Genomic DNA, 72,089 nt, shown 5'->3' on the forward strand with positions numbered 1-72,089 from the left:
TGTATATTGCACAGTATGCAGTAAGCAGTGTTTGGAAGTTACGTAATTTAATTACAAAATAAATGTAACTGTAATCTGTTGCAGTTACTGAGGATAAAATGTGTAGTTAAATTACAGTTTGTTAACGTTTTCATAGGGGGTTACATCTGAATATTTTCTGTAAAAAGCTAGGATATGTTGAATAATATTCATTTGTTGCTTTGCCTGTTTTTGATGTGCACGACACTTCCTGCCATTTAAAGGCCGTTTAGTAAAGGAAAGCTATTCTGATGCTATTGATTGGATCTTGTTTGAATTTTTCCAATTACATCAGTCCACATCGCCAATGAAAGCTTTAAGCTGTGCACACTGTGCAATTTTGGCCACAAGACAAATTTTGCAAATCCTAAAAGATTCCTCTGATCCTAGGCTAAAATCTGAAGTCTTTGATCGTTAGTTTGACATGTTCACCGGCAGATGATTATATAAAAGTTAAGTGCAAAATATGTTTGCCAACTGTTAAAATGCAATCGACATCGAAGATTTCAATGTTAACCTGAAGCGCCACCTAGTGGACTAATCTCTCTTTTAGTTTGTTCCGTTTTGACTTGCAAAATAGAGCTTTTTAACTACTAATACGATTGTTCATTGAGTCTAAACAATATTTAAAGTGGAATATAACTTTATTTAAAAATGCATGTTATGACAGCTACACTGTTGGGTCTGCTTCTGTTAGTGAGAAATCATTATTAGGTCTTAAATGGTATAATGTTTTCCCTTCACACACACACGTGTTTTCAACTGTTAATCATTTTCAAACATTTAACCTCTAAAAACAGGTACATTTAGTTATATTTAAGAGAAAACACACATTTCTAGGTCATTATACTGTAGTAAAAAACGTCTCCGGTTACGTATGTAACCTAGGTTCCCTGAGAACAGGGAACGAGACGCTGCGTCAGCTTGACGCTATGGGGAACGCCCTCGGAGTGACAGGTGTCTGAGCTACAATCGAATCACATCAGTCCTACTGACCGGCGACAGCCGATGACGTCATCCAGATGCGACCAGGAAGTATAAAAGGGCGCCTCTGCCAACATGACACCGCCCTTCGTCTTCAGGGACTGTTTGGCAGGCAAACCCTGAGGCATGGCAAAGCGACGCAGCGCTGTTCCCTGTTCTCAGGGAACCTAGGTTACATACGTAACCGGAGACGTTCCCTTTCGAAAGGGAACTCGCGCTGCGTCAGCTTGACGCTACGGGGAACGAAATACCAACGCCGCCATGCCGAGGGGAGTACATGCCCACTGGCAGTGACAACTGTCAGAACAAGCAAATTCAACTAAAATGCCTGAACCACCCCCCCTCTGGTCACAGAGGCTGTCAGTGACAGCATTCCCTTCGGTCATAGCCCAAGCTATAAGCCTGAGTAGGAAGCTTCGAACACTTAGAGAAGTTCTACCCAGGCCGCTCAAAGGCCTGGAACCAACCCATTCGAAAGAAGGGGGCTCCTTTAAGGGAATGTGGCTAGGGGACCCTAGGGCGCCCCAGCCAGCCACTACCGCCACCAAGGAGGCCTAGCTTGGTGCCCCTTTTTTCTAACGGGCGCTTCAGCCGGGCCATCCCTGTCTGTTCGATAACAGAGCCTCTGGGTACTCACCTCTTGGAGAGGCATCCAGTCCAAGGGACTGCAGAATGGCAATGTCCTCCTCAGACCGGATCTCAGAGATGGGAATCCCGGAGTGCAGTACTCAACATTGCGCTTTCTACCCTTGCCAGCGAGGTGAGTTAATCTGCTCGATCCTAGGATCTACTGAGCTATTATCAGATAGAAACACTCAGGAGGCCAGACTGGCCTAAAAACTGATCTAATTGGGAGGCCACCCTAGGGGCCTACGACCACCCGATCAGGCCCAGGCAGCTTCGGCTCACATACGACCCTCCGAAAGGAGGGGAGCTTAAAGGGAGCTGCCCGGTAGGTAAGCCAGGTTGCAGGCTGAAATCCCCTCCTTGGGAACCAAGTAGCAGAAGCGACACCAGTCGCGCCAGGGTAAGACCTTACCAGATGCTGCCGGCTAAGGGCCAGATCACTGATAGCAAGTCACCACTGGCTGTCAGCGTTACGCCAGTTAGCAGTCCTCGTACTGAGAACCAAAGACCCGTTAGGGAGGCCTAGTGAGGCCCATTGTATAATACGAATATATGCCAGAGAAGCCTGAGAAATCAGGCTCAGGAACTCACTTAGAGGGAGGCCTGGTGAGGCCTACTACCTGATCGCAGTTGAAGCTGACTGTCAAAGTAGCTGAAAAACGGAAACTTGTTTTCTCAGGGAGGCCTAATGGAGGCCTACTACCTGATAGTCAAGCTACAACAGTTAACCGAGCATCCTAACTCGGGAACACTGCATGAAAAAAGGTGTATCCGGACCAGGATACTCCTGTATACATTGCTGAAATTCGGAAGAATCCAGGAGTATACTGGCCGGATAGGTCAAATTCCATGGATCCGTATATGTCCGTATTCATCCGAAATGGTACCGAATCGGATGTATGTTGTGGCCGTATACTCCCATGCTACAGCCATTTGTTGCCATGGCAAATAATCCCATCAAGTTTTTCCCAGGAGACATTTTCACACCTCTAAACAGCTTTGCCTTCCACCCCCTATTGGTCCTTCATCTCAAACTGGATTGGTTGTTTTTTTTAAAACCACTCCCAAAACCCAGACTGCTATTGGAGGACAGGACGCATTGAAAACCCAGTCAAGTGACTTTATTGGTTACTTCTAAGGCTAAGGGTGGGCTAGGTTTTGTAGCATAGGGACTTGATTGGTTATAGGCCAGCTATGCAGATTTTGCTAATTAATATATAATATATATATATAAAAAATAATCCCCTCTCCCTCCCAAAAGAAAAATACACACAAAACAATTTGAGAAAGTCTGAAATATTTATTAAAAAGGTATATATAAAAAAAAAAAAACATTCTTAACAGCATTATAAACGAACATTAAAACAATGGTGAAACAAAAACAAGTGAACTAAATGTATTTAAAAGGGATGAAAATGTAAAGGAACAAATGTAAAAATATAAACAGTCCAAAGAACATAAATATACGTTAAATTGAATTGGTAAAGAAACAAAAAGGGAAAAAAAATTAACAAAATGCATTTAAAAGACAGATGTAAAGGAATAAAATACACAGTGAACATAAAAAGGAAAAGAATAAATATACAAATTAAACAATATAAAATGAGAACAATAAATTTATAAGACAAAAAAAAGTGTATATAAAATACACATAAATATTCCAAGTAAACAATATAACCAAATAAAAAGAACAAAGAGCATTATAAACATACATTCAAATGAATGGGGGAAAAGATAAGTGAACAAAATGTTTCTAAAGGAAGGCGACGTAAGAGGAACAACAATACAAAACGTGGAGATCAAAAGCAACATGGAGATCTAAAAAGGAACAAACATACAAAGTATACATTATAAAACGAGACAAAGAAATCTATAAATTAAAAAGTGTATATAAAATATATGTAAATGTTCTATATATGGGAACCAATAAAAGTATATAAACATAGGAATAAAGAAAATATAAAATGGAACAATTGAATATTAAAATTATAATTATAAAATAATTGTGACCAACTCTAACACAATGTTGTTTGAGCTAGCCAAACCATCCACACTGGCCTTCCATCAACAACAGCATCATCTTCATCTTCATCAGGTCTATAGTTGCGGTCTTCCACAGGTTCTGTGTTGGTTTGTGCAACCCTGGACCTGGTCTCCAGCAACTGCAAAACATGACAGTAAATTAACCACTAAAACTCAGAGAGGAGTATAGTAACATTCTGGAGGGAAAAAGCTTAACCGGTTTCTTAACTTACCCGTCTCTTTCTCTGACGGTTCTGTGTGATGTTCTTCATAGTGTTTCTTTTCTGGGCCTTTTCAGACTGAGCTAAAGAATACTTCCTCAGCAAAGTCTCACAAAATAAAATACATCTTGCGACCTGCCAAATAATACATTAATAATATATAGTTAATGCCAATAAAAGCAAGTAAAACAATTCAATTAAAATGTATTTGTATAGCGCTTTTCACAATACATATTCAGGGTTTTTCCTGGGTCAAAAATGGTCTTCGGTGGTGGCTGACAGACATGGTCATCCATACACACACACACACACACACACTAAAAAAAAAAAACCCTACCCACTTGATCTGCAAGCACAAAACTGACAATAAATTTGAAATAAATTCAAAGAAAGTTTGTAACTTTTGCTTATCTTATTTTGATACCTTGATGTTTGTTTTTTTCCCTCATTTTTACACTATTTACTGATAATTGTTTGTTTTGGTAATCATATCAATATAAAAAAAATGAACAAATAGCCTAATTTTCTGCCATATACAATCAGCTAGCTAACAACAACTTTGTTCTGGGTTCACCTCACTCCAGTCTAAACTAAATGATTTTAGGCGATTTATTTTACTACACATTATGAACATAAATAAGCTGAAAGACTGTTGATAATTAAAACTAATTCTTACTATCCACTCTTGCTAAAGTGGGTAAGCACACTTGTGTTCTCATTTCAGGTGTTGTTCTGAGTAAATGATTAAACTAATTCGTGAGTTCAGTGTTGGACAGATCAGTTGTTCTAACCAGTTGTTAAAATGATTCAGTTCAAAGGAGTCATTAGGTGGCGAATCGGACATTAGCAGACGCGTTGTGTGTGAATCCCGTCTTTAGAACATCGCGAAAGATTTGTCAACACACAGAAAACACTTCATAACCGGATAGGATTTGTTTCCTGTTTATTTAAAGTATGCTTTATGCAGCTGGTCAGAGAATCAGTCAATGTTTTTTGAGCGCATTTCACACCCAGCGGTAATTAAAGGAAGACGTCTGATAGCGCCACGTGCAACATGGATTCGGTCTTCCGACCTTTTGATTTTGATTAACGTAATATGTGAAACATTAGAAAGCTAAGAATGCTTATTTTGAAGACAGAGAGAGTGCGAGCGGGAGGAGCTCACTGGTCGTTCTCTCTGTCACTCAGTTAATGCAAGCGCAGCAGTCATCTGTTCTACATCATTCATAAAATCACAATAACTCAACAAATAAGGCTTTGGCGGGACAAAAATTTGTTTTGGCGGCCGGCAAAAAAATTTCAATGTAGGAAAAACCCTGATATTGTTTCAAAGCAACTTCACAGAAAATGCATGCGTCTACATTACAGAAAAAAACAGAGAACATTAAAATAATTTTTAAGATTACCTTTTACACATTCAGGGTCAACATCTGTAAAAGTTCTTCAGGATCATGGATCCAAAACTTCTGGATCATGAGGGGGGAAGAAACATGCACACACACAAATGAATATTAATTTGTTTGATAAAACATTAATATTAATTATCAACTTACGGACAAGGACTTGCAAAACATACTCACCAGGTCCATACAAAAACTTCACAGTAGATCCAAAATCCTGGTTTGCCTATAATTCTTCAGAGTCCAAGTATGGTGGATTCCTGTCCTCTCTGTTGAACAAGTGTACATGACAGTGTTTTCGGATAACTCATTCCAAAACTCTGTTACATTTTATGACAAGCTTGATCTTAAAACTAGCTGACAGTAGGGATGGGCATTATGACCATATAATTATACATACATGAGAAATTTTATTTTACAATAACGATATCACAATATATTTATTTTGATGGATATTTTATTAAAATGCTACAGAATAATACTGCTTTAAAAGTCTTCACTGTATGATATTCAATTAATTAATATCACTTGATTCTTAAAGAAGCAGAAGGTCTTCTCTATTCTTTTGTTTTATTAAAATGATGACAAAGCTGCAGCCCCTTTAAGAACGGATGCACATAATGACACGCATCCGGGTTTCCCCAAGTTAACTTGAACTGTTTGACTTTACTTAAGACATAACTGACTGTTTAAATCAAGTGAATACCTCACATGACAGGCTTACTGAGATAACTGTGTGCATTTTACAGAAAGATCATTGATTTCGGGATCGCATGCTGTCTGAGAGAGGCTTATTTTAACACATGCATGTCCCGTTCATTATTCTACATTCATGCATGTTTCCTTGTCAAAATGTCAAAAAGTTTTAGTACAGTCAGTGCTGCGTTATATACGCTATATTCCCATTCCGCAATATAAAAAGGTAATGTTAACGTTTACAGCAAAATCGCTAACAATAGTCAGTATCATCAGATCGCCATAACACCCAGCCCTATCTTAACAATATTACAACACAACAAAACACAGAAACATAATATGTAAGTTAATCACGATTAGCATATGACTTTAATGCACTAACGTTATATCTTGATGAGCAGTAGAACCAATATAAAGGGATTTACGTTACCTTCTGCCGTCTGCTGTCCGCCATTGGAAACTTAGTCTGTTCGTATTCATGTTTTTTCGTTCTCAGTCGACATCCCACCATCAAAATTCGTCCAAAATAAGATTTTAACAGGTTTAAATGGTCCATGCAATGCCATTAATAGACCGACGTGAAGATTAGAAGCCGCGATCGCGTCGCGTCCCCGCGAGCCACGATCAACTCCAACGGCAACGGCAACGGGTGTATAATTCAAACTGAAGGCGCGCACTGTCATTGGCCAGATTTCTGGATGACGTTCAGATTGACCAATCACGCTCAAAAGAACACGGAAAGACAGCAAATAGCCTTGCAAATATAGAAAAAACTTGTTTTAAACAACAGTTAGAAAATGTGTATATTTATTTTTATTTGCTGTTATATTTAATTAATTGGTCAAATGGTGTTTTGTGGTGTGGGCAGAAGTTTCAACCTGGAGAGCAGGTTGAGCAGGGAGAGCAGGTACTCTTTAAAAACAATTATTGTTTGATATTTAGTTTGCTATATATTTTGTTATATTTGTATCCAGAATTGAATGTAAAAATACACCTTCACTGTAAAACAGAAAATTAAATTAAAATATCTTAATTTAAATAAGGAAAAATCTGTAAACTAATAGTGTTTTCTCTAAAACGTTTAATGTAAATTTCTGTGAAGTTTTTTAACTTTATTTGACTTAAGATATTTGACTTTAATTTTACGGTTTTTGTTTTGCAGCTGTAGCTGCTGTTTTTTTAGGTTTTTATTTTTACAGTGTAAATATAAAACTAATAAGATTTACTTCAAAATGACAAAGAATAATGTTAAATTGTTAGTATGGACATAAACATAAATCTTTAATATAATGAGCTAAATATTGTATTACAGTTGTTAATTTACAGATATTGTTTGTAATTTTGCATGAATTTGTTATTTATGAAAACAGAAAAATAATACAGTGATGTTCCTGTATAAAAAAATGAGAATTACTGTAGTTTGTCATTAATGATATAATCCTTAAAATAACAGTCAAGTTGTTTATTTAGATATTGTTTGTAATTTTACATCGTTTTAAACATAATTCAAAATTACAAGAAAATACTGTAAATAAACTGAAGTTTTTTTCTGTAAAATTAGGATTATTTTTTTTGGTTGTCTTATTTTTATTGGTAACCTTATTGGTTGCACCTACATCTATTGTGAGTGGTGGATTTCAAACCTCAAAACGCCCCTCTTTTGCAGCGTGTTAAAGTTAAGAATCTTGGAGTGACACTTTTTGTGAACAGTTGCAGAGCTGAAAGATCTGCTTGTGTTTCTGTGTTTCTTGAGCAAGTGAATCCCTGCTCTTTTTTATTCCATATTTTTATTTTGAGCATATCAGTTTTTGGTGTTTTTAAAACAAACTTGTTCATTTTCCACATTTCATCTCCTCTTTATTTAATTCTATTATTGCCTACAATTTGTAAAACTTTGCAAAAATTGTTTGGGGATAGTCTAAAATGTTTGGTTAATTATCCTTTGTTAATTCCATTACATTTCTTTGTTTATTTCATTACATATTCAGATTTTTTTGTGAATGTATATGTTCAGACAGGGTTTTTATTTTGTACTGTTTTTATAAAAAATATTTGAGACTCTTTTCATGCAGTGGTTTTAAGGCCCAGACACACCATTCTGATGGTTTGGCCCAGACCCAGGCAACGTGAACCAACCCCACAGTCGGCTTTAGTCATTGCTAGTTCAGTTTAGTGTTTCAGGGCCTTAAGAATTATTTTTTCTGTGCAAAAAGCTTGTTTGCTGTAGCCTACAGTAGACCAGAGATAATTCTCAATCCTGAATTCCTCCCCTGCCCCCCCTCCCTCTGAGAACAGCCAGCACAAGTGTCAGTCATTAACATATGAAAGGTCTTCTTCACACCTAACAGTCTTCAGTCCTAGCACACCCAGCAGTGTTTCAGCTGTATATGTCCGTGAAATTTCACGGATTCCTGTATACGTCCGCATACGTGAGGTTTCCGGGTTTTTCTGGAAATATACTGTTCCGTGTTACTCTGATCCGCTTTTTCCCACATACATCCGGTAAACATCAAATTACACAGGAGTATACCATGCCCGGATAGTGCCGGATTTCAGTGTTTTCATGCAGTGGAAGTAACCCTCAGGGAGGCCTTGTGAGGCCTACTACCTGATAGCAAGCTTTGCTAACTGCCTGAGCGTCTGACTCAGGAACTCATCCTCAGGGAGGCCCTGTGAGGCCTACTACCTGATAGCAAGCCCTTAGGGCCTGTTTAGCGAGCCTTAGGGGAGGTTTAGTGCTTAGGCCTACCGTCTGGTAGCAAACTAAGCCAGCTACCCGAGCACCTCTGACTCGGGAACTCACCCTTGGGGAGGCCTGTTGAGGCCTACCACCCGATAACAGGCTTTTTAGGGAGGCCTGTAGAGGCCTACTACCTGACAGCAAGCATTGCTAGTAACCCGAGCATCCTAACTCAGGAACTCGCCCTCAAGGGAGGCCTAGTGAGGCCTACTACCTGATAGCGGGCCTGCAGGGAGGCCCAGCCTGCTACCTGCAGGCGACTCGTGCTAACTGTTTCTTATTTTGATGGTCCAGGAGCCCAGAAACATGCCCTCAGGGAAGCCTGGTGAGGCCAACTACCTTATGCTAAGAGTTGGATAGGCCTAGTAAGGCCTACAACTTGAAAACGGGCCCTCAGAGAGGCCCAGCCTTACAATCAGTCTACAGGGAGGCCTAGTGCGGCCTACTACCCAGCAGCAGCCTAGCAATTTGTGTGCTAGCTGGCACGGCGACTGGCAAACAGGAGCCCTCCTTCAGGGAGGCCCGGCGGGGCCTGCTACCTTACGACCGGTCTTCAGGGAGGCCTAGTGCGGCCTACTACCTAGCAGCAGCCTCGCAGTTTGTGTGCTAGCTGGTACGGCGACTGGCAAACAGGAGCCCTCCTTCAGGGAGGCCCGGCGGGGCCTGTTACCTTACGACCAATCTTCAGGGAGGCCTAGTGCGGCCTACTACCTAGCAGCAGCCTAGCAGTCTGTGTGCTAGCTGGCACGGCGACTGGCAGACAGGAGCCCTCCTTCAGGGAGACCTGGTGAGGCCTATTACCTGCCAACGGTTCATCACAACCCACCAAGTGACTGAGCCCAAGCCTGCGCCCTCAAGGGAGGCCTGGTGAGGCCTGCTACCTCATGCCGAGTCTTCAGGGAGGCCTGGTGCAGCCTACCACCCATCAACAGCTTAGCAGCCCATGCTAGCTGACACGGCGACTGGTGAATGGGAGCCTGCCTTCAGGGAGCCTACCACCTCACAGCAGGCCTGCAGGGACGGCTTCCTGGTGGCAGGAGTGAAAAACTGGCTGTTATAACCTTGGGCTGACAGTAGCTTCTCTGCTGGCTGACAAAAAATTAACATCCAACTGCTAACTAGGGTTATTAGTTGGGAAATTCTGCTACTTGAAGCCGACGTCATTGGGGAGCAGTATATACCACAGTACACATGGGGCCGAACATTGCAGAGGCCTACCAAGGCTGACTACCTATTTTCCAGGTTGCAGCTAATAGAATTGACAAACTCCCCAACCGTCGGGACTCACTCGCAAGGAGGCCTGTCTCTGAGGCCTACTACCTGACCTGGAGTCTACTGCCAAGACTGCCCCAGCTGGCTACTCACAGCCAGCTGGTCCTACAATCCATCCCAGCCTAGCTGGGTGACCCATCCTGGAGGCCTCCAATTCCTTCTGGAGCCAACCATACAATGGTGCAGTCTTATCGGCAGTGCCTACAAGCACTGGAACCTAATCACATTGTCCATAGCAGGGTACTCGGCAAACCAAACGCCCTGTACCCCCTAAGCGGGGGGAGTACCACCTCATGAAGGTCCTAGCTTAAATAGCGGCCTACCATACCGTGCGAGGGCGTAAGCCATAGCAATGCTCTGGCTACAAGGGAGCTCACGACCAAACCTACATAAACCAAAAAAAGGTTGCGAAGTGCTGCTCGACCCCAGCCATGGGTGAGGCAGAATGATACAGAGCTAGGATGGAGGTACTCAAATCTACCCTGCCTTGTCAGAGGAGTACTATCAACTGGCCAGGGCATATTCAGGAAGGGCCAGCGCCTGCCAAAAAAAGCGCCTGCCTAAGAAACTAGCTCTGGAAGGCCGGGCTGAGCTATGCATACGGAATTTTCGTATCTGCATGAAAAATGCCTCAACCCTGCCCCACGACTACTGGCTAAGTCGCTATCAATTCTGCACAGCACCAAATTGCATTACTTATAAAAAACCCCAGAATGCAGGTAAGGGGGCGGGCCTTGGCCGGACTACTCTACATAAGAGGAGGCTACATTATGGACAATAATAAAGCTAGATTCAATAATTTGGAACAGCTACCCGGAGTGCAAACGCTTCTTGGCGTGCACCTCCGTAATCCCTAGAAAGCCTAGGCCAATCTAGATCTGTACCCGAGGTCCAAAAAGGGCCTCTACTATTGCACCATGCAAAATGGGGCACTCGGGTAGAAGTGCCAGTCATTAAATAGATCTGGCTCTAGATCTAACTGTAGTTCTAGCATGGTCTGATCCTGAATTCTCCAGAAATTTACACTGAGAGAAGATACAGACCGCCTTACCCTGAGGCGGCTACCAGTTAGCAGCTTAATACTAGGAGGAAAAAATGCCTAGCCTTCTCTTAACACAAAAAAACCCCTTTTTTTTAATTTATTTTTTATATATATATATATATATATATATAATCGCTACACACCCGCAGGAAATGAGTGGTATTCCCAGCGCTAATTCTAACGCATCTTTATTGCCTTTTAGGCTTGGGAATAAAAACGGGCTGTACAGCTCTCAACACATGTACCATATATAGTGTTCGCTGGCTTCCACTAGCAATACTGGCTTATTTGTACAGGGCTTAAGCAACTGGTTTTTGTTAAAATAACATTTTATCGTTCTAGCCAACCCAACAGGGGAACTACAGGCCCTTTTAAAACTTGTATCCCGCGATCCCCGAAGCCCTCAACAGGGAGCGTAAGCTTACAGAAAATATGTAATAATTTCCCTTATAGGGGACTTACCCGCTCGCCTGCGGTGCGCCATGATATCCACCCAAAAGCTTTATTCCCATATGAATGCTTAGGTGTACTACTACCACGGGGCTGAGGGGGCGCACTCACCAACCAGGCCAGGCAGGCCGTCAGAGTCTGACGTAGCTCTTTCTCCGCTCATCATGGGCCCGCCCAGCCTGGTGTTACAGCGCCTGGGGAGAAAAAACTAGGAGAAGGACGCCCTCCTTACTCAACGCGCCCTTGGTCGAGGAGACTTTTCCATTCGTGGTCTTCTTCGCTGGAACCGGCCTTGCCTGGCGTCCTTCCTATTCCTAGTGCGGGAGTCCCGCCTCTTCTGCGCCCTACTCCGCTGACCCTCGGGCCGTGATGGACCAGGGCCTGTACATGTTTCCACTGTGTGATGGTCCATCCTAGATGCCTCCGAACCCAGAGAAGTCGACGGCGCTTCTGGACACTGTTAACATAGGGCTTCCTTTTGGCACAGTACAGTTTTAACTGGCATTTGTGGATGTAACTACGTATTGTGGTACTTGACAAAGGTTTGCCAAAGTAGTCCTGAGCCCATGTGGTGATATCGCTTATAGATGAATGACGATTCTTGATGCAGTGCCGCCTGAGGGATCGGAGATCACGGTTGTTCAGCTTAGGCTTGCGCCCTTATCCTTTACGCACTGAAATTCCTCCAGATTCCTTAAATCTTTTAATTATGTTATGCACTGTTGAATGTGAAATATCCAAATCTCTTCCTATCTTTCTTTGAGGAACATTGTTTTTAAACATTTCAATAATTTTCTCACAAATTTGTTGGCAAACTGGCGATCCTTGGCCCATCTTTGCTCCTAAAGGATTAGACCTTTCTTGGATGCTGCTTTTGTACCAAATCATAATTACAATCACCTGTTGACATCGCCTGTTTCAAATCACATCATTATTTAACCATTTTACCTCATTACTAGCCCTAAATTGCTCCTAAATTGCTCCTTTTTTTGAAATGTGTTACAGGTCTGAATGACAGGAAAGGATGCATATTTACAAATGACATGAAGTTGACCAGACAAAACATGAAATATTTTGTGTTCATATTGTCTGCAATGAAATACAAGTCAAAGTAAATTTAGAAATCACTTCTTTTTTTTTTTTTTTTTCGTTTTCCATACTGTCCCAACTTTTTCTGATTTGGGGTTGTATAAAAATAGTAAAACTCTGCATACTATTATTTTTATCACTATAGAAATTTAGAAAAGTAATTTAAAAAATCAGTTACATTACTTTAATAATGTAATTGAAATAGTAATACTACTTATTACATTTTAAATAGGCTAACTTGTAATCTGTAACCTATTACATTTCCAAAGTAACAACACTGGCAGTAAGTAGTATGCTAGTATTGCATTCCAAACATAGCCAAATACAAATGTTCAAAATAGCATACTACTTGCAGTATCAATATTTTGCTACATTTTTCTGCATGCATTGACCTGGATGATACTATGGTCCAGAGGTTGCATTTAACCCAAAGTATACCTCGACATCACGTACAACAGATCATGCGCAAGAAAGACAGAAAGAATCCACTAGGTGGCAATACACACAGTACTGTGCACAGTGTGCAGTCGTTGAAGAAGAGTGCGGAAACACACTTGAAATAGGAGGAAAACACTACAATGGACGGCAAACTTGATGAGTGTTTGACTTACATTTTGACTTTGTTACTTTTGGCATGAAACAAAATCTCTAAAATATGTTGAAACTCCAACTTACCGAAATCCGTATCATGTCTCTCATGTAATCGATCAATCAGTGTTTTAACTGCAGAAAGACGTCAATAAAACAGCTTGTAAACAATGTTACGTAATTCAGAAAGGCCATTCGTTGACCATTAACTTGATAGTCAGCAAGAGGACAGGGGTGAGAATTACAGTTACAAGTTATAGATCACTCTCTGGGTAATGACAAAATGATGGACGGCTTTCAGATTTTTCCATCACTGCTAAAAAAATTCTGTCAATGACAGAATATTTTCGGTTAATGCAACCTCTGCTATGGTCACAGTGATTTTACCAAGACAACATATTTTGTTGATCCTGGAACAACATTCCTGTCCAAAAATGTAGTACTAACCCTATCCCTACCCCTAAACCTATCCCTAACAAAAACTTTTCCCTAAAATCAGAGGGAAATGATATGAACTCTGATTTAGAAGCACCTAACCTTAGTTTTAAGCATAAACTTCATAAACTGTAAACTAGTATTTCAAATCTGATTGGTTGATTGGAATGTTGTTCCAGGATCAACAAAGATACCTGGTGAAATCACATTCACCATGACATTTACCTTTGCTAAAACATGTAGTATAGACCCTTTTAGTGCCGGTCGTCTCCTGGCCGTGGCGCTGGCTAGGCAGAACTTCTGACACCAAACTCATATGTTAAATCTTTGTATTTTAAGTCTTGTCCGTGACCATTCAGCACATATTTATAGGCATCTAAAGATTTATACGCCCTCAGTTTCTCTGTCCTACATGCTCGTTTTCTATATCAGGTAGGTGTAGATGTCAGTATGCCAAATATGTGGTTTGTCTATAAAGATAGCACCTATTTGTAAATTTGATCTGACGTTTTCGGAGTTGTGAGATCCAGTCGATCAGTGGTCGTTCAGCACTCAGTAACCCCGCCGAGAGCAGCCTTTCCTCGGCTACTCCTTCTGACGTTTGCTGCTGGCTCTAATGTCTCTGTGCTGGTTAAACATGAGATATGATTTGTCTTGTGTGTATATACAATGGGCGATCTTTGTTCTTTGTTTCATGAATCTATAATTTGTTCCCTGGCTAATCGTTTTGGCTGAGGGCAAAGTGGAGTTTCATAACCTTACATGTAGGCTTTAACGTTGTAGCCTACTAAAATGCTGACTTTGTACGTTTGACTGAATTGTCTACTTATACGTTTATAATGGCTATTATTGATCATTAAAACAATGGCATTTAACAAAAAGAGACAGGGTTGTGTTTTATGTCATATTTCATTTTATGACTGAAGATAATCAGAGTACATGTGCACATATTGACTGAACCACATATAAATATGTTTAAGATGTTTTAGATGAAAAGGGAAAGAGGCTAAGTGGTTTTATATAACATGTTTCATTTTATTGTTGCCTAAAATATACTGTAGATAACCGGAGTGACGCTATCAAGAACGCTGCTGTTCCCAATATTTACACACACAAAGAATGGCGTATCCTAGAATGCCATTTCCAAACCAGAAGTAATATCAGCCACAATTAATAAAACCATTATTTGACCTATTATTTGATTGCTAATATTGGAAATGAAATGTTATCGCTGTAGTTTTAGTATTAGTATTTAGTATGCAGTGTTATTCTGTATGCAGTATGCTTGCCAACAGATCGATAGATTGGGTTGTACTCTGAACTTGCACTTTGTCAGCAGTAATTTTCAAAAATCACATTTTTAATCAGGCGACAATGTCGGCAGTTATGTTAAATGTTACCGTGGATGACAGTAATGCATTCCACTGTGCATAGAGTTTAAAGGCAGAGAACAAATTAAATTTCAATGAATGTGTCTCTAGCAACACCAAAAGTACTGTGTGTTTTTCATCCACTGCCGTGGAGCGTTGAATATAACATACTGAAGACTTGATGATTCTCTTTTGATGTAGATCTTCATGTTGATGTCTCTTTTACTCTCCAATTCCTTTTCTCTTCCTCAAGGAAACATGAAATAGTTAACATGCAGCTCAGTGGCACGCATGAAGAGAGGCAGCGCAGCCGTCTCCAGGGACTCGCTGTGGGGAAGAACCAGTAGAGCAGAACTGTCCTGTAGCATCAACCACAGACGACTCCAAAACAGTCCTCCATCTGGGGTCAGTAGGATCTTCCCCCTCACAAGCAAACATCAAGGCCACGGCCACTTCCTGCACTGACTCGGCTCAGCTGGAGTGATTCACTCTCTCACCCCGTCAAGCCTCACCAGCATATGGGGAACGAGAGATATGACAGGCTGTGTTAAGATTAGCCCACCAATGAACGAGATAATTCTTGACCCAAGAGCTTGTAAGAGCATGTGCGAAAGCCCGAGATGATGTAACAAATGGGATGATGAATAGGCTTCGCATTTCCCAGCAGCCTTTGTTGCCGGTAAATGCCTGCTGGTAGTAGGATGCAAATACAGACAAAAACATGAACACTGAGGGATGAATTACCAAACTGTTTGAAACCACGACCGCTTTGTTGCATAGTGACATGCATCCTGTCAACGGCCTGTCAATCATCTTTTTCAACTCCAACTCCAGCTTTTATTTCACATACGCTACTCAACAATTCTTCCTACCACATTGGAGTGAAAAGAAAGATGTTGATCTACCAGTCGTGGGTCATTTAATAGTTAATGGTTAATGGTTAATGGTCAATGGTCAATCATGCTATTCGCATATGTTACCCTGGATGCACGGGTATATTTGTTACAATAGCCAACAATACATTGTATGGGTCAAAATTATAGATTTATCTTTCTTTTATGCCAAAAAATCATTAGGAAATTAAGTAAAGATCATGTTCCCTGAAGATGTTTCGTAAATTACCTGCCGCAAATATTTAAAAAAATTATTAGTAGTAGTAATATGCGTTGCTGAGGACTTCATTTGAACAACTTTAAGGGTAAATTTCTCAATATTCAGATTTTTTTGCACCCTCAGATTCCAGATTTTCATCAATGGAAAGCTTATGTATTCAGCTTTTAGATGATGTACAACTCTCAACTCTCGAAAATGCATCCTTATGACTGGTTTTGTGGTCCAGGGTCACATATTTATAAACATACAATGTTGTTGCAGATAAATGTGTATGTCCTGTTGCCTGATTTGAATGATTCCTATATTCTTCTTCATAACTGAAATTACACTTCACAATAAGGGCGTTTTCACACCTGAAAGTCCGCACCAAGGTCCAAACCAAAGTTCATGTTTTGATAAATTTTATACATTCAGTTAGTTTTGGTTTGGTTTCACATTGCAATTATGCGAGCGCACTAAAGAACTTTACATGACATACATGCGTCCTGTCGTCATCATCTGTGTGGGCCTGTATCTTGACATTGATTGGTTTGTAAACAGATGCGCGTCTGACGTCAGCGTCTTTCAACTTTTTATTTATATCGCGCTTTTTACACTGCAGATTGTTTCAAAGCAGCGTCACAGTGTTAAACAGGAAAATAATGCAACAGAATTTGATTGGGCTGTACAGCCAGTCTGGAGAAAACGGTGATGTCATCTAGCTCATTTCAATTATCATACAGTGACAATATGGGCAGATCAGTAATTTAGTTGATGTATTTAATTTAGTTTAATAATTACATTTATTTGGATATTTAGTTGAAAATGTAGTGTCTCCAACTGAGCAAGCCAAGCCAAAGGCGACAGTGGCAAGGAACCAAAACTCCATCAGGTGGCATAATAGAGAAAAATAAACCTTGGGAGAAACCAGGCTCAGTCGGGGTGCCAGTTCTCCTCTGGCCAATTAACAAACAGTATATGATTATTATTCTGGCAACTTTACAGTCTTGTCTTTGACAAGAATGAACGAACAGATGGATATCGTTGCCACTAGTGAACAGTGTGCATTGCTTGACTATTTCTTTTCGTTTCGAATTGTTTAGTTTAAAAGTTTCTATACAGATATTTTTCATGTCTGTGAGGCAAGTAGCCTATTGAGTTTCGGTTGATTTATGAGACACGCTCCAGTTTGTGTGCAAGTGTTTGCAATTGTCCATGTCACATCCATGTCACAATTGTTGTCTGCTATAGCCTATTTGCTTCTTATTGATAAAATCCAGGCAATTTTCCCTGATGAAACTGAAACAAATTAAGATACAATTTATACAAATGAAATTCACTTTAAAGAAAGGATTTCTGCAAAACTTAATGAAGTGGTCAAAATAATTTCTGACCTCCCGTCTTCTGACTTATTGCGCATCTTTTCACTTTTCATAGTCAATATAGCCTAGATGAAATTTTTAAATAACATTATAATATTTAAACATTAACAGGAACTTCCTGTAAATGGTCTGAAAGTCCGAACCATACAGAAAATGCTTTCACACTATAATGAACCAAACCTTTGTTCAGTTTGATCCGGACCGAGACTACCTCTTTTCGTCAGACCAAATTTTGTCTGTTTGGTCTGGACCGTGGTCCGGGGGAGGTTTCACACCTGTAATTTTGATTCAGCTCAAACTGAAAAGTCCGAAAATCCAGACCAAACAAGGTAGATGTGAAGGGGCCAACAGATTAAATGTATTAGTTAATACATTGTGTATCAAGAACTAATAATGAACAATACTTTAACAACATTTATTAACCTAGGTTAATGTTAATTAGAATCCAAGCCCTATGAGAGGATTTTTTATATATTTTAAATGGTTTGGCCGTGGCGCGGCAAAGAATTTATGGTGGAAAAAAAGGGAAACAGGAAGTGTGTTGCAGCTGTGTGTTCGTTGTAGGAGGCTGATCACATGGATGTGACAATTGTGAGTCAAAATCATAGCGCCACCAACTGGCAGCAAGAAGTCCTTGTGTTAATACATTTCGGGAAGAAATGTAATAGCTGGCGAAACATTCATTGGCAACAATACCCAGAGAACATTGTGTGGGCTTCATTTTATGCCTTAAAGGGGTCATGAAGTGGATTTTATTATTATTTAATGTTTCCTGAGGTGCACTTGTAAGCTTAATATGGGTTTTAGCATGGCTTTTTTCCAAAAAGTCATAATTTAGAAAAAAAAATCTATTTTCTACCCTGATTTTAGCCTCTGATTTGAACACTGTTTGAAGGGGCATGTCTGCTGTGAGACTTCAATGTAATGCCCAGTGCTGTGATTGGCTGCTGTGAGACTTCAGTGTAAACGTCCACTGCTGTGATTGGCTGCTGTGAGACTTCAGTGTAAACGCCCAGTGCTGTGATTGACTGCTGTGAGACTCCAATGTAAACGCCCACTGCTGTGATTGGCTGCTGTGAGACTCCAGTGTAAACGCCCACTGCTGTGATTGGCTGCTGTGAGACTCCAGTGTAAACGCCCACTGCTGTTACTGGCTGACATCTTTGCATTTGAAATAAGCATTAAATGTGGAACCCTCTTTAACATTTTTACTATTACAGCTGTCGAAATGAATGAATCGGGAAAAGTGTTGATTATAACATTATATTTAGATCTACACCCGTCACATGAAAGGTTGCTGTGATGAACATTGTAGCCGATCACAGACAGTTTGTTGATCACATGAATGCAGGGATCTTGTCATTGCAACACGATTTCTGCACTCTCATAAATGCTTTCATCATAACTAACAATGCAAACACAATATAAAAAGATTCATTGTGTAGTGTAAGAGCGTCAACGGGAGTTTTGGCAAGTGTCCAGATAAACTTGCGCTGTGTGATCGACAGCTTCAGTCATTATATCCTTAACCTCCAGACCCCCGAGACTGTGTTTAAAGTTGAGCGGGTCTTTCCAGTAGTACCTCATGTGCTTAGCGCACGCTGGGAGAACGGAAAGAGTTGTTTCCTCGGGCCGGGGGGAGCTCCCAGCACTTTCTTTTCGTAAACATCCCTCTCCTGGTCGGTGGCGCTCAGTGGAGCCAGCCACTCAATGTTGAGACAACCGTCCGCTCACTCACACAGTCCAGGAGGATGGATTGAGGCAAGGCCGCGTCCTCTGAGAGCCCGAGAGGGCCCGCATCGTTATCATCACCGGACCTGGCTGGATCGTCGGCAAGCGGGGTTTGTCCTCTTCGGGGTACTCAGGATTGGGCTGGTCAGCCCAGACAGGGGCAGTCACGCCCTGGGAGGTCATCACCGTGTCCCACATCCGAGTCCGAAAAGTCGAGCTCGCCGCACTAGGTAGAAGCAACTTTAAGGTGGCATCGCAGGAGTTTCTTAGGCAGCACTAGGCAGTGACTGCAGTGCTCCAGATTCTCTATGGCCTCTTCCGCGTGTTTGAGGCCCAAGCAAACCACGCAGAAAGGGTGAAGATCCTTAGCGGCGATAAAAGCCCCACACGCGGCCGGGCAGGCCCATGATAAGCTAGTGCCGGGAGAAGCAGGAATAGAAAGCGACATACCGGCGAAAAACTCTGTGGCGGCAGCCGTGGAACAGGAAAGACGAGCGAGAGCGTGGGCGGCTCCGAGAGCAGACACAGAAAAAACTGGCAGAATAGAACTGTCACGCCTGGCGGAGGCTGATCTGAAGATATTTCCTCCTGCAGACAATAAGTGAGCAGTGCAAATTCGACCGAGCTGTGTCAGTGCAAAGATCATGAGAAGCGAATGTCAACTGATGTACAATACCGCATGCAGGCTATATATGCCCGCAGGTAACGGGTGGGGGCTTACCGGGCATTGGCTGCGCGCTCCAGCCTATCTTGTCAGACTTGGTGCAATTGGATGCTTCTGCAGAGGTCAGGTATGCCCTTCCCATTGGTGGATCTCGAACACGAGATGATGAAAGAGAACCATTGGTTTTAAGCTCAATATAGGAACTTTTGTTTTATTCACGTCTTACGGTGAGTTTGGATGCAAGCATAAGTTAGGCTGTGTTCAATGGGATGCTGTGCGGGGTGGATTTGTTAGGTTTTTTCAGTCAGAATGGACAATGCTAAAGAAGAGCGAAATATTTCAGCACACTCAATGTTTTTCTTCAGGTTGCATAACAACATTTTTTGGTAACACTTTAGAATAATGGTCCGTCATTAATAGGTAACTATGCAGGAAGTAATGCAGGACTAATGAGTAGTACTAAATTAACACTTCAGCTACTACTATTAACTAATATAGAAACAAGCTTAACTAATCAGTAAGGCAAGGCAAGTCTTAGTCCTAACTTTGATATTACTCACATACCCGCATGGACCCGCAGCCCCCAACGGCCAAACATCAGGCTGGCCGCTTGATTTTGGGGTCGGTGGGGGTAGAGTCGGCAGGAGAAGGTTTCCTCCAGGGCTTAGCAGAGGGTGGGATGCTCTGCCGTGGCGGGGGATTGCTTTTTCCTTGCTTTAATGAAAGTTACGTCCCGGGCCGGGGGGGTTAGGCAAACGCGCAGCCTAACTCATCCCCCTTCTTCTTGTTGTCGCATGGTTGTTGCATCAGTGCCAGCATTAGGGGAATAAAACACCAAAAAAATGGTAGAATGTTTGCTGAAGTTCATTAAACAATTTATTTGATCTACGTGCTAAACCTTCATTAGTAGCTAATCGAAAAAACAAAAAGAGAAAAGTTACAGCTAACCCACAAAAACACACACACAAGCCAAGTACGTGCATCAGCAAAACTCACTGCAGACAAATCGGCATGATCAAAACTTCTGCGATTGTATTTTTTCTTCAAATATCAAGTCAAGAGAGTGAACAACGCACATCAAGAAAGGAATGTTATTTCACTATTTAAGATAGCCCGTCGGGCAGCCCGACTGGAAAACACATTAGCCCCGGGACGTCTGGCTTTGCGAGCCCTGGCCCATATATGTTCAAGTCTGATCCCGAATTGCAGGACAATGAACCAACAACACCTCAAATACAAAGGATACTCCAGCCTGTGACAGCGTGGTAAGTTATGTTTAGTTTGACACATAATCAGTAGATATCAAACGATCTGTAACAATGCAATACTATAACATATGAAAACCCGTTTTTTACTCACATAAGTGTGTCGCACCATTCCTGTTGGATCCAATATAGAAGACACAGCATTGTTTATTAATCTCATTCTCATTCTGAATCCGCGAACAAACGAGCAGTGTCTTCCCCAGGTGAGCTGGAACTTTCTTAAAAAAAGTTCAACCATGCATTGCTAATATTGGAATCCGAAGGAAGCTTATGCTGCATGTTTATTGCTTGGTAGCTCAATCCGGTTTAACTCCACGTAGGCCTATGTTATTTATCTTTAATTAATATTTATTCACTGCTCTCTGACGTCATAGGGATGCACATTCGCAGATTGATCGTTTGCTAAGCTGTCAACAAAAGCTATTCTTTGACTAACAAGGAAGTTTTCAGCTCTGAAACTTACAGGATATTCTTATATCACAATTAACTTTTATATATCAAAAGCTCAAGGGAAAGTTGAATTCTCAATTCATGACCCCTTTAAATGATTGACGATCACGTTAATTTACATGTGCGTAAGCAATGCTTCGATCTATTTTTTATACTTTTTCTTCATCTTCGTTTTGATCTGGAGATTCTATCCACTTTCAGAAGATGCATAATAGCGCCCCTACTGTATAACAGCGAAAACATGGATTGCCGGAATATTCCATCAATGGTGTGGAAGCGTTGTGTCATAAATGACGGAAAATTCCATCAATGGCAGGGAAAGTTAATGTCACATGCCTGTCCTGTCTCGTGTGCACTTGTGGTGTTTTGTTATTTTGGGCATGTGCTCTGTCTTTGTCTTGATCCCACCCCCCTTGTTATCTCGTTATTGGTTTCATTTGTCCCACCTTTGTGCCCTCGTTCCCTGCTTGATTTTCCCCCTTTAAATAGTTCCTTTGTGTGTTCAGTCTGGGTCGTATCGTTGCCATGTATGTCTACGTCTTCTGTTTCCTCGTGATTCCTGGTTCCCCCATATTTGGTATGTTTTGAGTTTATGTGTTTTCTGATTAGATGTTTTGCCCCATTGTGGGTTTTGTTTTGTGTTTATGTTTTATTTTGTTAAAGAAATATTCTTTTCTCTGCACATGAGTCCTCGCACCAGTTTCCTTGTCTGTGACGTGACAGAACGATACGACCACTAGAGGACTCAGCAAAAGATGGGTAGCTTCCTTTTTTCATCTCCCTCCAACTACCTGCAAATTGCCAAGTATGTGAGTTTTAACTACATCCGTCAGCAGGGGGCTGACGTGAGGGACTTCGCCTGCAGTTTCCTCATTAAAGTAGACCACATGACTTACACTGAGGCTGAGATTAAGGAGGTATTGAACATTTGTTTGGACATGCCTCTCAGCCCGGGGGAGATGGAAAAGCTGGGGCATCTGGGATTCTGGGACTTTGTCCACCACATCTACCATCTTGGTGAGTCGGAACATCTGCGGCTAACAGAATCCCAGCCCACTGACAGTTCCCTTCCATCGACTGTCAGTGGAGGCCCCAGTCCTCCGATGACCCGGAAACGGAGAAGGAGGAGGAAGAGCAGGTCTACCTTGTCAGACACCTCCACTGGAGAGGATCCTACTTCGGGGGTAGGAGAGCCGGTGGTCCCGGTTCCGGTGGATCGTGTTCCGGTGGTGGATTGTGCTCCGGTGGTCCCAGTCCCGGTGGATCATGTTCCGGTGGTGGATTGTGCTCCGGTGGTCCCAGTCCTGGTGGATCGTGTTCCGGTGGTCCCAATTCCGGTGGTGGATCGTGCTCCGGTGGTCCCAGTCCCGGTGGATCCAGTTCCGGTGGTCCCAAATCCGGTGGTGGTCCCTGTTCCGGTGGTCCCTGTTCCAGTGGTCCCTGTTCCGGTGGATCGTGTTCCGGTAGATCGTGTTCCGGTGGTCCCAATTCCGGTGGTGGATCGTGTTCCGGTGGGCCCTGTTCCGGTGGATCGTGTTCCGGTGCTTCCTGATCCGGTGGACCCTGTTCCGGTGGATCGTGTTCCGGTGCTTCCTGTTACAGTGGACCGTGTTACGGTGGACCGTGTTCCGGTGGACCCTGCTCTGCCCGCGCTGACCCGGCGCCATGCTCTGTCCGAGCCGCCCAGACGCCCTGCTCTGACCGCGCCGCCCAGGCGCCCTGCTCTGACTGCGCCGCCCAGGCGCCCTGCTCTGACTCACCGCCCAGGCGCCCTGCTCTGACGGCGCCGCCCTGGCGTCCGGCTCTTCCCGCGCCGCCCTGGCGTCCGGCTCTGCCCTGGCCGCCTGAACTCTGCGCGCCGCCCTGGCCACCTGAACTCTTTTTTTAAAAATCAGTAAAACTTTAGAATACTTGTAGGTATTAGATTACAGAGTTTTTTGTAGTTACTAGAATGTTAATAGTGCATTACTATTTGTTACTGTGTAGTTATTACTTGTGACGGAACTGTATTCTAAAGTGTTGCCAAAAAGTTGATTTAACACTATATTTATGGTACTGAACAAGGCTTTTAGACTATTAGCATTCTTATTGAGGAGAGCCGAGAACTATTTTAGATTAGCAGCTTTAACTGACTTATGATATTTAATCATGCTGTCTTTTTAGGGTATCATACAACACCTTCAGCTTGTCTTTTTTTCCACTTTCCCCCTGTGTGTTTCTTCAGAAAAGACACAATTGAAGTGCGTGCAGAGCTTTTACACCATCTTTAAAGGAACTGACATTTGAAGCATTTATAGAGGCATTTATAGAGGCCATCCAGAATACAAGTTAAGCACAAAGTGCAAAGCCTTTCTCTATTTGGACTTTTTAATATTTCCACAAATTGTGGTCCTTTTCTCAGACTCACAAACACCCTAATAAAATACTACTTGAAATTAAAAAAAAAATTAAAAAGACAGCTGGAAGCTACTTTTCAAAAAAAAATTCAACTTGTTCTTGAGTAGGGTTTAAGTGTACCTCAGGGGCCATGTACGGTTAGCAGAGAGTACTTGAAAAGCTGACATGATTTTGTATAGTTATACAAATGAAACAAATTATGACTTAAAATAAATAATATTTGAGACGTCCCAAATTGTCACTTGTGTCAGGGGCTGTGTGAGCTAAATTCAAGAAGAGAGGTGTGTGATACAGAATGAACGGATAACAAAGACTTTTAATAAACACACAGAAGGATAGCATACACAACTACCATATTGTTCCTCATACAAGATGACCCTAATAATAAGACGATCCCCCTTTTTCAAGATGTACCTTTTAGGAAAAGTTGAAAATTTTCATACAGCATATTTTTCATATTTTCATTTTTTGTTTTGAAAGTACCGTAAAGCTCTGGTAAAATGTACCAACTATCACATAAAAAAAATACTTTTGGCATGAAAATAACCTGTACCCCATCTGAATTATGTAACAATTAGGCTATCCATCTCATAGTTTAAACCATGTAGCCTACCAAAATGTCATTAACAGAAGAAGGGAAATCTTATTGTTATTGAAATCAGGGTACAATCTAATGTTAACATACGGGGCAAGTTTGGTCCTGTCAAAGAGGCACGTGAACATGACAGTCATGCGGCTTGTATACCCCTTTTCCACCAAGGCAGTGCTGGTGCTGGTTCGGAGCCAGAGCCTAGTTTCAAATCGGTTCTTTGTCTTTCCACATCCAAAGCACCAGCTCCGAACCAGGAAAAGTGGTTCTTAAATAGCACCAAAACATTGCTGGTCCAGAAGTAAGAACCGCTTGCGCCGGGCGCCGGATTACCATGACCAACAAGACGAACACAAACAAACTTGTGACCGCCATTTTTAAAATAGCAGCTAATCGAGCTAATAGCTGATTGATTGTAATCTCAGTCTATACAATATACGGTGAGCTGCACGAATGTGTTGGATTTGCTTTGTTTTGATGCCGATGTAGGAACGTAACGCCATGTGCATCAATAGTAAAGCAACGTTCACCATTGTTGATGGAAGGCTTGTTCGACATGCATCGGCGCTATGCAGACCGTTCGCTGTATGACATCAAAGTACACCGAGAGCATATGACTCCTTATGCTTTTGAATCACTCATGCGGTATTTTGATATCATACGCTCATCGGTCTGCGCAGCGCCAATGCATCTCGAACAAGCCTGGTGTGTTTGCATTACCCGCTGCCTCACTGGTGTTGCTTAGAGAGATGAGACTTATACAATTATGTAAGACCTGGCTCTGTGGTGGCTGTGTGGAAAGGCAAACCGGTTCTTAGAAGGCTCGTCAGTCGAACCAGCTCCAAACTGGCACTAGCACTGGCTCTGAACTAGCACCTGGTTCATTCTGGTGGAAAAGGGGTATTAGACAGCAAGCTTTTCTTTGACTGTTTGCAATTTCTTTTTTTGTGCTCGCGATCTTCTAACATTATACTCTGACACAACGTATTTCTTGGCACAGACGTTTTACGTGTATTTAGTGCCACCTATTGTTGCAGGTGTATTATTGACATGTAAAAGTCTAGACCCTGAATATGAGACAAACCTGTTTTTTTCAGATGTATTTCTAAGAAAAAAACATTGTCTTATATTCAAAACAATTTGGTAATATAACTTCAACTAAAGACCATGAACAGAGGAGAACTGAGGGCTTAAAGGGTTAGTTCACCCAAAAATTAAATTTCTGTCATTAAAACCCGCAAGACCTTTGGAACACAAATTAAGATAATTTTGATGAAATCCAAGAGGTTTCTGAACCACTCATAGGCAGCAGCGTCATTGCAACGATTAAGGCCCAGAAAGGTTGTAAAGTAAAATAGTCCATGTGACTAAAGTAGAACACAGTGGCGCTTCTGGGTTCTATGTCAGAACTCCGGCTCATTATTGGCCAGCATGTGTCATGGTGCTTACGTAAACAGTGTCAGCCAATACTGAGGTGACGTTCTGACATAGAACCTGGAAGCGCTGCTGTGTTTGCTATGTGAACAGCATAGAAGACTGACATGGAAGAGAAGAAATTGTTAAATAAAGTCGTTATTTTTGTTATTGTTTGTACAAATCTGAAACCATGACAATTAATGAATGAACTAACAAACAGAACATGACTGTGACATAACTCCCCTGACGCCCAGCCCCCCTCTCACTCCTCCCCTGCCTAAGCCATCCAGTTCTTCAGTCTCCCTTCAGCCCCCCAGCTCCTGATACTGTTGTTCCACCCAGCTGCTCGGAACCACATGGCGTTTTCCAGTCATCTATTCCGCCTTGGCCAGTGGATCCCTCACTCTCCACATCAAGCCTCCGAGCACCGGACTCCACCTCGGCCCTCTGACCCATTAGCTCAACACTCACTTGGCTCCACCATGGTCTGCCCTCCCTCAGGTTTCGCCAGGTTCCCTTTGGCTCCACCTCGGTCAATTGCTGCACTGGTTCCGCCACTGTCCTCAGGTGCACCGACTTCGCCCCTGTCTGCCAAACCCATGTCTTCGCCTTAGTCATGTGTGCCTGCGGCTCCACCGTGGCCATCCAGACCTTCGATGTCACCCTGTCTTTGGCTCCGTGGCTCCGCCTGGGTCTTCACCGTACACATTGTCACCTCACTTGGTTGGAATCCTGGTTCTATCCTGTTCTGTTCAGTTTCATTAATAAATATATTCACAGTTAGGTCTGTATTCATATAAAGTTTCTCCCCATTAGGATTTCTGATTAAAATTATAATATATTAATATTATAATGTATATAAATAAATTATAATAATTAATTATTACTGCTGGATCCAGATTGGGAATGCTTAAAACAGAATGGCACGGTACCACTTAATAAACTGCAGTTCACTGTTGACAGTAAACTTAAACCAACAACATTCAAAACTTGAATAAGGAGGCCAGTGGCAACATATCCAGAGAACATTGTGTGGGCTTCATTCTATGGAGTAAATCCACTAAGCAAGACAGTGATCTTTAATCATATGAAGTTTCTCCCATTTGCCCTCAAAACTTTTGAGAAAGACAAGCAATCTCAGGAGTCTCGTTAAAGGAGAGGTGAGAGGACACTTTTCAATCATCAATTGCCCTCAACAGCAAGTCAGATCTATATTTTATCATACTTAAGGAATACATGTACATGAATTTTTGTAAAACACAAAGTCAACAACATGACTACTTCTGGTCACAGCCAAATTGATAATTTATGTGTGAGCTCCACATATATAAAGTCTGGGAAACACTGTTCCAATGCCCTCAAATATGTGATTTCAGTGAACAAAAGCACTAAAATAGAAAGTTTCACATATGATTAATGATTAGTAGCCGGACTCTTAAAGTGTAACCGATTTTCAACCCAGTTTGTATGGTTACAATGTTGGTAGTATATGTAAATTAACAATGTTTACTCATTCTCTGTGTTACTCAGACTGAGAAATGAATGTTTCTTTATCAGCAAATGTACAGATAATACTACAGAACTAGACAGATTATACTATACTTTGTATCCCTGTCCACGGACAGTAGGAATCGACAGATTTAACAGAACATTGTAATGGTAGGTTTATCACAGAAAATTGTATCATACTATGTACTCTTTAAGCAGCAAAATTATAAAAAATGGATTTTCTACCTGTACGCGATACTCGGAATGCGGAACTGATGGAATGCCAGTATCTTTCTGTTTTTCCCCTCCGTTTGGTCTAAAACACATTTACTCATTTACAACACAAGTCGACATCATTGTGACTAAAAGCTTGCTAAGAAGCATTTCCTACTAAAGCAAGGCAGTATTTGACTCTGGTTAAGCATATCCAGTATTGCCAGATTGGGTCAAAGATTTTCAGTCCAACTCACCCGTGATTTTCGATTATCCTCGATTAGCTTGCTCAGGTGTGTTTGATCAGGGTTGGAGCTAAACTCTCCAGGGCAAGATTTAAAGAACCTTGTTGTAGAATGCAGAACTTCACAGTCAAAACTAATCATCTTTAATTCAAACCTCTTTCAGCAGCTGTTAGGGAGTATACCTGTTGCAGTCTGGATGGTTTAAAAGTTGCAGATATCCTGGTCAGGCCAGTGTGCACATGACCAGAGGTGGAAAGTAACGAATTACATTTACTCGCGTTACTGTAATTGAGTAGTTTTTCTGTGTACTTCTACTTTTTTAAGTCGTTTTAAAAATCTGTAATTTTACTTTTACTTAAGTATGTTTTGTTTGAAGTATTGTACTTAGCTACATTTTAGCACATCCGTTACTGAGTAAAAATAAATAATACAAAGGGGGGAAAAACGCGATCCGGAAACGACTGCATTGAATTGAAGAGCGGGAGAACGAACACACAAAAATCACAAAATGATGGAGATGGACGGACAAGACAGACGTCAGACCCAGCTGAAAGCGAAACGCCGTCATGAACCCAGGATAGTGTGGAAATACTTTGGATATAGACAAAAAAACACATAACACATGTTCGGGAACACCATCCCTCTGTGCGGATAAAGGTACATTTATAACTTAAGGCCGAATGTTTTCTGTGATGCAGAGGGAATTCCGGAATCCAGACATGACAATTTAATTTACAGTATAATGCAGATGTCACGTAAAACAAGCAAACTGATGGATGAATGAATACATCGACAGTAGAGCTGTACAATAAATCAAATCGTGACATGTTGTGTGAATATTAAAGCTCAAAACACTGCTATATGTTTGTTCTGTCTCTGTGTGAATGAGCAGCGCCGTTACGTCTACTAGCCTACATACTTAAGTAGCCTACGCGATGCTCGTGATGTTTAACGTCTCAAAAAACATATTTGGACATGAACATATGAACATTTCCAGAGCTGATCTGAGACCCCCTAATGAACATTTTCATAATTTTATTTGATTAAAAGCCATTATCAAAAACACTCTGAAACAGATCTTCACTGAAATAGGTCCTCACTTAAACCCGTCAAAATAAACGGTTTAACTAGATTAAATTGTGACAGAAATATATTACTATTGTAGGCCTACAATAGAATACTTAATAATATAATAATAATAACAACAGTAATATTATTACTAGGGCTGACAAAAGATTAATCGCGATTAATCGCATCCAAAATAAAAGTTTGTGTTTACATAATATATGTGTACTCTATTAATTATTATTTATATATAAATACACACACAAGCATGTATATATTTAAGAAAAAAATATTATTTTTATATATAAAACATTTATATTTATATAGATTATAGATTATATAAATGTATATACAGTATATACATGCAAATATTTCTTAAATATATACATGAATGTGTGTGTATTTATATATAAATAATAATTAACAGCGTACACACACATATATTATGTAAACACAAACTTTTATTTTGGATGCGATTAATCGCGATTAATCTTTTGACAGCCCTAATTATTACATAATTTAAACATTGTTTAAGAATATATTTTTTATTTGATTACCACCGTTTTGGTAATTGGTTTTGGTATTTGTATTAAATCATAAAAATAAAAATTTCATAAGACTCTATTATTCTTAAAGTTGTTAATCTAATTAATAATAATTTATTTAATTTAGTTCATTAGACATGTTTTATTGAAATTTTCATAAAAAACAAAACAAACAAATGGTTTCAAGTTTGTTAAAATAAAGCATTTGTTCAACCAAAATTTTAACTGGTGATAATAATAACCATCATTTAATAATACAGTTTATTTATTAAATAATTAATACCGTGAAGCTGTGAAACTGATGTTTTCTCTGAGTACATTTTAAATGAACTACTTTTTACTTTTACTTGAGTACATTTTTAGACAAGTACTTTTACTTCTACTTAAGTAAAATTTAATTGAAGTAATAGTACTTTTACTTGAGTAGAATATTTTGTTACTCTTTACACCTCTGCACATGACAAAGTCAAGTCAAGTCAACTTTATTTATATAGTGCTTTTTACAATGCAGATTGTTTCAAAGCAACTTCACAGTGTTAAACAGGAAAACAATGCAACAGAATTTGATTCGGCTGTACAGCCGCTCTGGAGAAAACGGTGATGTCATCTAACGCATTTCAATTATCATGCAGTGACAATGTGGGCAGATCAGTTATTTAGTTGATGTATTTAATTTAATTTAGTTTAGTAATTAAATTTATTTGGATATTTAGTTGAAAATTTAGTGTCCCCAAGCCAAGCCAAAGGCAACAGTGGCAAGGAACCAAAACTCCATCAGGAGGCATAATGGAGAAAACTAAACCTTGGGAGAAACCAGGCTCAGTCGGGATGCCAACTCTGGCCAATTAATAAACAGTGTATGATTATTATGCTGGCAACTTTACAGGTCAGAGGTCATATTAGATTAGAATATTCTAAAGATCGGAGTCATGGTCTAAATCTTGATTTGAAATCCTCACAGATACCATTTCTTTATAAAAAGGAGCATAATTGTGAGGACACTGCCTTTTCAAGTATTTTTGACAGAAAGGGTAGATTTGAGATTGGCCTGTAATTGACTAATTCTGTAGGATCAAGTTGCGTTTTTTTAATAAGTGGTTTAATATTAGCCAAATTAAAAGTTTTCGGTACATATCCTAATGTCAAGGATGATTTAAGGATATTAAGAAGAGGATCTATGACCTCTCTCAGTAGCTTAGTCGGTATAGGGTCGAGCATACATGTTGTTGATTTTGATGATTTAACTAGTTTAGCCAATTCTTCTTCTCCTATAGCAGTGAATGAGTGTAATTTTTCCTCAGTGACACTGCAATGCTCTGTCTGATGTAATACTGTAGTAGACGGCTGCATGGTTATAATTTTTTTCCTAATATTATCAATCTTACACGTAAAGAAGTTCATAAGGTCATTACTGCTGTGCTGTGTACAAACATCAGAAGTTGAATCTTTATTATTGATTAATTTAGCTACTGTATCAAATAAATACCTAGGGTTGTGTTTGTTTTCTTCTAAGCGAGTCGAGAAATAAGCAGATCTAGCAGTTTTTATGGCCTTTCTATATGCAATCATGCTCTCTTTCCACGAAATGCGAAAAACCTCCAGTTTTGTTTTCTTCCAGCTGCGCTCCATTTTTCTGGCTACTGTTTTAAGGGCCCCGAGTGTGCTCTTTGTACCACGGCATTGGACTATTTTCTTTAATCTTCTTTAACCCCCTCGAGTCGAACATGAGACATATGTCTTAAGAAACGCTGAAATGTCAGGTTATAAATAATGTAAACCAAATCGAAAAAATATATTCTGTGTTTGTAATCTGTTTTAAAACAGAGATATGTCAGTCGTTCGTAAGCCTCTTCATTATCCACTAATGCGACCACACCCACGGAGCGCACGTTCTTTAGAGATTCAAATACTGACGATCCATGCGTCAATACCCACATCAACTCAAATAAACACATCAAGTACTGCTATAGCCTAATTCAGCTACATCGTTTTGAAACGCGTTGAATAATCCTGGAATAACCTCATGAAAAGCTGTTCATTTCTGAGAGCAACGGATTCCACCGCTGAGTGTAAGGTAGGCTAAGTTTATTCTGTTAGCATCTGTGAATATTAAACGCAAAAACCTGCGCGAGGACACACTGAAGGTTTCTTTGTTTAAATTAGCTCAAAATTACTGTCAGATATAAGTAATTACCTTGACAAACTATACATCATTAAAAAGATCTAAGACTCAGGCGTTGATTTTTTACCTCTGTTTTATTCTCAAAGTCTTATAGTGACTGTAATTTGTTAATATGTGTTAGGAGTTATGAATATGAAAACCGGCGTTGGTACCTTTTGATTGTAATGTGAGCATCAGCTGTTCTCATTCATAAAAAACTCCTCTATGCTCATCATGAAGACTCGCGACAAAACAACATCCCTCACGGCTTTTAGTTCAAGTGTGCAGATGAGGACAAATATTGATAGATTCTCATATGTCTGTGTCAAATTTCTATACAGAGAAGTATTATTTATTCAATCTTTACCCAAAATGCGCAGATGTAATCATTATGAGCGCTGGATACTCTGATGTGTTGTGTTTTCAGTTCATACTGGCAGCCGGAGGGCACTTTGTGCACATGTAGTCCATATATGGTACAGCCGAAGAAGATATATAACGTGACATTCCAGGAATTCCCTGACATAAACAAAGCTTTCTGAGATCGCTATAACATGCAGATAGACACGTTTGAAGACAATAAACACACAATCGCGACAAGATATATGGTTTATCTGTGTTCTTTATACCATGTTGGGTGTTTTCATAATAGATTATATTTATAATGCAATGCTATTCGACATAGCTTTTATAATTATGCAGAATATTGTAAAATTATATATTTATATATATTTTCTGTTTGATTTTTTGATCCGAAGCCAAATGAGATCACAGAAGGTTATTTAAAACATTTTATCTGTGATATAAAGTTTGGAGTAAAAAAAGGGTTTTAATAAAATAAATTGTTGTGCTTTAATAAATTGGTTTAATAAATCATAAATTATGGTTTAATAAATCATAAATTGTTGTGGCAGATAATTTAGCTTGTTTTAAGCAAAAACTCACTTCATTTAGATTTTTCCCCCCAGAAAATGTGTACTTATCTAGTAAATGAATCTTGATTTAAGAATTTTAAATATTTGGACTGGAAACAAGAAAAAATACTAAATAAGAAGAGCATTTTTTGCAGTGTAGTCAAATCTTTTGATCATTTAAAATATAATAGGCCTTTGTTGACTACATTCTAAATAAACTACAAACAAATATATTTCCTTTGTCCTGTTGCTTAGCTGCCTCTCAGTCACATACCTGAAGCTCATTCATTATGCAGGTCATTATGCGGCCCATTATGCGTTCTTTTGTCTGTGTGACACCCAGCATTATTCATGATCTTTCACGCCCCCTCGCATACTGGCTCTGTAAAGAAAAAGTGTCTTACAAATTTTAAATCAGTGTATTGTTTTATGTGAATGAGTAGGCTCAATGATTCTCACATCAGTTTGAAGCAAAAACTCTAGGCAACAACGCCCATTAGTCAAAAGTCGTGTGGACACATATCTATTGTGTGTTTTGAGGCCTTAATTTAAAAAAAAGTTTCGTTTTTTTCAAAAACAACGCATAAACATTCTCTCAAAAATACAAGCATGTACATACATGTTGCTTAGATATTATGGTAGCCCAGTTTGTGTTGAATACAGTGTAATTACACTTTTGCCATTAATATGTTTATAAGCAACTGAAAAAAGCACAAATGTCAGAGCATGTCAAAACTTCTAAAGAGCTCAGACTCCTAGGGGTTAAGCGCATGGGAGAAACTGTGTCTAAAGTGCTGGAAAAGAGCAAATCAATAGTTTCTGTTGCAACATCGAGTTCCTCTAGGCTATCTGGGATGCTGAGGAGATGAAACTGATGAGGAAGATTATTTACAAAGCAATCTTTAGTGGCAGCAGTGATAGTCCTGCCATATTTGAAGCGAGGGTCGGCTTTGCAGCCTTAGCTAAATTAAGTATACATGATACTAGGTAAAGATCTGAGATGTCATCGGTCTGCTGCAGAATTTCAACGATATCAACAGTTATTCCATGTGACAATATTAGGTCTAAAGTATGATTATGGCGATGAGTGGCTCCTGACACGTGTTGCCTAACTCCAATAGAGTTTAGAATGTCTCTAAATGCCAATCCCAATGTGTCTTTTTCATTGTCTACGTGGATATTAAATTCACCAACAATTAGGACTTTATCTGCAGCCAGTTGTTACGAACCCCGCCTTAAATAGGCTCGTTGGAAAAGGGGGAACGCAACATAAAAGGACATGCGAGACTTAAAGGCAGTTTTAGCAATTTATTCACGTCTCATACGTATCTCCATAGACAACTGAGAGGATGAATCCAAACCCAACACAAACTTAATCCTAATAAATAAACAGAAAAAAACACACAAACACAGCTACCAGCTGGACAGGTCACACATCAAGCTCAGCCGAGTGCAGCTCATCCTCAACGTTTAGCTGGGCAGCACAAGACATCGAAAAACTTCAAGGGTGCACAACACTTCTGTAAACTCAGTGACTAAAGTGGTCGGGCGGCTGGAACAAGATGGAAGCAGCACGATCAGCCAGACAGGGCGGAGCTTACCCTCAGAAGAAAGGAAAATAAACCAAAATCAATATACAAAGACAATACAGATACCAAGCATAATACTCATGATAACACTACTACTAATAATACCAACAATAAGTGAAGTTAATAAACTTAATTTCAGGAGGAGTACGCCCATCTAATCTCTCAATTACAACCCCAAATCAGAAAAAGTTAGCACAGTATGGAAAACGCACAAAAAAATAAAAAGAAGTGATTTCTAAATTTACTTTGACTTGTATTTCATTGCAGACACTATGAACAAAAAAATATTTCATGTTTTGTCTGGTCAACTTCATGTCATTTGTAAATATGCATCCTTTCCTGTCATTCAGACCTGCAACACATTTAAAAAAAAGTTGGGACAGTAAAGCATTTACCACTTTGTAATGTTGACATTCCTTTTCACAACACTTAAAAGACGTTTAGGGACTGAAGACACCAAGTGATGAAGTGTTTCAGGTGTAATTTTGTCCCATTCTTCCTGCAAACAAGTCTTAAGGTGGGCAACAGTACAGGGTCTTCGTTGTCACATTTTGCGCTTCAAAATGCGCCACACATTCTCTATTGGAGACAGGTCGGGACTGCAGGCAGGCCAGTCAAGTACCCGTACCCTCTTCCTCCGCAGCCAGGACTTTGTAATGTGTGCAGAATGTGGTTTTGCATTGTCTTGTTGAAATATGCATGGACGTCCCTGGAAAAGATGTCTTCTTGAAGGCAGCATATTATGCTCCAAAATCTCTACTTATGTATCTATGCATTAATGGTGCCTTCACAGAAGTGCAAGTTACCTTTGCCAAGGGCACTGACACAACCCCATACCATGACAGACCCTGGCTTTTGGACTTGTTGCTGGTAACAGTCCGGAGCACACGGCGTCCATTCCTCCCAAAAAATACCTGAAATACTGATTCATCTAACCACAGTACACGTTTCCACTGTGTGATGGTCCATCCCAGATGCCTCCGAGCCCAGAGAAGTCGACGGCGCTTCTGGACACTGTTAACATAGGGCTTCCTTTTGGCACAGTACAGTTTTAACTGGCATTTGTGGATGTAACTACGTATTGTGGTACTTGACAAAGGTTTGCCAAAGTAGTCCTGAGCCCATGTGGTGATATCGCTTATAGATGAATGACGATTCTTGATGCAGTGCCACCCAAGGGATCGGAGATCACGGTTGTTCAGCTTAGGCTTGCGCCCTTGTCCTTTACGCACTGAAATTCCTCCAGATTCCTTGAATCTTTTAATTATGTAATGCACTGTTGAATGTGAAATATCCAAATCTCTTCCTATCTTTCTTTGAGGAACATTTTTTTAAACATTTCAATAAGTTTTTCACGTATTTGTTGGCAAACTGGCGATCCTTGGCCCATCTAAAGGATTAGACCTTTCTTGGATGCTGCTTTTGTACCAAATCATAATTACAATCACCTGTTGACATCACCTGTTTCAAATCACATCATTATTTAACCATTTTACCTCATTACTAGCCCTAAATTGCTCCTGTCCCAACTTTTTTTTAAATGTGTTGCAGGTCTGAATGACAGGAAAGGATGCATATTTACAAATGACATGAAGTTGACCAGACAAAACATGAAATATTTTGTGTTCATATTGTCTGCAATGAAAATTTAAATTTTCCTGTAAATTTAGAAATCACTTCTTCTTTTTTTATTTGCGTTTTCCATACTGTCCCAACTTTTTCTGATTTGGGGTTGTAATTCCAAGGTATAAAATGAGCAGCGTACCTCTTCCCGTTGTTAGTTCTTGCAGCATCCCTCCTCCCCTGCTCCTCCTTTTTGTTTCAATTTTGCCTGTTATAGGGGGGCAATTGGAGCTCGGGTAGAATATCCTCTACGAGCCCCTCTATAGTAGACAGTAAGCCAAATCTGTTTACCACCTTCACCAAGATTATTTAGGGACACAAACTCATGAATAATAATAATAGAGCTTGGATTGTAACAGTACTAACTGCTGATAGAAAATCAGCACATTCTTTGGTAAAGTCTGTATGGTGCCCTGGTGGCCTGTATACAGTAGCTAACACACATGTCAAACAGGATTTATCAATTACTCTACATAACGTTACGTAGAGCACCAGAACTTCAAAGGAATTATATTTGAAACTAGACTTCTGAGTAATACTAAAGATATCATTATAAATTACAGCAACCCCTCCCCCTTTACCTTTCAGACGTGGCTCGTGATTATAACAATAATCTTGGGGGGTGGACTCATTTAAAGTAATGTAGTCGTCAGGTTTTAGCCAGGTTTCTATCAAACACAGCACATCTAGATTATTATCTGTAATCATATCATTAACGATAAGCGCTTTTGGCGAAAGGGATAGAATATTCAGCAACCCAAGCTTTATCATTTGTTCATCTGTATTATATCTATCGTTTATTTGTTGGACATCAATTAAATTTTTACTGTTGAATGGTTGAATACACTGATTTTTGTATTCGATAATTCGGGGAACAGACACAGTCTCTATGTGATGTTCTGATGTTCTAATGCTGTCTCACAGTCACCCAGTTGCCCTGCTGCACGGCTCTACAGCCGGAACCGAACAATGTACAGAGGTCACTAAGCTAGTCGCATCCAAATCAGTGTCTAAAGCTGTTACATTCTCACTACTCTCAGATAAAGTCTGGATGCGTGTCTCTAAATCTGAAATCGTGTCCGTCAGCCTGACTATCTCCTTACATTTATCACATGCCAACGGAGAACGATATACTAAACATGTAACATGCAGTGCAAGTGACAATGACAGGAGAAGGTGACATGGTTTACTGTGTTTGTTGATTAATCCAACTCACCACAGTTGTTTGATGGACACTATTTACTAATCCAACTCATCACAGTTATTAGATGGACTCTATTTACTAATCCAACTCACCACAGTTGTTTAATGAACTCAGAAAACAGGAGACCCGGGTGCAGAGATGGCAAGCTAACAGGCTAGCGAAATGCTAACGTGTGATAGTGATTTAGATTAAAAGCTAGCGATGTCAAATTTAACGTGATGGGTAATATAAAACAATATATGGTGATGAGTAAGTTATATTTAGCAGTAAAACAAAGAAAATATATCAAATAGAGATTCAAAAGCAAAGCTGTACAGAGCAACAAACACTGACTGCAGCTGCAGACAGGAGGCAGACAGGAGCAATCGATCAGGAGCAGGACAAAGGACAGGATTAGTCCCATATTCAAGTCATTCAGCTGTGCTCTCAAAGTTACAGTTACATTTAGAAAGAGCCTTCGAGACATTTTCGAGCCAAACTTACTCCATAGCCCAAATTTTGCCCACCTGCCCAAACCAATTTGTACCCGCACAATCTAATTCAAAACCAATCAATCTGGCAACACTGAGCGTATCCATAACAGACTGGTAGAAATGGCCTTGAACTGCAACATGCCAGTGCATTATGGGTGTTGACAGTCTTTTTACTGTATAGGCATCCAGGTTTTATTGAAAGCCTATTAAAGGGTTAGTTCACCCAAAAAAGAAAATTCTGGCATTAATTACTCACCCCATAAGACTTTCGTTCATCTTCAGAACACAAATTAAGATATTTTTGATCGTTTTGGGTGAACTATCCCTTAAAGCCAGCAGTGAAGTATATTGACTACTTCTGTTTACATCACTTATGAAAATCTGTGTCACTTTTGTAACTTTGGCATAGTCCATCAAGTCCCCTATAAAGAAAACTCATCAAGATAGGCATTACAACATAATTATGTAATATATAATACATTTATTCACTGCCTTTTTAGCAAAAATACTGTGTCCGTGATATAATTTACTCATACCATGGGTTAGTATTGTATATTTATATGTCTTCAGAGCAGCTCTAATAGTTGGTCTTGTCAACTTAATGCAAAGTAAATATTTTCTAGAAAATATATTGATAATTTATTGTGCCGTTAGTACAATGACAATATAAAAGTTAACATTAATCCCTAACCCTATGGCCTATATTTTGATCGTCCTGTCCACAAATAAAGTGTAAAGCCTGGAGCTAGAGTTTGAGCTTATCAAATATGAAGGACAGTGACAGCATAGCCGTGCGTCAGCTTGACCTGGTTTTATGAAGGGAAATTATCTGCATACTTTGTTTGGAAAATAACATAATAAAATGAGATTTTTGTAATCTGGAAAGCTTGTGTGACTGCTACAGACAAAAAAAAAATCACAGAAATAGCTTTCTTTCTGAACAATTCTGGCTGTCTTCATTATATAAAATGAACTTCCTGTTGCCCATCGGCTGCATATTTCCATTATATCAGCACTCGTGACACAGCCGGACTCAAATTGCCTCTACGTCAAGAGGAACTGACATTACTCGCTCCCTCTCAGTTATGCTCTTGTTCCTCCATTTCTAATCTGATGAAGGACTTTAATGGCTTCACCAGATCTGTGGGGAACAAATCAGTGTTTTGGAACGAAACTTTAAAGTGAATCAAACACTCTCATTGACTCATAATTCAAAGACTACAGCATGAAAAAATAGCCTGCTGTGACGATAGCAGTTTATTGTTTGGACATACTGAACAAATACATCCCTAAACGATTGGCTGCCGCTGAAATCTAGCTTCTTCTCTCTTGAGTAGGTACTTATTTTGAATACGTAATTACTTCACGAACGCTAAAAAGTATGTTCTATATCGTATCGTATGTGTGTCGTATGAATATAATCTGTGACCTACCAGCGTCAGTTGCGTCGCTTCACTGCCATTAATAAATCCTCTCCCGTGGCCTCATGGGATAGTAAAGTATCCATCATATGCACAATTCAGAATCTCGCCGGAAGATGTAGGTCATCCGGGTACTTTTTGCCTCTTTTATGAGTACTGTGAATTCAGACATACTTTTGTCACATACTGTTTTTTGCCCACTATATAGTAGGGAAGTATGCGATTTCGGATGCAGCCAATATGTCACATATGCTCTCCATCTGCCCATCTTCAACAGTCCAGATACTACATTTCCCAGCATCCCTCCTGTCCCTCACCTGCCCTCACCCACATCTGTTTCCCCATCAGCACCCCAATCTACACCAAATTCACCTGCTTATACAATGACCTAAAAGTATGTACTCTTTTTGTGATGAAAAATAAAAGTAGGCACGCTTTGGGACATACTACTTCGTCATCTTTAACGGACAGCTCTGCCGCTTAGTTACATGCATCCTGTCAATCATCTTGTCACAGTTAAAACCCTCCACATTCAATTGAATTTAATTTCCTACCTTATCAGAGAGAATTGTAGTTGCACGTTGATCTGACAGTCGTGTGAATGTTTTGCAATTTAAATATAATGATGCATTTAAAAGTTAATGTGCAAACGTATCATTACAAAAGTTCTCAATGTTTTTGCTGATAAAATATAATATGGATAATATTAAAAATATATATTTTCGTCAAGTTAGATACTGATAATTATTCACTCAAAACTTTATCTAAACCTTTCAACTTAACCATCGGACTTGCACATCCGCCATGTTTGTAGTATTTTTTAACACTTTATATCCGCGTTTGTAGTTCTAATTAAATCCTCGTCCAACTCGCAATGGGTTGTGTGCATCAATTTGCACTTCAGATTCTGACCAGAAATAGTAGATCATCCGGTATCTTTGGAATACTCTTTTCAACATACTACCATTTGGGACATACTAATTCTATTTTCGAATACTATTTAGGATGAATAGTATGCGAATTGGGATGCACTGCAAGATAAGAGCACACACCTCACACACACTTTGTCTGGTCTCGCTTACGGAAATACTATTTACCCACTTTACCCCTGAAGTGTCCTTGAGAACAGTGTTGGGGAAAGTTGCTTTTAAATGTAATGCATTACAATATTGCATTCCTCTCTAAAAAAGTAACTAATTGCGTTAGTTACTCTTTATGGAAAGTAATGCATTACATTTAGTGATGGGAAACACTAAATGAGGCTTTCTTCGAATTGTGACGAAAAACAGTTAATTACTTGAAGCTTTTAACACAATTAGCAAAATCTGGTGGTCAGACCACAATATCTAACAAATCATCGCGGAGCAGAGGATATATACTGTCTGAAAAAGCACATGACCAAACAAAGCTTCAGTTGTCCATGACATACAAGAGTGGAATCAATCTGGGATCAATACAGTTCTATCTAATCTGATCTAATTTAATCTAAATCTCAATGCCAATAAATCCACTTATGTGTAGCCTGTTCAATGAATTCACATATTGATCAGTAATATAAAATATACAAGTATGCAAGCATAATTAATCATTGATGTTTGCTGTCTTGATCTCCTACTGACAGCCCTCGAAGTGACAGGATAATCATTTTCCTTTTCAACGGATTGACAAATTGATCAATAATAGACTATAATATACAAGTATCTGATCATAATTAATAATTGATGTGAGTATTTGAAAAAATATTTTGGGTGACCTGTTTAACCCTTATTTTCTGTTCGTGGTCTCTGAGCTATAAAACATGATTAAATGCAATAAAGGTGTAACGTGCATTCTGTTTCTGTCTCAAAACTATTCTACTGAATCCCAAATTAGTGTACACACACACACACACACACACACAACCAAGTCCATGTAAAGTCGAACACAAGGGTTATGGTATTTGCTACTGCTAACTTTTGCCTCTGACAGCCCTCAAATACCCCTTTTCCACCAGAATGAACCGGGTGCTAGTTCAGAGCCAGAGCTAGTCCCAGTTCATAGTTGGTTCGACTGAGGAGCCTTCTAAGAACCGTTTGCTTTTCCACATGTTTAGAGAGCCACAACAGAGCCAGGTCTCACGTCACTGTATACGTCTCATCTTTCTCAGCAACACTAGCGAGGCAGCGAGAAACACAAACACACCAGGCTTGTTCGAGATACATCGGCGCTGCGCAGACGATCAGCGTATGATATCAAAATACCGCATGAGTGAATCAAAAGCACAAGGAGTCATATGCTCTCGCTGGAATCGTTGTCATACGGCGATCGGTCTGCACAGCACCGATGCATCTCGAAATAGCCTTCCATCAACAATGGCAAACGTTGCGTTACTATTGATTCACATGGCTTTACGATCCTACATCGGCATCAAAACACAGCGAATCCAACGCATTCGTGCAGCTCGCCGTAATTTGTATAGATGGAGATTACAAACGAGCAGCAGCTGTTAGCTCCATTAGCTGCTATTTCAAAAATGGAATCTTCGAAGCGTTATGAATCAGCGAGTCCAATCATGATTAGGATCGCTTTTCAAACCGCCAAACTGCTGAAATCACGTGACTTTGGGGATCCAAACCGCTGAATCGACTCACTGATTCATAACGCTTCGAAGCTTCATGATGCTGTGTTTTGAAATCGGTCATGACTATATAAGTCATTATTTAGGTTTTTTTTGCAGACAAAAAATATTCTCGTGACTTCATAAAGTTATTGTAGAACCACTGTAGTGAGATGGACTTTGTAACGACCTCTTTAGTACCTTTTATGGGTCTTGAGAGTGAACAGTTCATTGTGCCAATGGAGGCCTTTCTGAGCCATCGGATTTCAACTAAAATATAATTTGTGTTCCGAAGATGAACGGAGGTCTTAAGGGTGTCGAACGACATGAGGGTAAGTAATTTATGACAGAATTTTCATTTTTGGGTGAACTAACCCTTTAACATTACTTATTTGTGTAATAACACTGTAATAACATTACCTTTAAATAAAGAAAAATATATATATAATTTGTCAGTCTTACAATACTATCAGTCTTTACTCATAATTGATTAGCAATTTCTTGAAAAGTGAAAATTGTTTCAAAGTAAATCACACACCAAATCTTTTTCAGTGTACTCAGAAAGTATGTGAATTCAGATGCAGCCAAACTTGAATGAATCGTTTAGGTGAATGAAATTAAAACCTACTGGTGCAAGGATTTATCTTATCAAATTAATCAGCGAATGAATCAGAGATATTTTGATTAATGGAATCAATAGATTTGGGCCACTGCGAAGAATGAAAATTACCATTTCATAAAGTGCATGTACTCCAGCTAACAATGGCAAAATTAGGTTTAGGAAAGCTGTAAATGTTATTGTCCCTGTAAATTAACTTGAGTACCTTAACGCAAACAGCTGTAGCTGCACCTGCTCTGTATTTTTCTGAGAGATGAACATGGGTTTGTTTACGGATGATGATGTTATGCATATGGCGTATCACCGTTTCCTGCCTCATTTCTGTCCCCTCTTTCACTCTGTCTCATGTTCTCATTATGGTAATACCTCTCATTAGTGTGACTTATGGGTATTGAGCAAGCTCTTAGCAATTACAGCAGTGTCTCTGAAATTAATTTGAGAGCGGGGGCCCATGACCTATTTCAGTGGACACTACCGGCCTCCCATTTCAATGAACTGGTTATGTTGTTAATGGTCATCTGAGCTTCATCCTTTTTTGAGGGTCAATGGAGCAACAGGTTATAAATAGCATCTTTTCATAAGTTCTTAGTAATAAGATTTGTAACTAGCTTTTTAATATATTTTCTGAGTGGTGCGCATGCCAGAGTCGCTGCTGTTAAGCCGCAAGTTTGAACATTTTCTTTCCTTGTCTGCTTTAACTTTACGCTTACTACAGTTGTGACGTTACTGACATGGAAGCAGATGAAAACAATGATGTAGAGAACTCAAGTGCAGTTTATTATAAAGGTGATAATCCAAGAAACGTGAAACATAAAATCCAAAGCATGAAACACAGTATAAACATGAACTAGAAACCATAATCCTGGAACATGGAACAGCATTCAAACTTCAATACACAAATGGCAACATAAGGGTGTAAATACACAAAGACTAATAACATACGGAACAAGGAACACCTGTGAATAATCAAGACTATCAACCAATTAGAAGATGACACATAAGAAAAGGGAAGCACAAGACATGGGCCGTTTCTCAACATGCGTTCTTGTCTGTACTTGTGTTTTCATGGACTTGTGAAACGTCATCAGTCGCTGCCCACGTGCTGTTCCATTTCAAAGTTCACATCTAGCTAAGTACAGTTCAAATCTCCGGATGTGTCCTTGATCCGATCCTTTTATCGAGGATGCATCGAGAGGTGACTAGAGCGGACTTCAGACAGACAGGTATCCCAGAATGCATCTTGCACCAACCAAGCATCAATAGTGGATGAGAAACTCAGCATAATTTAAAAATACTACTGTTAATGTGTCACGAGAATGTACTTTTTAAAGCTCAAATCTGTGGTTTATGTATATAGAGATCACCTATTTGAAAATTTAATTGTTGTGAGATCCAGTCGAAAAGCCGGCGCTCAGCGCTCATTAACCCCAGCGAGAGCAGCCTTAACTCGGCTAGTCCTTCTAACGTTTGCCGCTGGCTGTGATTTCTCTATAATGGTTAAACATGAGATATGATTCGTCTTGTGTGGATCTAACTGGCGGTCTTTGGTTTCATGAATCTATAATTTGTTCCCTGGCAAATCGTTTTGGCTGAGGGCAAAGCGAAGTTTCATAACTTGATATATTTATGCTATTTAACTTTACCGTTGTAGCCTTATAGCACTGACTTTGTATGTTTGACTGAATTGTTTGCTTTATTTCTTGTATAGCTTCTTATACCTTTGTCACGTGAAATAAGGTGGGATGCAAGTGCAAGTAAAAAATCTCATTTATTCAATGGGTAGTCAGATGTGGAACACACAGACAGCAGGAGATCGGCGACACAGGGACTTTGGTGGGCCGTGGCGTGGTGATCGTGGTGAAATCCGTGGAAGTGAATCTGACGTGAGGAATCCAACGATGAAACAAATCCAGGGTGAAGACACGACGAACAAACTCCAAACGGAAGCACACACGAGGGAAAAACCAGGAACAGAACAGGGAACTCCAACCGGACACCAACCAACGATCTGACAAACACGAGACGAGAGACAAGGGAATAAATAGGCAGTTCAGATTGAAAACAGCTGCCGCTGATCAATAATCAGCGGCGACGCCCACATGAAACAATTAACATGACAGCACAACATAAACACAGACCACAGACAGAGACTGCGGATCTTCAACCGTGACAGTACCCCCCCTCCTAGGAACGCCTCTCGGCGTTCCCAGGAGCACCTACCTGCCGATTGTAATCGTCAATAAGGGAGTGATCCAGGATGTCCCTAGCCGGAACCCAACTTCTCTCCTCCGGACCGTAACCTTCCCAGTCCACCAAGTACTGAAATCCGCGTCCCCTCCTTCTCGAGTCCAGAATGCGATTAACCGAATAAGTGGGTTCCCCGTCTACGAGACGCGGCGGTGGAGGAACCGGGGTAGGCGGATTAATGTGTGAATGAAACACGGGCTTGATCTTTGACACATGGAAGGCGGGATGAATTCTCCTGTACGCTGGAGGAAGTTTGAGTCGGACTGCCACCGGACTAATAATCTTGGTGACAGGAAACGGGCCAATGAATTTGGGAGCTAGTTTATTGGAGACGGAACGGAGAGGAATATTCTTGGTAGAAAGCCACACCTTTTGACCCACGACGTATACGGGAGGCTTCGACCGGTGGCGATCAGTCTTAGCCTTGGTGCGCGCCCCCACTTGGAGAAGAGTCTCACGTGCTCTCGTCCAAGTGCGGTGACACCTCTGGACGAAGGCGTGAGCGGAGGGGACCGCGACTTCGGATTCCAGACCGGGAAAGATAGGTGGCTGGTAACCTAAACTACATTCAAACGGTGAGAGGCCCGTGGAAGACACTGGTAACGAATTATGTGCGTACTCAATCATAGAGAGTTGCTGACTCCAGGAGGAAGGATTCTTGGAAACCAAACATCGCAACATTCTTTCCAAATCTTGGTTAGCTCTCTCGGTTTGACCATTGGACTGGGGGTGGAATCCCGAAGAAAGACTAACAGTCGCCCCCAGCAACTTACAAAACTCTTGCCAAAATTTGGACACAAATTGGGGCCCCCTGTCGGAAACCACATCCATCGGGAGGCCATGTAACCGAAAGACGTGATCAACGACAGTTACCGCTGTCTCCTTAGCAGAGGGTAATTTAGGCAGAGGGATGAAATGCGCCGCCTTCGAGAACCGGTCCACCACGGTTAAAACTACCGTGTTCCCCTGGGAGGGTGGGAGGGCGGTGACAAAATCTAGCGCAATGTGGGACCAGGGTCTCGAAGGGACAGACAGCGGTTGGAGCAACCCATCTGGGGGACGATTGGAAGTCTTACCAGTGGCACAAATCGCGCAAGCCAAAACAAAATTGCGAATGTCACGAGCCATGGCAGGCCACCAGAATCGTTGCTTGACCAAAAAACTGGTGCGATTAACCCCTGGATGACAGGCTACGTTGGAGCAATGCCCCCACTTGATAACACTGGACCTTAACCTCTCCGGCACAAATAAACGGTTCGGTGGGCATCCGGGCGGAGGCATTACCCCTTCTAAGGCCGACTTGACCTTCGATTCGACCTCCCAGGTCAGAGTGGAGACCACTAATGTCTCAGGAAGAATACACTCGGGAGTAGACGGGCGTTCGGAAGGATCAAAAATACGAGAAAGAGAATCGGGTTTGATGTTTTTAGAACCCGGGCGGTACGAGAGAGAAAAATCAAAACGTCCGAAAAAAAGTGCCCACCGAGCTTGCCTGGAGTTAAGTCTTTTAGCCGTTCTGATGTACTCTAAGTTCTTATGGTCAGTCCAAACAATGAAAGGTACCCCTGAACCCTCCAACCAATGACGCCACTCCTCCAACGCTAACTTGACTGCCAGCAACTCTCTGTTACCAATGTCATAATTGCGTTCGGCTGGAGATAAACGATGAGAAAAAAACGCGCAGGGGTGGATCTTATCGTCTGAGGAAGATCGCTGAGATAGAACTGCACCTACCCCCACCTCTGACGCATCGACCTCCACCACGAACTGACGTGAAGAATCAGGGGCTATGAGGATGGGAGCCGAAACAAAGCGGCCTTTTAGTTTAGCGAATGCAGCCTCAGCTGCCTCGGACCACCTGAACGCCGTTCTGGAGGAGGTCAAGGCTGTCAGAGGCGCGGCTAGTTGGCTGAAATTGCGAATGAACCGCCGGTAAAAATTAGCGAAGCCCAGAAACCTCTGTAGGGCCTTACGGGAATCCGGGCTTGGCCAATCCACCACAGCCTTAACCTTGTCAGGATCCATACGAATTCCCTCAGACGAGACGATGTACCCTAGGAAAGAAACAGACTGTGCATGAAAATCGCATTTCTCCGCCTTGACAAAAAGCCCATTCTCTAGCAGCCGCTGAAGCACTCGTCTGACGTGTTGAACATGTTCCTGGAGAGACGAGGAAAAAATCAATATGTCGTCCAGGTAAACATATATGAATTGATCAACCATGTCTCTCAACACATCATTGACGAGTGCCTGGAAGACCGCCGGGGAGTTGGAGAGCCCGAAGGGCATGACCAAGTATTCAAAGTGTCCCCTAGGGGTGTTAAAAGCGGTCTTCCATTCATCCCCCTCCCTGATGCGGACCAAATGATAAGCGTTCCTTAAATCCAATTTTGTGAAGACGGACGCTCCTTGCAACCTCTCGAAAGCTGAAGACATCAACGGCAAAGGATAAGTATTCTTTACCGTGATGTTATTCAGCCCTCGGTAATCAATACAAGGTCGCAAGGAACCATCCTTCTTTCCAACAAAAAAGAACCCCGCCCCCGCCGGAGAAGAGGAAGGGCGAATGAACTTAGCTGCTAGAGAATCAGAAATATATTTCTCCATGGCCTCCCTCTCGGGAACGGACAGAGAGTACAACTTGCCTTTAGGCGGAGACTTACCTGGAACTAAATCTATAGCACAGTCATAGGGACGATGCGGAGGAAGAGAAGCAGCCCGGGACTTACTGAACACTTCCTTCAGGTCTTGATACTCTGCGGGCACGTTTGACAGATCCGCAGCCTTTTCCTGTAACACAGAAGCAGACACAGAAGAACAAGCAGACACAAGACAAGACTTATGACACTGAGTGCTCCATTCCAGGACGGTGTGCTGACGCCAGTCCACCCTGGGGTTGTGTTGTGTGAGCCAGGGGTGTCCGAGAACAATAGGGGCCAGGGGAGAATCCATGAGAAGGAATCGAATAGACTCAGTATGATTGCCAGAAGTGACGAGGGTAATAGCTGTGGTGGTGAGTGTTATGTTGGGTAGATCCTGACCATTGAGAGCGTTGACAGAAATCTGTTTCGTGAGAGGAATGATGGGTAGCTGAAAGCGCTGTGCAAACTGTGTGTCCATGAAATTACCTTCAGCCCCCGAATCCAACAAAGCGTGGCAGGTGAGCGTGTGTGTGGCCCACCTCAGTCTAACCGGGAGAAGAGTGGATGGTGAGGACTTTTCAGCGGAGATCCCACCCGATAGTAGCCTCAATGTTACTACCGGGCTCGATCTTTTACCGGGCAGGTGTTCAAGAAATGCCCCGCTCCTCCACAGTAAATGCACAGTCCTTGGGACCTCCGCCGCTCTCTCTCCTCCCGGGAAAGTCGAGCTCTCCCCACCTGCATGGGTTCAGGATCGAAAGAAGGACCGACCGTGTTTCTGTTGTTGCCTCCACGAGCCTCCACACCCCGGGATGCGAAGTCGGAACGAGGAAGATTCTCCAGACGGTTAATACGGGCATCCACCCGTAGTGCAAGATCGATCAGTCCATTAAGATTCTGAGGTAAATCCAAAACGTAGATCTCCTTTTGTACACGGTCGGCCAACCCATGCAGGAAGACGTCCCACTGCGCCTCCTCATTCCAGTTGCACTCTGCCGCCAATGTACGAAACTCGATGGAATAATCCGCCACCGTGCGATCACCTTGCTTGAGTCCCGTCAAACGTCGAGCTGCATCCTTTCCTGTGACCGCACGGTCAAATACTCTCTTCATTTCGGCGGCGAGTCTCTGGAACGAGAAACAGCAAGGATCCTGATTCTCCCACACCGCCGTTCCCCATAGAGCTGCCTGCCCGGTGAGCAAAGTTAACACAAATGCCACCTTGGACTGCTCCCCTTCGAAGGTCCGTGGCTGAAGAGAAAAATACAGTGAACATTTGTTCAAAAAGGCTCTGCAAAAACTCGGCTCACCGGCATAGGTCTGGGGTGTAGGTAAGCGTGGTTCTGGTTGATCTCCTTGGGCGGGTTGTGGAGGAGGAACGGGCGGTGTGGGTGGCGCAGCGGGAGCTCGAAGTTCCTGTAGCTGTTGAGAGAGCTCGGACACCTGTGTCACCAATGCCTGCACGGCGCGTCCGGTAGAGGAAATGCTCTCCTGCTGCTGATCCATCCGTGCAATGCTGTGGTTGATAAACTCCGTTAATGCTGCTGAACTTGCTGCATCCATCTTGTTGGTCAGATCGTTCTGTCACGTGAAATAAGGTGGGATGCAAGTGCAAGTAAAAAATCTCATTTATTCAATGGGTAGTCAGATGTGGAACACACAGACAGCAGGAGATCGGCGACACAGGGACTTTGGTGGGCCGTGGCGTGGTGATCGTGGTGAAATCCGTGGAAGTGAATCTGACGTGAGGAATCCAACGATGAAACAAATCCAGGGTGAAGACACGACGAACAAACTCCAAACGGAAGCACACACGAGGGAAAAACCAGGAACAGAACAGGGAACTCCAACCGGACACCAACCAACGATCTGACAAACACGAGACGAGAGACAAGGGAATAAATAGGCAGTTCAGATTGAAAACAGCTGCCGCTGATCAATAATCAGCGGCGACGCCCACATGAAACAATTAACATGACAGCACAACATAAACACAGACCACAGACAGAGACTGCGGATCTTCAACCGTGACAACCTTTTACTTATACTTTTATAATGGCTATTATTGATCACACATAAACTGGCATTAAACAAAAAGAGACTGGGTTGTGTTTTATGTCATATTTAATTGTATTACAGTGATAATCATATACTGTATATGCACACTTATTGTCTGAACCACATATTAATGTTTAATTTTTTTTTTTTTATGTAAACGAATAAAGGCAGGGTTGTGTTTTATATTTAGTTTTGCGGTAAAGTTTTTTTTCCTTGCCACTGTTCTATAGATTCGGCAGTCTTACAAAAATATCAATACTACGATCAGTTTAAGTGCATGTAACCATTGTATATCGACATTAAATATTAATTCAAAATCACCTACATGCATTATAGCTGCATATTTATGCTCGAGAATGCTTTGCTTTGACCCGCTACCACAGCGCATAACGCCTAAGGGAATGTCTGCCAATTCCACCATGTGGTTGAAACGTATAATTTGTATTAATCAAAATGACTTTTAACATTTAAAACAAAGACATGTTCAAAAATTAGATGCAATGATATTTCACAATGCCTGAAAATAGGCTAACTTCCATCAACATACTGTAACCAACGTGACAACCTAATCTTCCTTGATTATTATGCAGAAATGAGAGTATAGTTCCTATTCATATCGTCTAGAAAATCACAACTTTTCATTTTCCGTCAGTCTTAGTACGCGATGTAACTACAGAAGAGTCAACTTTTAAATAGAAAAAATATCGAAACTCTTTGGTCATTTTTTGAGCGAGATGCTAACAGTCTAATCAGATTCAATGATCTATGCTAAGCTATGCTAAAAGTGCTACCGCCAGACCCGGAGATCGGCTGAATGGATTCGAAAGTCGGAAAATGAGCCTATTTTCAAAAATAGTGGCGTGTTCCTTTAAACCAGATGCCAATTTGTGCTGCTCTTGGTAGATTGCATTGGTTATTATAGGAATGTTCTTCAATGTGCGCATTGTCAGTAGATCACGCGCTAAACTTTCCACTCCCATCGGCGCTTTAATGGGATTAAAATTTAAACAAGGCTAATTTGCCCTGTTTAGTAAATCTTGCCTTTATATCTCACTTAATATTTTTCTCACACTGTATAAATGTGTCTTTTAGGAAGAGGGTCCCTGGGGTCGCCATCATCATATTAGGGGGTACTTGGTATCAAAAAGACTGAAAATCCCTTTCATAGACATTAGATTAGTTGACCAAATAGGTTTTACGATATGCAATGGTTATTTTTTGCAGGACTTTTTGGAAACACAATTATGTTTACGTAATAAATTACACCCTGTGACTGGAAGGAAAGAGTTTCATTAAAGGAGCTCAGAGGGGATAAATCGCTTTAAAGTGTAATTTACTGAAATCTCAGCTCAACATGCTGAGGCAGTGAACTGCATCAGAATCAATTTCCAAGTTTTGACTCACTGAGGCAAATGAGTCTCTAGTGGAAAGCTCAATTCAGAATGTGAATGTGTTCAGCGGTGGAGGAAAGTTTTGTGGCGAACTCCAAGACAAACATGGAGGTTGGGGAAAAGTAGGCCATTATCATAACTGAGCACCAGATGGTGTAAACATAAATCAAACCACTTAAATAGGAATGTAAATAGAGACGAGAATGATTCACAAGGGCGACACGTAAAGGCCAGCAGAAAATAGAGTTGATTTGTGTATAGGTACCAGGCTATCGCTCACCATAATTACAACATGAACCAAACTATACTACTATAATTGGAAGCCCAAAGAAAAAAAAAAATATTTGAATCTTACTTGTAGGTATGTTGGAAACGGTCTGGAAATCTTTGTGGATACAATGTTAGTTACAGTTCTTGAATCTTGGAGTTGGCAATTGTAAACTTAAAATATGAAATAAACTCATATTGTCAGATATACAGGTGTAATTGTGAAAAACAAACTCACAGTCACGGATGGTGACCCAGGAAGACTCAGAAGATCACAATAAGTATAAACTTTAATCTTAACTTCACAGCAACATGCAAACAGGCAACCGAAACACAACCTAACACAACAGTGACTAGACAAAGACAGAAACGAGATAATTAACTAAATGGGTAACCTAGCAAACAGACAAGTGGCGGGAAACTAAGGCAAAGGAATGTGACAGAATCAAAACACAACAGGAAGACCAAACAAGCAGACTGACATGTGACAGTCACATTATAAGATACAAGGCCTATGCCAAGTGATACATTAAGCTGAAATATATATATAAATCACTAAAATATTCTGAATATGTCACTGTTATGTTATAAATGCAATGTTGAGAAAATTACTTTGGAAATGTAATACGTTACAGATTACAAGTTACCCTATTTAAAATGTAACAAGTAGTAACTATTTAAATTACTTTATTAAAGTAATGTAACAAATTACATTTGATTACTTTTCTAAATTTCTAATGAATGTTTTCAACTGTTTATCATGTTCAATCATTCAACCTCTAAAAAAAACAGAGATAGTTATATTTAGTTAGCCTATACCCAGATAGCAAAAAATATCGGCACGGCTTCTTTTTGCCGCCGGCCCTAAGCTGTCGGCTATAGGTGCGTCCCGCTGGCGGTGATGAAACGTTTGCCGCCGAATACGTCACTCCCATTTCTTGCGAGATGCCGCGGCCGACTAGCCGGCGGGCCGCCGGCTTCATTTTCTCTGGCGGTTGCCTCCGCCTAATGGACCGCGGCCGGCTGGCGGCAAGCCGCTTTGAAATACAAGGATTTCTACTCTCAAATTCGACCAGCCACGTTGGCTATGTTTGGCTTGTTGGGAAATAGAGTGGAACTGACAGCATTTTAACTAGTTCTCACATTTGAAGCGATTATAAAATCATAATAGCCTATATGTGAATTATATCAAATATTAGTTTTTTTTGCTCCAAAGCCATTAGGGTTTATAACAGATTCTTGACTCTTGATTCCATGATAAGGTTAGGTTTAGGAAATTACATTTAAATTTTCACTTGATTATTTGCATGTTGAGTGTGTTTAAACAGTGTTGGTCAATTTGACCCATAATGGATGTAATACTTTTTTTTTTTTTTTTTTTTTAGCATAATAGGAGGGTTAAGAAAGTTTGAAAGTTCATTTTAGGATATTGAACACTTTTATTTTTGTATTACCCTTTTTCTATTTCTTTTTGGACTGACTTTAAAATAGACATGACAAAAAATTAGAACTTCATGACATTTTACTTTGTTTTCAAAACCCATATTTTTCTGAAAAACAAAAATATATTATCAATTATTTAGGAAAAATTCTACATTCATAAGACAAGAATAACTCAAAAGAAGCCCTCTAATATTACCTTTTATAAAGCTGATTTTTACAATATACTTTGAAACCCTTTCAAACATGAGGTCGCAAAACAAAAAGCTTACAAAAACAGAAAACCTGAAAGCTTTTCAATTTCATGTGACTGCCTTAATATTATAAAGTATTTTCTATCTCAGAATTCTTATTTTTATTATTTATTTTATATACATTGTTACATTTGTTGTTATTCTTTGTTCTACATATTCGGAACTGTACCACAATGCTTTATTATTTGTATTTTTCTCTCATTGTACTTTTTGTATTGTACTTGTCTATAAATGTACTAATTTAAATAAAAATAAAACCAAACCAAAAAGAGAAGTACCTCCACCCGCCGAGAGGGGCAATATACCTAAAAAAGACGGAAGACAAACCGGAAAAACATATGAAACAGATTTACCAACAGCGGCCGGCAACTCATCACACGGTTTTAGTATTTGAAGAGAGGAGATCAGAAAATATCCTCGACTACGAGCGTTTAAGTAAGTACATGTTTCCTTTTTGTGTAACACAATATTATGTTCATTTTTGATGTATATACTGGTAGGTTGTTTTAATTTGTTTGTGCCGACACGCACGCTGCTAGTCTAGAGCACAATACACAGTGCTAACACATGCTGTTTCGCCTTTTTTACACACTGAGTTCAAGCATGTTCTACATGTTAAAATGTATCTAGCTACTGTAGGTAAATTAGCCAAAGCTTTACATCTAGAAAGACTTAAAGGGTTAGTTCTGTCATTAATTACTCACCCTCACGTCGTTCGAGACCCGTAAGACCTCCGTTCATATTCGGAACACAAATGAAGATATTTTTGTTGAAAGCTGATGGCTGAGAAAGGCCTCCATTGGCATTCAGTACACTTATACTCCCAAGACGGATAAAAGGCACTCAAAACATCGTTACAAAGTCCATCTCACCACAGTGACTCTACAATAATCTTACGATGCGACGACAATAGTTTTTGTGCGCAAAAAAAATCAAAATAACACCTTTTTCCAACTTGTTACTGCCTTCCGTGTGTGCCTCCACGACGCATGCGCGAGAATATGACGCAGATCCGGCGTTCGGACAGATGACCCAGAAGTGATTTGTTTACAATCAGAGGAAGACGCGCGTGTCTCAGCTGTTGGATTCTACATTGATCGTGCTTTAGGTCTCGGCGTAGTGCTCAAAATGGGGCTTAAGTGTGCATTTCATGGAATCCCGAGCCCCGGCGCTACGTCATATTCTCGCGCATGCGTCGTGGAGGCACACGCGGAAGGCAATAACAAGCTGGATAAAGGTGTTATTTTGATTTTTTTTTGCGCACAAAAACTATTGTCGTCGCATCGTAAGATTATTGTAGAGTCACTGTGGTGAGATGGACTTTGTAATGACATTTTAAGTGCCTTTTATCGGTCTTGGGAGTATAAGTGTACTGAATGCCAATGGAGGCCTATCTGAAGCCTTTCTCAGCCATCAGCTTTCAACAAAAATATCTTCATTTGTGTTCCGAATATGAACGGAGGTCTTACGGGTCTCGAACGACATAAGGGTGAGTAATTAATGACAGAATTTTCATTTTTGGGTGAACTAACCCTTTAAGTTTAACTTTTGGTGTTTTCTAACAAAACAGAATGATGTATATAGGTTATTTAAATTATTTTGTTAGTCCGAACAAGCATGCTGCTAGGTCAGTTTTAGCAAGTGTTAGCTAACATGTGCTGTGTTGCTACTGTTCTTCTAGCATTTAAGGTGATTTATGAGTTATTTCTCTGAACTGCTGTACTTTTTATGTTTGAGGACAATGCAGTTTACTTGAATCACTATACTGAATGAATACATTTTACTGTTCCACATTTGGCTGACCAGTTTTCCCCCCCACAGCATAGCTACTGTATATTCTGTATAACGTTAACAATGCGGTTTTGTTCACATTTTCTTGCAGATACCTTGACCAGAGCACAATCGGTTATCTTCATCCAAGAGACCTACTGTTGGAAAATCGTTTCGGCTTTCAAGGTAAATAAATTGTTAGTCACAATGTCTAGTTACTGGGCTATAAGGAGAAGAATATTGAAAGGAGTTGAGATGGACAAACAGGAAATTGCAGCTGTTGGAAACTTAAACAGTATGGAAAATTGTGCCTTTAGTTGTTGTTTTATTTATATATATATATATTTTTTTTTATGTAGATTTCCAGAATGAGAACCAAGCCCTGAGGGAAAGCAATGCACGAGCAGGTGAGAACATGCACTCTTTCTTAAATTTTACTTCTTTGACTGTGATGTAGGTCCAAAATTACCAAATGCCTTTCATTTTGTAGCTTCGGATGGCAGCGGCTCACTTCAAGAGCAGGTGAAGCAAGTGAAACAATGTTGATGACGTTTGCTCGTACTGGGCAATCAGGTACAACTTGCAAACAACACCTGTGGTTGTTGGTTTAATTCCCACTGGGGCCACCTGCACATGTAGTAGACCTAGTTGTAAATGTCATAGTTTAGTAGTTGAGGGACCAGGACTGACTGCTTTATTCTTTTATTCTGTGAACCCCTGTAGGTGCAGATCAGACACTAATGCTGCGACGTCTTGGAGAGTTTGGCGATGTTGTGCGTAGCATGGACAACAAAATGGACACTATGCGGCAACATTTCAGTGCCAATGTGTCTTTTGGAGAGTTATCCCTGCCAGGGGGTCTGTTACTCCCCCTAGACAACCCATTTGGCGTTGCTTGACAACAGTTTGAGGCAGGATAAAGAGCTCCAGTAAGTGTGCTGATTTTGTTTATAATGCTGTAGGGTAATCTAAAAAGTAAAATTTAAGATTGTACACTGCATATTCTACAGTCTGAATCCACAGCCTGTCACATTTTTATATTTATGTATGAGAAGCTTCAGAGATATGTAATTTGTAACACTTTTTTGTATTTTCAGCTTCGGTTTTTGGCAATCAAATGTGGGAGGGACCTAAAAACAACCGTGTGGCGAATGCTTCAGAGTATCTTCTCTAATCTTCTCTAAACCTTTCCATTAATACAACCTGGACTGGTGTAGGGGATAAAGCATGTTTTAGAGACATGTTCCTGAAGACCATTGTTCAAAGTAATATATATATATATATATATATAAAAATATATAAATTTGTTATATATTTAAGTAGATGTGTGTGGCCTTATGCTATTCAAATGGAATGACAGATCTGTATTTTCTACAGGAGCCATCCGGAAGAACCCGGCAACCCAGGATGCCACTGATGAGGCGGTCCAGGTTAGCGTTATGCGTTACCTGAAAGGAACATCTGATCGTGAAGGTGGAAAAAGACGCCGCACAGCTGAGAGGGACCCACAGCCGACCTCTTACACCTAGGCTGACTACTGACACCTGGAACCTTTTCTTTATCCTGCAGTCAGTAACATCAAGACCCCTAAAGAAGCCAGAAGTTTCAGGCTACACTCACCCAATCCACACTGTTCACTTTGGAAATTACTTTTTTTTTTATTCCCTGTGACCCTGCCTTGAAGGCAGCTCCTTGGATGGATATGGGATGGCGAGGTTGTTTGTCCTTTATATAGGCGCACAAGAAATCACTGAAGATAAGCCAATTTGCGCTGCCTCATTCTGGAGGTCGGGGAAAACCAGAGAACCCATAGTCAGGCTTGTTATAATGGTCTGTTCTACTACTGTTCTATTCTTCTCCAGAGCTTTACTCTAAATTATTACCATTTATCCTATTGTTAGAAATGCCTTGTTAAATGTGATGTTATACCTCAATTTTTTGGTATCCTGCACATTCTTTGGTACCAAATATCCTCATTATTTTATATAATGTTTAATGGTAATTCTTTTCATCCCAGAGGTGACCTCTTTGTTATTAACAAATATTGTAAGTGTTATAATTTGCTTGTAAGGCTGTTTTTTTTTTTTAAACCAAAATTTAATTGGAAACATGCAGGTTCTTTAGTAAAAATGTTTGTTTTTGTTATTTATAGGCCTATTTAAGCTTATTTATTGTCTGTTATTTATATTTCATTTATATTATCTTGTATCATTGACAGTTACTGTACTTTGAAATGTGGAATAAAAATGCCAAATGGGAATTTATCTGGTTTGTTCAATTATTATCCATCATAAACTGCATGTTACAAATATATGAATAATAAATAAATAAATATATATTATTTATTACACAATAAGCGGAGGCAGATCGCTCGAAAAAAGCGTTTGCCTCCGCCGGGCCGCCTTCTGGTATAAAGGCGGCGGAACGGCGGTTTGCCTGCGGGCCGGCGGCGGAACGAAGGCGGTAGGAAGCCGGCTGCCGCTTTTAAAAAGCGGCTGCCGCCGCCGGCGGTGCGCCGTCAAACGGCCGTCAAACGTGTTACGCAATTCTGACGCTTCTACAGCCGCCGGATCACCGCCGGTGGTCCGCCGACTCATTGCTATCTGGGTAAGAGAAAACACAATTCTAGATCATTGTACTATAGTAAAAAAAACATGATGTTTTTCTTCTTACTGATATAAACTAACTCTGCATACTATTATTTTTACCACTGTGTGTGTGTGTGAAGGGAAAACATTATACCATATAAGACCTAATATTGATTTCTCACTAACAGAAGAGATCAGATTCTAGTTTCATTCTCACTGGCAACAACCCAAACAGACCCAACAGTGTCATAACATGCATTTTTAAATAAAGTTATATTCCACCTAAAATATTGTTTAGACTCAAAGACCAATCGTTGTGTTAGTAGTTAAAAAGCTCTATTTTGCAAGTCAAAATGGGACAAACTAATAGAGAGATTAGTCCACTGGGTGGGACCTTCAGGTTGAAACCTTCGATGTCGATTGCATTTTAGTAGTTGGCAAAAATATTTTGCACTAAACAGTTATTTTTGCACCATTTTCTGATTTCTAGATGAAATAATTTTTACATTTCCAGCACTGGAACGATTTGTATCACTCGCCATGGTGCCAACTCTCAGACAGGTTGTAGCCTAAAGCTTTCAGCGGCAGTGTGGACTGATGCAATTGACAAAATTCAAACAAGAGAGCCAATCAAAAGCATCAGAATAGCTTTCCTTTACTAAATGGCCTTTAAATGGCAGGAGGCATCGTGCACATCAACAGGCGAAACAACAAATTAATATTATTCAACATATCTTTTTACAGAAAATATTCAGATGTAACCCCATTTGTAACCGTTAACATTTTCATGAGTAACAGTAATTTAATTACACATTTTATCCTCAGTAACTGTAACGGATTACAGTTACATTTATGAATGGACTTTCAATGGATGGACAAAAATCTCTCTGATTTCATCAAATAAATCTTTATTTGTGTTCCAGGTAACACTTTAGAATACTGTTCCGTCATTAATGAATATCTACACAGGAACAAATGAGTAATGCATTATTAACACTCTATAACTACTATTACCTAACAAGAAACTCTGATTAACAAATAAGTAAGTAATAGGCAAGGCAAGTTTATTTATATAGCACATTTCATACACAATGGTAATTCAAAAAGCTTTACATATAAAATGTATTAAAATAATGATAAAATAATTACAACATATGCATAAAAAATAAAAATGCCATGCATAAGAAATAAACAGTGTTGGGGAGGTTACTTTGGAAATGCAATAGGTTGCAGATTACAAGTTACCCTATTTAGTTCAATTTCTTTATTAAAGTAATGTAACTGATTACATTTCATTACTTTTCGATTACTTTTCTAAATTTCCAGCACTGGAATGCTTTTTTATCACTCGCCATGGTGTCAACTCTCAGACAGGTTGTAGCCGAAAGCTTTCAGCGGCAGTGTGGACTGATGCAATTGACAAAATTCAAACAAGAGAGCCAGTTAAAAGCATCAGAATAGCATCGCTTTACTAAACGGCCTTTAAATGGCAGGAGGTATCGTGCATCAAAAACAGCAACAAATGAATATTATTCAACATAGCTTTTTACAGAAAATATTCAGATGTAACCCCCTTTGTAATCGTTAACATTTTCATAAAGTAACTGTAATTTAATTACACATTTTTTTCTCATTAACTGTAACGGATTACAGTTACATTTATTTTGTAATTAGATAACGTAATCTACATTTACATTTATGCATTTGGCAGACGCTTTTATCCAAAGCGACTTACAGTGCCCTTATTACAGGGACAATCCCCCTGGAGCAACATGGAGTAAAGTGCCTTGCTCAAGGACACACTGGTGGTGACCGCTGGGATTGAACCAGCAACCTTCTGCGTATCAGTTCCATGGTTTAACCCAGGGGTTTTCAAACTGGGGTCCAGGGACCCCCAGGGGTGCTCCAGAAGGTTCAAAGGGGTCCCCAGAAAATTTCAGAGAATAAAAAGACAAAACAAAAATGGATTAAGTCTACCGAACATTCTACCTGTTTCTCTCCTTTCTTGCCGTAAACCTACTTTCCAGAATTGTATATGTTTGCTTTATATCTTTCTAGTGAGTTTTTCTCACTATAGTCCCCTTTATCTCGCTCACTGGGGTTGTAATACAGTATTCTTAACGCAGTATGTGTATTTATAATGTCATACTTACTATTTATCTAACACTTTACAAACTTTTTTTCATACACAAAAATATATAGATAGATTTTAGGTAGGGGGTCCCCCATGAAGGTTCATCATATTTGGGGGTCCTTGGCATCATAAAGTTTGAAAAACCCTGGTTTAACCCACTGGACCACCATCTCACTTCTAGTTACATGTAGTTAGTTACTCCCCAACACTGGAAATAAAACTCCTGAATCATTTCGGGGCACCCCTGTCTGGTATCGGAGAGATTGAGGGTCAGGTTTATGATTTTACACTAGAACTTTTTGGCGGTGTCGAGTGTCTTTTCTCTCTCAGAGGTGGAAACCCCAGCTGCAACGCGCACCTCACCCTGTTTAAAAAATAAATAGAACATAGTCACAGCATGTTAGACCAAACCATGTGGGTTTTATATTATATTCTTTCATTTGGATTTAAATAACAGTTATAATATGTCAAAAGGATATTATGTTTTAACTTTACCGGGGTATGTGATATTAAGCATCGTCCGCCTCATCACCTCTCTTACACAAGAGCGTGCATTATGCGTCACCGGCACGGGCCCTTATGCACTGGCATTTAACGACTTTCCTAGACCACCAGCTCTCTCAGAGGTTGGTTTCTCACACTTCACGTCTAAGTGTGCCTATTCCTCACCCTTCTCCCAACCGCTCTCACCCAGACAGCCCTAACCACAGAAAATAAGATTAAGAACTACTATATACATTGCGTACTATATAAAACTATATACAACTACTATATAATAGGGCTTAGTGCTTTACAAAAACCTTAAAAGCTTACAATGACTTCAGTAAATACTAGAGAGTTATCATGTTTTTCACTTTAGAATACTGATCCAAATCATTAGTAATTCCTTCTGAAGGATTTGGTAATACTTGAGTCATTAATAGTATGTTACTATGACCTTCACTTTAGAATTAATTATATATTATGCATTACTCTCATTAATTATGAATCTGTACAGTATAGTTCTTAGTATCCTCTGGGGGGTGAAAAAAATAGAAGATATTGATTAACTGATAGTGAACTACCTCATTCAACTGAGCACTATTACTTACTAATTAATTAATCAGAGTTTCTTGTTAGGTAATTGTAGGTACTAGAATGTTAATAGTGTGTTACTCATTTGTTAGTGTGTAGTTATTCATTAATGATGGGACAGTATTCTAAAGTGTTACCGTGTTCAAAATATGAAAGAAGAGTCTTTGTGGGTTTGGAACGACATGAGGGTGAGTAATTGATGAAGGATTTTTCATTTTCGGGTGAACTATCCTTTTAAACCAATACACACACACACACACACACACACACACACACACAGGTTTGTTTTGCTATCTAAGTGAGGACATTCCATAGACGTAATGTTTTTTATACAGTACAAACTGTACATTATATCCCCCTACACTAACCCTACCCCTAATCCTACCCATAACACACACACACACACACACACACACACACACACACGTATATGATGTGTATATGATGTTATGTCAAGATGATGGAGTTGCGTATTCTGTATGTCTAAGAATATTTTAGCCATTAAGTTTGCTAGAGTACTGCATGTCTGCTTACACATCCACTGAGATGAGTTTCACCACTCATCCGAGAAGTTTCTTCTGTTGACAGCTGAAGCTGGAGAGTGGTGAAATATCTTACATGTTTTACTCAAGTTCAGTTTCTTCTGACTTATTCTTAGCAAATATATGCTTTATTAAAGGGAACATTCAGTTTGATGCATATTTTATATTAGACTGTAATTACACTGTTGCATTTATCATGTTTTATTTGAATAGACTGATACTGAGTGAAGATAACAAACAGCAATTCTAATATCCCATCATTTGAAATTAGGCCTCATAAGCTGTCAGTTGTACTCCAGGAGGTTTGAGCTTGCCTTTGTAACTCAGAGGAAAGCTTATCTAAATCGATGGATATCTTCTACTTTAAAGTCTGAGGATAGAACAAGCACTACTGTATGATTGAAGCAGTATATCCTAATGTTTAAGAACTGCCCTGACAGGAATATGTGAACATTGTTTATGGGAAATGTCCACTAGGATCTGGTGTGTTTACCATTAATCTTTTGCTTTGGCAATCAGTCTTAAAGCAAAAGCCCCACTTGGGAGCATTTAACATCTATTCTGGTTTATGTCATGGTTTTGGTTTGTCTCCTAATATAGGACCTTGTACAGTACCAGCATGTGGTATTGGCTCAATGTATATGTAATCAAATCACATAAATCTTTATCTTTTTGAGGATACATGTTCATACAAAAATAGGGTAAACGGCAGCTCAACCGGGCTTCGATTGATGCGCAAGAACCAATTAGGTTTGTTACCTATGTAAACGATGCCTGAATTAAATCTGATCATCATATACAGTAACAAGTGGACGCATCTCATCAGAAGATTGGGATTAAACTGCTTGATTCATATGGATTATCATATTTGAAGTTACATTGAAACATACTGCAACTTATTCCAATATTCCATATTTCAAAGCGACTTATATAATGCAATGAGAGAGGTACATGAGCCCAAGTTTATTTGTACAGTGCATTTCCCACATGCCGGTAGTTTCAGTACTTTAAATCAATTAATTACGTTTGTATGAATGTCATATGCCACTATAATTAAAGCTTGAACATAATTTATACACCAGTGCGTGTCAGGGTTCTGCCTTGTTTCAGTGTGTTTTTGTTCATGTGTCTTGGGCTATATTCAGACTGCAAGCAAAACTCAGATTTTTTTTGCATATACAAATTTTATCCATATGGGTTTTTGAAAGTTTGGAGAGCAAAAAAAGAAGAAAGAAATCAGATTCAATCCTCATATGGTGGTGGTTTGAAATGGGATTCCAAACAGATTTTTACAGATGTGTCTCCGTCTAGCTGCTCGGATTTCAAAATGTTTTTCGCAATACAATGAAAACCGTCAAAACCGGTGAACGAAATGCCAGAAGTATTCATAGAGTCATACAATATACATTATATTGGCAAAAGTATTTGGACACTTCTCCCAATTATTGAATTCAGGTGTTCCAATCACTTCCATGGTCACAGGTGTATAAAATCAAGCACCTAGGCATGCAGTCGCTTCTACAAACATTTGTGAAAGAATGGGTCGCTCTTAGGAGCTCAGTGAATTCAAGCGTGGTACCGTGATAGGTTGCCACCTGTGCAATAAGTCCATTCATGAAATGTCCTCACTAATAAATATTCTACGGTCAGCTGTTAGTGGTATTATAACAAAGTGGAAGCAATTGGGAACAAAAGCAACTCAGCCACGAATTCGATGGACGAGTCTGGGTTTGGTGGTTACCAGGAGAACGGTACTTGCCTGACTGCATTGTGCCAAGTGTAAAGTTTGGTGGAGGGGGGATTATGGTGTGGAGTTGTTTTTCAGGGGTTGGGCTTGGTCCCTTAGTTCCAGTGAATGGAACTATCAATGTTTTAGCATACCAAGAAATTTTGGACAATTTCATGCTCCCTACTTTGTGGGAACAGTTTGGGGATGGTCCTTTCCTGTTCCAACATGACTGTGCACCAGTGCACAAAGCAAGGTCCATAAAGACATGGATCAGTGAGTTTGGTGTGGAGGAACTTCACTGGCCTGCACAGAGTCCTGGCGTCAACCCGATAGAACACCTTTGGGATGAATTATAGCGGAGACTGCGAACCAGGCCTTCTCGTCCAACATCAGTGCCTGACCTCACAAATGCGCTTCTAGAAGAATGGATAAAAACTCCCATAAACACACTCCTAAACCTTGTGGAAAGCCTTCCCAGAAGAGTTGAAGCTGTTATAGCTGCAAAGGGTGGGCCAACTCCATATTAAACCCTACGGATTAAGAATGGGATGTCCTTAAAGTTCATGTGCATGTAAAGGCAGGTATCCCAAAACTTTTGTCAATAATGTATGTCCAAAGATTTTGGCCGTGACTACAGCACAGAACATCACAATATATACAAATGTCCTCTGTCACTGAGTTTTTCTGTGCAACACCACGACTCGACAGGCGCATATTAGGAGAGTGAGATGATTGATGCACCTCCATTTTTCCTGCATATGCTTGTCATTACCAAAGCAACCCATGAAGATAGGTTGGTTATGTCTGGACACACCGATATTATTTAATCGTCTCAATCTGCTCCCTAGTTCAGTAGTCAGGGCACTGATCAGGGAGTCGGCCATTTTAAAGGCTGTCTCAATCGCAGAATCCATCCAGTGCACTGAAACGTCCCTTAAAAGTCCCACAATGCACCGCTAAACCCAGGGTGCATCGATGCTCACTATGTTCCCTTAATGGAAGTTCTCAAGTGTGAAACTCAAATCACACGAGCCACTAAAAATAGAAATGTTTATTTTATTATATTTCAGCATAAACACACATCGATAGACAGGTAATGAACACAATCTAGCAAACATTTATAATTTATATATGGCTGAAATGTTGCGCGTAAATGTAACAAGCAAAGTATTTATCATAATGTTCTTTAAATAACATTAAAAATAACAGAGTGTCTATTCACATCAAGTGCAGATAGCGTGCCTTGTCGACAAGTGCTATTCACACTAGCAATGCCTGGTTGGGCCAACCAAGAATTTAAAAAAAAAGTGGTAAGCTGTGGAGTGTGGTAAGCTGCTAAGGCCGCTACTTACACCTTTATTGTGGAGGGAGCTAACCCAGCGGAGAACCTCTCCTGCAGGAATTCAAGCACCGCGCTCACTGGGCAGTTAACTGGATCCCACAGGTGATCTCTGCACCAAGAGGTGAAGAGTCTCCACTTAGGAGCGTACACTTTCCCACAATGCACCGCTAAACCCAGGGTGCATCGATGCTCACTATGTTCCCTTAATGGAAGTTCTCAAGTGTGAAACTCAAATCACGTGAGCCAACTGACTACACATAATGACCGATAACAACACGTGATATGTGTTTTAAAAATAGAAACGTTTATTTTATTATATTTCAGCATAAACACACATCGTTAGACAGGTAATGAACACAATCTAGCAAACATTTATAATTTATTTACGGCTGAAATGTTGCGCGTCAATGTAACAAGCAAAGTATTTATCATAATGTTCTTTAAATAACATTAAAAATAACGGTGTCTATTCACACCAAGTGCAAATAGCGTGCCTTGTCGGCAAGTGCTATTCACACTAGCAATGCCTGGTTGGGCCAAACAAGATTTAAAAAAAAAACACTGATATTTCAGTTTCTTCAGTGGTACAATCAGTAAAGCATATGGCTAAAGGATCTTAGCTTTGACGTGATCAACCCAGGTTCAAATTTCAATAAAAATTAAGAAAATGTTCTAAAACATCTCGGTTACGACTGTAACCTTAGTTCCCTGTATAGGGAATAAGATGCTGCGTCACCACTTTGGAAACGCCTCTGCGTGATTGTGTCGTTAAGCACGTATGTCATCAGTCCAATAGAGAGACGGAACGTCATAGGCGGGTGACGTCATAGACCCGGAAACTATAAAGCATACCGGCAAACACACGCCAATAGCTTCTGGAATAAGGATGAAGCAAGACGCTTGCGGGCAGTAATGTCGAGAGTAGCATTAATGTCGAGCTCATAAAACCTGATGAAAGTGTGCGGAGAGGACAATTCCTGCCGCATCACAAATATCATGCAGGGAAGCTCGGACAGCCAAAGTAGAAGGCTGCCCGGCCACCACATAAGCAAGTGAGATAGCCTCGACTACCCACTTGCTCATCCTCTGCTTAGAAGCCGGACCACCTCTCGAGGGTGACCCGTAACAGACAAACAACTGTTCTGATCTTCTCCACAGGGCAGCTCTGTGAACATAAGCATCAAGTGCACAAACAGGGCAAAGCAGATTAAGTTTTTCCTGGTCTGACGTCAGAAACGGAGGAGGACAGAAGGCCTGAAGTACTAAGGGTCTCACAAGATTAGTGGGAACCTTTGGAATATAACCCGGCCTAGGGTGAAGAAAGGCCTTAGCCATACCCCGTGCAAATTCCAAGCACGAGGGTGCCACAGAGAGGGCTTGTAAATCTTTTCAGAGAAGAAATCGCAAGAAGAAAGATGAAAAAGATGGTCTTAAGAGTGAGAAACTTCTCAGGAACTTCTTCGAGCGACTCGAAGGTAGCCTCAGAAAGGCCTTGAAGGACAATGGCCAAGTCCCAGGCCGGCATCCTGGTGCGTACTGCAGGTCTTAACCTCAAAGTGCCACGAAGGAAACGAGTAACTAGAGGGTGTTCCCAAAGAAACACCACCCAAAGGAATGTGGTAAGCTGCTAAGGCCGCCATGTACACCTTTATTGTGGAGGGAGCTAACCCAGCGGAGAACCTCTCCTGCAGGAATTCCAGCACCGCGCTCACTGTGCAGTTAACTGGATCCCACAGGCGATCACTGCACCAAGAGGTGAAGAGTCTCCACTTCAGAGCGTACACTTTCCTCGTGGAGGGAGCGCTAGAGTGCAGAATGGTCTCCACAACCTCGGTTGAGAGACCAGAACTTATGAGCTGGGTCCCCTCAGAGGCCAACAGTTTCCACAGCTCTGGGCGAGGGTGCAGGATGGCACCACCCGCCTTAGAGATAAGGTCCCTCCTGAGCTGAATCTCCAGGGGAGAGACGTCGAGGAGAGACACAATGTCCGAGAACCATACTCAGGCCAGCCAGAATGGAGCTACAAACAGGAGACGGGCCCCCTCCCGGCGCACTCTCTCTAGCATCCGTGGCCAGAGATACTCACTGACACAGTGCCCCCAGAGACGGGCCTTGGGCCAGAAACCAAGGATCCTTCCACATAACCAAGGTGCGGAGACACTGCCGTGTTACCTTGATCACGTGAAAAGGGTTTCCCCTCTGGGAAAAACCCTTGGTCTTGAGCCACCACTGTAATGGTCTCATGTACAACAGGCCACAAGGAATCATGTTTGACGGTGCTGCCGTCAGACCTAACAGCCTCTGATACTGTTTGACAGTGAGAGACTGGTCTAGCTTCACCCCTTTCACTGCTGAGAGGATAGACCCTATGCGAGGCTCTGATAAGCGGGCCTGCATAGAGACCGAACTCCAACTCACGCCTAGATACAGTACATTATTCTCTGAACTGGAGAAAGGACGCTCTTCTTGGAGTTGAGCCTCAGCCCTAACTTCCTCATATGCATCTCGATGTTGAACCACCAGACATGCTAACTGCACCAGAATCAGCCAGTCGTCAATATAATTGAGAATGCGAATCCCCTGCATACGCAAGGGGACTAGCGCCGCGTCCACACACTTCGTGAAGGTGCGGGATGAAAGAGCTAGACCGAAGGGAAGCACCCGATATTGGCATGCTTCTCCCCCGAAAGCGAACCTCAGGTACTTCCTGTACTGTGGAAGGTTGGAGACATGAAAATATGCATCTTTGAGATCTATCGTGACAAACCAGTCCTCGGACCTGATTTGAGACACAATGGGTTTGAGTGTAAGCATCCTGAACTTGAACTTTTCTACTGAGTAGTTGAGGAAGCTCAGATCTAGAATAGGGCGCAGCCCCCCATCCTTCTTTGGCACGATGAAGTACCGGCTGTAAAACTCTGACTCCCTGTCAGGTGGAGAAACCCTTTCTATAGCCCCTTTTTGCAGAAGAGTCTGTACTTCTTCAGTCATAACCAGAGCCTGCTCCACCACCGTGGGCAGAACCCCATTGAAACTGGGTGGGCGACACCTGAAAGGCGTACCCTTTTTTTATAAACTGTAGGACCCACCAAGATATATTCGGCAGATTCTCCCACTCTGCCAGAAAATCTACTAAGGGTACCAGCCTCTCATGACTGGCCTCTGATGTACTCTGCACCGCGAGCGCAGGGCCCTGAAGCGGTGAACCGGCAGGGAACAACTGGCTTGACAGCGGCATTTCCCTCCTCGGAGGGCGCAAGCCAAGCCTGCACTCGGGCGGGGTTAGTGGATTGACCCTGTGAGGGCACCGAAGGCAGACGGGCACCATATGCTGAGGTGAACACCGCCTGCCCCTGGGGGGGACCACCCTCACTGCCCTGGGGCCACTGGCATCAGGGCTTCTTAGAAGCAGCCTTCCTCAAGATTATTACGGTCCTCAGATCCGTCTTATCCTTGTAAGGCTGCGCCTGAGAGTGCCGTCCGCCGCCCCACCCTTTCTAAAAGAGATACGGGTGGCAACGATCTGTTTTTGCTGCACTCGGTGTGAGGAGCTCGTACTCGGGGTCAGCTGTTCCCGCACAGCTGCAGACGAGACCTGGGGCTTACAGGGAAGGAGTGCAGCAGCTTGTTTCTTTGCCTCCTGGAACCTGTCGATGACAGTGGTGACAGTGTCACCGAACAGGCCCCCAGGAAACAGTGGTGCATCAAGCAGGAAGCTTTTATCCTTCTCCTTACTATCAGTTAAATTTAGCCACAGATGCCTCTTCGTGGCCACCAGGGCTGCCATAGAACGGCCTATACATCTAGCCGTCTCCTTGGTGGCCCGGAGAGCTTAATCTGCCGAAGATCAGAGCTCATTCACAACATCTTCCCCGATCTCCTGGCTTTTCCCCAGGACCACGATAGCCATGGTGTGCAGGCATGCAGCGGCTTGACCCGCTGCCGAGTACGCTTTGCCCACTAGCGCTGATGTAGTTCTGAGTGGCTTAGTGGGCAAAGATGGGGCTTTAATGGTTGATACTGACTCAGGAGAGAGATGGCTCGCAAGCGTCTCCTCCACCCTCGGCACTGAAGGGTCTTTTCAGCCCCACGATGTTACTATCAGGGAACGAGGGTTACATACGTAACCGAGACGATTTTCACTCAGTATGCTATTTCACTTAGTAAATAGCATCTATCGCTATTTGCACTTAGTGTAAATAGCAATTATCACTAAGAAAATATGCAAATAGCCGCTGCCTAAATATGTCAGAAAGATATCAGCTCTGCTGTTGTTCATAAGCACCAGTAATTATATTCTAATGAGGACATTGAACCATCGCCGGAAAAAGTTATCAGTATACCAATGTGTAGTGAGCCAGTGTCCTTTACTATCCTTACCAGTGTCCGATTTCATGAACACAATGTACTGATTCACAAGCTCGGGAGCTAGGGAGAGCGCTTTGAGACACACCCTTAGTCTTCATTGTGCCCTAGTTAGTTTCCTTAGTAACTGATTATGTTCATATGTCATTCATTTAGTTCCCATGTTATCTCTGTGCATATACACTCCCTGTTTCTTTGTTAGTTCTCGTCTTTGAGTTAAGTGGTGTTAGCGTGTTATACCTTGTATACTTTGTGTTGATTAAAAGTATCTCCATTGATTATCTGCATTATCCATAACACCAGAATATTCAGCAGTAATCTAATAAGACAATATTCTGATTAAGGTTTTTTACATTTTTACACTTTACGAAAGCTTCAAGTGCAGTTAATTATTTGTTATGCTATACATGCAAATAGACGACGGCGGATACAAATTCTCCAGCAATGGGCCTCCTCTGCCACTGCAACAAACTTGCCGGTACTGGTGGGAGAGAGTTGCTTGAAGCCAAGCCATGCTCTCTTGTTTGATGTGTGCGTATGTGTCCTGTCGCAAAATTCAGCGAAAACTCCTACTGTTAATGCTATCACTGTAGATATGCTGTTTTAAGGTTTGTTCACATTGTTAGATTTGCACCATGGTTTTGGATTTTGGCTAAAAAGCAACTGGGTGACTGTTGCTGGGTAACTGGTCATTGACAAAGACCAGGCATGCCACATTCCTCTATTGTGTAATGCAATATATATCGTGCCACACTCCTATACACATCATTATAACATTGAACTGTTGAAGTCTGGTACATCTTTACCCAACTTTATCCCATCTACTGAACTCTATTTGCCGCTTAATTAAAGTATTTTTGTAGAATATGTGATTCTCTTACAGGGACGTTTTCTAGGTGTTTGGGTGGGATGTACTGTACACTATTCTTTTAGTCTTAATTTTCACAGATATCCCTTTTTACCATTTTGTCAGATTTTTCAGTCTGAATAATAACTGTTGCACTTTTTCATTCTGGAAAACATAATCATTTTAATTATTCACTTGTGTAGGGAGTCATTTTTCATCTCTGTAAACAGCCCTTAGAATACAAGGACTGAATACTAAAATTATATAATTTCAGAAAATTTTTTATCATAATAAAATTATGACCATATTATAAATAATTTCAGCTTTGGTCCTGAAATTCTCATCTTAAAATGAGATAATTAGTTAAAAGAGCTGTAAGCTTTTTCGGTTGCACTTACACGTACATGAAATAACTAAGTAATATATGCTAATTGGACTTAATATTCAGTTCAATTTGATTTACGTTTAAGTCTAAATTGTGTTTTATGATACATAGAAGTGGCTGTCAAAGTAATGTCCATATGGCAATAATTTGGAATGAAAGAGCAGCACACTTTAGCATTAAAAGTGTATTATTATGGAAATAATATACTTCAAAGGAATACACTTAAGTGTGAACTGAATGTAATATTTCGAGCACTTAATTGTGATGTTATTTACAATTAAATGAATAGATTACATTTACATTGAATGCAATTAGTTGAAATTAAAGGGATAGTTCAGTCAAAAATGAAAATTCTGTCATAATTTACCCACACTCAAGTTGTTCCTGTATGAGTTTCCTTCTTCTGCTGAACACAAAATAATATATTTTGTAGATTATGGTAACCAAACAGTTGGTACCCATTGACTTCCATAGCCCCCCTAGCCTTCCATACCCCCCCCCCCCCCCCCCCAACACACACACACACACGTTTAGTGAAGTTCATACATTTCAAAGCGAACAAAAATGAACTATGAATTCAGCTAACGAATCAGGCACCAGAGTAAGTTTATCTTCTTTGAATTTCTATTTATTTTCAGTATGTGACATCCATTAACACTGTTTCTCTATGAACATCGCTTCATTAGTGCTCACACAGATGCATGGTTGCATGTGATTATGTTATGGAAATTTGTATAGTTCTGGTCTTTAGAACAAATAAATGAATATAATATGATTTCAATGCATTTGTACATATTCACTGAACATTACCTCACATATTATCAGTAACTGGGATTGAGATATTAAAATACACTCGACTGCTAGACAAACACACTATAAATGGACATTATAAGTGTACAATGCGACACTGTGTATATTCACTAACTGCATGCAATTTTCATAGCTCAGTCATTTTCCAAAGTATCTGGCATACAAAACAACAAATATGATACATGCCTATACTCACATAGTTTAAACATGAAAAATCATTGCAGAGCATGGGATGAGCTGTTTCTCATATCACTCTGCAACTGCCATAACTGAACGTCAGAAACCGCTATCTTAGTTTTGAAATTAATTAATTCATTGACTTCTTTGTTTCATAATTGATAACCTTTGTAACAGACATTTACTGAACTGAATTGAATCAATAATGACACTATTGTCTTATGCTCAAATTAATTTTGTAGTTGATGGACTTTGCAACATCGACATTGAACTGAATCAACATTGAATTGACTTGAGCTGGATAATAATTATATTGTCTTCTGTAGAGCTGCTTTGCAGCTGAATTGAATTACTGATTAACTTTGCAACATAGTTTCACGGTTTTGGCTGTAGAGTAACGTTCGAAGATGAACAAAATAGTAATTTAATAGAGTAATAAACAAGAGAATACCCAGGAGAAACACAACCACATAACACTTAGACATTAACAAAAGCAAGACAAGGGACTAACTGAAACAGAGGGCGTAAATAGAGCTGGAACGAATTCCACTGATGGCAAGTTTGAAGCAAAACCCAAGTGCAGTTTATTCCAACAAAACATGAACAGATGAAAAATAAACAAAGGAGCCATTGCTAGACTCTTGACGGGGACAGGAGCCGTCGCTGGACTCTAGACGGGGACAGGAGCCGTCGCTAGACTCTAGACGGGGACAGGAGCCGTCGCTGGACTCTCGACTGGGACAGGAGCCGATGCTGGACTCTCGATGGGGACAGGAGCCGTCGCTGGACTCTAGACGGGGACAGGAGCCGTCGCTGGACTCTAGACAGGGACAGGAGCCGTCGCTGGACTCTGGTCAGGGGCTGGAGCCTTCGCTGGACTCTAGACAGGGACAGGAGCCGTTGCTGGACTCTAGACGGTGACAGGAGCCGTCGCTGTACTCTAGACGGGGACAGGAGACAGAGTCACCTCTGGACTTGGGACAGGAGCCGTCGCTGGACTCTCAACGGGGACAGGGGCCGTCGCTGGACTCTAGACGGGGACAGGAGCTGTCGCTGGACTCTAGACGGGGACAGGAGCCATCGCCGGACTCTAGACGGGGACAGGAGCTGTCACTGGACTCTGGTTAGGGGCTGGAGCCTTTGCTGGACTCTGGTCATGGGCTGTAGTCCTTTCTTGGCTGGGGACAGGAGACAAAGTCCTCTCTAGACTGGGGACAGGAGACAGAGTAACCTCTGGACTCGGGACAGGAGCCGTCGCTGGACTCTCAACGGGGACAGGGGCAGTCGCTGGACTCTAGATGGGGAAAGGAGCCGTCGCTGGACTCTAGACGGGGACAGGAGCCGTCACTAGACTCTGGTCAGGGGCTGGAGCCTTCGCTGGACTCTAGACGGGGACAGGAGCCGTCGCTGGACTCTAGACGGGGACATGGACTCTAGACGGGGACAGGAGCCATCGCTGGACTCTAGACGGGGACAGGAGCCGTCGCTGGACTCTAGACGGGGACAGGAGCCGAAAATGAAAATGAAATCTGCATCTCCATAAAGTTGGTCAGCAGCAGGAAGCATGAAGTGCTCTAAAACTTTCTGGTATACGGCTGCGTTGACCTTGGACCTCAGAAAACACAGCGGACCAACACCAGCAGATGACATGGCACCCCAAACCATCACTGACTGTGGAAACTTTACACTGAACCTCAAGCAACATGGATTGTGTGCCTCTCCTCTCTTCCTTCAGACTCTGGGACCCTGATTTCCAAAGGAAATGCAAAATTTACTTTCATCAGAGAACATAACGACACTACGGTGATTGGGCTCATCAGCAACAACGATGAGACTGCCTACAGGGAAGAGATCCAGCACCTGGCCACATGGTGCGCTGATAATAACCTGCTCCTCAACACCACCAAAACGAAGGAGCTCATCGTGGACTT

The sequence above is a fragment of the Gobio gobio genome (genome assembly GCF_949357685.1).
Source record: "Gobio gobio genome assembly, chromosome: 14".
NCBI classification, from domain to species: domain Eukaryota; kingdom Metazoa; phylum Chordata; class Actinopteri; order Cypriniformes; family Gobionidae; genus Gobio; species Gobio gobio.